The sequence below is a fragment of the Mobula hypostoma genome, chromosome 2 (assembly GCF_963921235.1).
Source record: "Mobula hypostoma chromosome 2, sMobHyp1.1, whole genome shotgun sequence".
Taxonomy (NCBI): Eukaryota; Metazoa; Chordata; class Chondrichthyes; order Myliobatiformes; family Myliobatidae; genus Mobula; species Mobula hypostoma.
In genome coordinates this window covers 240076262-240148350 of record NC_086098.1, presented here as the reverse complement: position 1 = coordinate 240148350, position 72089 = coordinate 240076262, and the positions used below count along the sequence as shown (strand labels likewise).

At 46.8% G+C, this 72089-nt stretch overlaps 1 protein-coding gene across 1 annotated transcript; it reads left to right on the top strand.

Moving 5' to 3' along the window:
- The first annotated feature begins 30026 nt into the window (after window positions 1-30026).
- On the top strand, window positions 30027-62952 carry LOC134337358 (zinc-binding protein A33-like). Its single transcript, XM_063032292.1, has 7 exons — window positions 30027-30275; window positions 40430-40629; window positions 48189-48234; window positions 53887-54111; window positions 55134-55156; window positions 56199-56314; window positions 61656-62952. Exons 1-7 carry the CDS (start codon window positions 30027-30029, stop codon window positions 62174-62176), a joined length of 1380 nt encoding a protein of 459 aa, XP_062888362.1. The 3' UTR covers window positions 62177-62952.
- Window positions 62953-72089: the final 9137 nt, after the last annotated feature.

The window sequence follows — 72089 nt, the reverse complement described above, 5'->3', positions numbered from 1 at the left end:
GTTGATATTAAGGGAAAGGAGGTGTTGGAGTTGTTAAAATACATTAGGACGGATAAGTCCCCGGGGCCTGACGGAATATTCCCCAGGCTGCTCCACGAGGCGAGGGAAGAGATTGCTGAGCCTCTGGCTAGGATCTTTATGTCCTCCTTGTCCACAGGAATGGTACCGGAGGATTGGAGGGAGGTGAATGTTGTCCCCTTGTTCAAAAATGGTAGTAGGGATAGTCCGGGTAATTATAGACCAGTGAGCCTTACGCCTGTGGTGGGAAAGCTGTTGGAAAAGATTCTTAGAGATAGGATCTCTGGGCATTTAGAAAGTCAAGGTCTGATCAGGGACAGTCAGCATGGCTTTGTGAAGAGCAGATCGTGTCTAACAAGCCTGAGAGAGTTCTTTGAGGAGGTGACCAGGCATATAGATGAGGGTAGTGCAGTGGATGTGATCTATATGGATTTTAGTAAGGCATTTGACAAGGTTCCACATGGTAGGCTTATTCAGAAAGTCAGAAGGCATGGGATCCAGGGAAGTTTGGCCAGGTGGATTCAGAATTGGCTTGCCTGCAGAAGGCAGAGGGTGGTGGTGGAGGGAGTACATTCAGATTGGAGGATTGTGACTAGTGGTGTCCCACAAGGATCTGTTCTGGGACCTCTACTTTTCGTGATTTTTATTAACGACCTGAATGTGGGGGTAGAAGGATGGGTTGGCAAGTTTGCAGACGACACAAAGGTTGGTGGTGTTGTAGATAGTGTAGAGGATTGTGGAAGATTACAGAGAGACATTGATAGGATGCAGAAGTGGGCTGAGAAGTGGCAGATGAAGTTCAACCCAGAGAAGTGTGAGGTGGTACACTTTGGAAGGACAGACTCCAAGGCAGAGTACAAAGTAAATGGCAGGATACTTGGTAGTGTGGAGGAGCAGAAGGATCTGGGGGTACATGTCCACAGATCCCTGAAAGTTGCCTTATAGGTAGATAGGGTAGTTAAGAAAGCTTATGGGGTGTTAGCTTTCATAAGTTGAGGGATAGAGTTTAAGAGTCGCGATGTAATGATGCAGCTCTATAGAACTCTGTTTAGGCCACACTTGGAGTACTGTGTCCAGTTCTGGTCGCCTCACCAGGATGTGGAGGCATTGGAAAGGGTACAGAGGAGATTTACCAGGATGCTGCCTGGTTTAGAGAGTATGCATTATGATCAGAGATTAAGGGAGCTAGGGTTTTACTCTTTGGAGGGGAGGAGGATGAGTGGAGACATGATAGAGGTGTACAAGATAATAAGAGGATTAGAGTGGATAGCAAGATGTACAAGATAATAAGAGGATTAGAGTGGATAGCCAGCGCCTCTTCCCCAGGGCACCACTGCTCAATACAAGAGGACATGACTTTAAGGTAAGGGGTGGGAAGTTCAAGGGGGATATTAGAGGAAGGTTTTTTACTCAGAGAGTGGTTGGTCTGTGGATGAGTCAGTGGTGGAGGCAGATACACTAGTGAAGTTTAAGAGATTACTAGACAGGTATATGGAGGAATTTAAGGTGGGGGGTTATATGGGAGGCAGGGTTTGAGGGTCGGCACAACATTGTGGGCCGAAGGGCCTGTAGTATGCTGTACTATTCTATGTTCTATGTCTGCGTGAGATGATGGGACTTTCGAGAGACTTTGAGACTTTTTTTTTTACCATGCCCATGGTCTATTCTTTATCAAATTACAGTATTGCTTTGCACTGTTGTAACTATATGTTATAATAATGTGGTTTTTGTCAGTTTTTTTAGTCTTGGTTTGTCTTGTGTTTCTGTGATATCACACCGGAGGAACATTGTATCATTTCTTAATGTATGCATTACTAAATGGCAATAAACGAGAACTACATGCCCTCATAATCTAATCTAATCTACAAAAGTTTGTAAACTCCATGCAGGCATTGCACTGTGGTTGGCCCGTGGCCCAGCGGATCACGTAATGCCCCGTTCAGTGCCATACATGACATTACCCCTCAGCTTCCCTCGGCAGTTCCAGCTCTTCGAATACCTCACGATGGGTGGGGGGGGGGGGGATGTATACACATGCTCAAAATGACCTCTGTCTGGCTTGAGCGGTATGTGGGTCCCCGGTGACCTTACCTCACCAAACAGTACAGATGAGGGAGGCGGTCTGCTCACGGATGTGAAGGGTTATGTCACAGAGGGTTGCCTTCTGTTGCCGACTCTACCAGCATGAAGACCCCTTCCACTTTATTCCCCTACCCAGGGTCTGGGACATCTCTCTAGTGGACTGTCCGTAGAAAAGGGACTTCTGGTGCATCTTACAGTTCCAGTCGCATTCCAGTTCTTACTTAGAGCAAGATCTTCAAAATAAAGCTACGAGAAAAGAATTTCAACAAAGATGAAGGTCTTGCTCTAAGAACTGGAATTCGATTGTAAACAAGGTATGACAGTGGAAACCCGATTGGACAAGGACCAACCAATCAGGAGGGATGGGCGATGGGGGTATAAATACCACCGGACTAGGCATGCCTAGGCATCATCCCTGATGACGAGGGCAGGGTTGGTCATCAAAACATCGGTTCAAATCAATACCTGTACCCGGCAGAAGGACCGAGAAGAGTTTATTCATCTATGGGAGTTCTTTCACAGAAGCTGTGGCTCTTGCATAGGAGTTAGGTCTTGCCATCTGGGAGCTGCAGCCCATCATGTTGAAGCCCCGCACAGTCAGAAATCAAATGGTGCTGAGTTAGCTCAGTCACAACACTTATCAGTCTTTCAGAGAGCAGTTCCAAGAAGATAGCTAGATAGATAGATATACTTTATTAATCCCGAGGGAAATTTGGTTTAGTTACAGCTGCACCAACCAAGAATAAAGCGTAAATATAGCAATACAAAAAACCACCAACAATCAAACAGCAAAATGCAAACTATGCCAGATGGAAAATAAGTCCAGGACCAGTCTATTGGCTCAGGGTGCCTGACCCTCCACGAGAGGAGCTGCACGTTCGATGGCCACAGGCGGGAACGACCTCCCGTGCCGCCAAGTGTTTTATCACGGTGGAATGTGGCCGAAGTCCAACAGTAAAAAGTTGAATATCCAGTCTGCAAACACGTTCCTCGATCGTAATATGCCCCGGATTGCACCATCTGTTGTTAACCAGCTCAGTAAGCACCCAACTTCTTCACGCTTACTGCTCTCAGTGCACTTCCGGTCAGCCGGAATGGTGTTACCCACCGAACTCCTCTTCTCCATAAGTTTCTGTTGTCTCGACCCGGTCCTCTTTCCTCGACTTTGTGATCCCCCTCTGCACCCTCTGTGTGTTTTCCTCCGGATTTCAGCAGGGGTGTCCGCTGCTCTGCTCGCTAAACCAGCCGGCATTAACTGGAATACATAATGCTACCTTGCTTCTGTCCCGTGTGTCGGGATGTGACCATTTCCAGCGCTAAAAACAAGTGCCGCCGGACAGGCAGGGAAGCCCGTCCGATGAAACTACAGCAGTGACCCTCCTGACGCGCAGCCGAGCCGCTCCAATGTTCCTCCGTCCGAATCAGAGTCAAAGATCACCGAAAAACTTTTCACCCGGTTATCCCGGGCCGGTTGTGCACCCTCTCCCAGGTGGTTGGGATAGGGTTTACCGATGGTAACAGCTGGAAAAATCTGTCCCAACTCCAGTAAAAGTTGCAGACACGATCCTTGGTAAAGCGCTAGCCACAGTCGCTGCTGCAGCCTGAGCACAGGCTCAACAAAACTCGGCAAAACAGCTTTCCTCAGAGAAGAAAACTGCTGCAGTCCTCCTGCACACCTCTCCTACACTTTCTTCCATCCTTGTCACGGTTTATTCTGAAATAAATTGACCTTTCCTCCCCCCCAAAGCTCACACGTCACCGGGTCCCACTGTACAACACCCCCCCCCCCCGACTTCAGTGGGACTCTCCTGTGGCACAACTCCCACAGTGTGACCCTCCCTCTGTACTGCCCATCCCACAGTGTGACCTTCCCTCTGCACTGCCCATCCCACAGTGTGACCTTCCCTCGGTACTGCCCATCCCACAGTGTGACCTTCCCTCTGCACTGCCTCCCCACAGTGTGACCCTCCCTCTGTACCACCCCTCCCCACATTGTGACCCTCCCTCTGTACTGCCCCTCCCACAATGTGACTCTCCCTCAATGTAGCCCCTCCCACAATGTGACCCTCCCTCAGTATCACCCCTTTTCTTTTTACAAAACTACAAGTTTATTCACACAAAAATACACAAAACACAAACATCAACTATTTACAAGACAGTAAACAAATTCAAGTTAAAATATGATTATTACCGTCCATAAAACAGTCAATTCCTGTGGAGGGGGGGAACGGGCACCACTTCTCGGAAATCCCCCACTGTACGCATTGTGGCACCCAGGCCTGAACGTATCCCAGAAGAGGGGCATGCAGTCAGCACTCTCAGAGCCGTCGACTGCCCGCCATCAGTACCATCCCTCCCACAGTGCGACCCTCGGTACTGTCCCTACCACAGTTGGACAATCCCTCCCACAACACCACACTCCCTCAGCTCTGCTCTGGGAGTGTATCAGGCCGGAATATTTTACAATTAGCAATTTAAACTGCAGGAAATATGATGAAATGATAAAAGTTTATTCATCTCTTACCAATACATAAATACATTTTCCCCAAAGATTTTCAGCATTTTCTGACGTGTGCTGACTGGATCCTATTTACTCTGGGATTTTTGGGCTCTAGAGTCGCTCTTTGTAGATCGTCTTTCCCTTCAAATGCAGTTTGTCCAGGTACTGCTTGTTTTCGGACTGGAGCAGTTCCCGCAACGCTGCCTGGCGCATCTGTAGGATAACGTGGAGGTTAGCACAGGGTTAATTCCCATCACTGGTCAGGTCACTCGTCTGAGAGCTACTGGTACCATGTAACCCAGTACTACCTGTCGCAGGGTCGGGTGGTCGGCGACTAAACCGGCTCCCCCACCAGGTTTGCCTGGTCAGGAAGGTGGCTAGACACCCTACTGGATGAAAAACAAGACCTGTCAAAGGGCGGATGAACCCTCTCGTAGGGTCAACGGCCATCTAGCAAACACATGCCGTGAAGCGCGGAAAGGGCATCCCTTGCATCGAAGCTTGGTCTGGCCATTCACTGCAACAGAACTTACCCCAGCCGTCTTGGACCCCACCATGCCGCTGGATCTGGGAGGGGATGTCGAGAGGGTGGGTCTGGACCTGTGCAACCCCCTACTCACCTAAAATCCATTCACGCACATGCTGTTCCTTTCTGAGGAGTGGGGTACCACTACACTAACTGACTGAAAGGAACCATCAGCATCCTACGGGATGGATAGCCAGCAAGAGGGCGAATTCCCACCACTGTCAGTATGGAGCCCCTGGCCAGTCCAAAGTGGGGCAGCTTTAAATTGCTTTTAACCGAGCAATCCTCTGTGCTTGGCGAGTTGCCTTCCGTCGGACGTGGAGGCGCTCGGACACAACTGCATGAAGCTCACTTCCGTTCACAGCTGCTCGGTATTCGAGAGCAAGCAGGAGGACCTGACCGCCATTCTGGCACCGGCTGCTGACTAACAGGAGTGCAGTGGCAGTCAACTGCACCTCCAGCGAGAGGGGTCCTCACCACCAGATGAAGGGCTTCACCCTGAAACATCGACAGCTTCTCACCTGCTTGGCCCACTGAGTTGCTCCTAACCACCTGCCTGTGGTTACAATCATCCCAGGCCCCGGTACTAAAATCTCGGAAGCTACCATTAGCCAGGACTTCTATGGGACCATGGTTACAAGAACAGTGGTTTCCTAAGCAACACATGCAAGGTGCTGGAGAAACTCAGCAAGTCGGGTAGCGTTTATGGAGGGGAATAAACAGTCGACATTTCAGGACAAGGACCTTCATCAGCACTGGAGTTTGAGGATCTGATGTAAACGGTAAAGTTTTGTTCCCTGGGACGTAGAGGAGATTTGAATAGAGGTACATGAGATTACGAGTGGTATAGATAGGGTAAATGCAAGCAGGCTTTTTCTCCACTGAAGTTGGGTGAGACTACATCTAGAGGCTATAAGTCAAGGGTGAAAGGTGAAATATTTAAAGGGAACCTGAGGGGAAACTTCTTTGCCCAGGGGGTGGTATGATGTGAAATGATCTGCCAGAAGTGGTGCAGACAACATTTAAGAGAAGTTGAGATGTGTCTATGGATGGGAGGGGAATGGAGAGCTCTGGCCCAGGACAGAATCAATGGGACGAGGCAGAATAACAGTTCAGCAAGGACTGAAGACCCTGTTTCTGTTTGGTAGGAGGAACTTAAATTTTAGGATGTAGATTTCAGGTGTGAGGGAAAAAAGAATTGAGAGGAGACTTTCACAACAGAGAAATACGAGCTGACACGGGAAGAGGTAGAGGCAGGTACAATTACATTTTAATGACATTTAGTCAACTAAATGATAGGAAAGGTTTAGGGGGATTTGGGCTAAATGCAGGCAAATGGTAGACCACTTAGTTGGCATGGATGAGATGGGCCGAAGGGCCTATATTCCATGCAGTTTAACTGAATGACACACTGCCAGTTGCAATGTCTTTCCGATGAGACATCCCTCGAGACCCTGATTGCCCTGCAGCTGAACACAGATAATCTCTCAGCCGTGATAGTCTGACAAGTGAGGCCCAGTGTCCCAGGCCAAACTTCATCCCTGAAAGAGCGAACCTAACCTCCCAGCCACATGTCTGTGGGAGCTTGGTAGTTTTCAAGTGAGAAAAGGTGCGACTCACAAGGAGAACTGCCTTTGCTGCCAACTTCTTCTCTTCGTTCATCCTCTTGATCCGCTCCCTGGAGGTCTTGAATTTGGCTGAATCCTCGATTGCGGTCATGTGAACATGGAAGGTCATGATCTTGTCCCACCTGCCAACACAGGGCACAGGAAGTTCACAAGAAAATAAGAGCAGGAGTAGACCACATCACCCCATCCCAGTGGCTGCTTTTTTTTGGTACACTTGTATGCCCGCTCATTAATGCAAATATCTCATCAGCCAATCATGTGGCAGAAACTCAAGGCTTAAAAGCATGCAGACACAATTCAGTTGTTGTTCAGACCAAACATTTGGAATGGGGGGAAAGAAATGTGATGCAAGTGACTTTGACCATTGTTGGTGCCAGATGGGGTGGTTTGAGTACCTCAGAAACTGCTGTTGATCTCCTGGGATTTTCACACACAGCAGTCTCTAGTTTAAAGAGAGTGATTGAAAAAACAAAAAAAACATCCAGTGAGTGGCAGTTCTATGGGTGAAAATGCCTCGTTAATGAGAGAGGTCAGTGGAGAATGGGCAGACTGATTCAAGCTGACAGGAAGGCAACAGTAATTCAAATAACCAAGCATTACAACAGTGGTGTGCAGAACAGCATCTCTGAATGCACAACACATCAAACCTTGAAGTGGATGGGCCACAGCAGCAGAAGACCACAAACATTATTCAGCGGTACCTAACAAAATGGCTACTACATGTGTTCATGGCTGATCGACGCCAAACTCAACTCCTCTTCTGCATCAGGTCCCCATCACCCTCGACCACATTGAACACACTGCAATGGTTCACAAAGACATTATCAGAGATGCTGGAAACAGGAGCACCACAGCTGGCTCAGAAGATTGAAGGAAGGGAGAGAGGCAAGAGGCTTAAAGGCAGCGATTCCAAAGCTTGATGTTCAGGAAACTGAAGGTACGGCCAGTGATGGAACAACAGGAATTAGTTCAAGGATCAAGAGGCCGGAATTGGAGGAAGGCCTATGTGCAGAGGTAGGTCTGCTAACAAAAGTTTTTTCACTTTGTCTAGGTACGTGACAATAATGAACCATTTTTAAGTTAATTACCAATTATTAGGTGGTCATGAGCAGGAACAGGACCTTTGCAAGCATAGTAGCATTGTGGTTAGCATGATGCTTTACAGCACCTGTGACTGGGTTTCAATTCCCGTTGCTGTAAGGAGTTAGTATATTCTCTTTGTGACCGTGTAGGATTCCTCTGTGTGCTCCGCTTTCCTCCCACGTTCCAAAGCTCTGTGTGTGAAAGGTAGAGAGCATGCCATGTTGGTGTCAGAAGCGAGGCAACACGTGTGGGCGGACCCCAGTGCATCCTCATGCAAAACGACGCATTTCACTGACTGTTTGGACGTACCCGTGACAAACAAAGCTATCTTTCATCGTCATTCAGGTGCCTTGCAGTTCGGCGTGGGCAATCATGTCTCTCCATCCATCACGGTCCCTGACCCTCCGAATGGTAGTTGTTGCCTCCCCTGTTTCTAACCATGATGTTATTCCATCTATCATTTTCAAGTCAAGTCAAATCAAGTCACTTTTTATTGTCATTTCGACCATAACTGCTGGTAAAAACACAGTAAAAATGGGACAACGTTTTTCAGGACCATGGTGCTACATGAAACAATACAAAAACTACACTGAACTACGTAAAAAAAACAACACAAAAACTATCCCACAACTACAGACCTATCCAGGACTGCATAAGGTGCACAAAACAGTGCAGGCATTACAATAAATAACAAACAAGACAATAAGCACAGTAGAGGGCAGTAGGTTGCTGTCAGTCCAGGCTCTGGGTGTTGAGGAGTCTGATGACTTTGAGGAAGAAACTGTTACTGTTTTCATTCTCTGTCTGTCTCTGCTTCTTTTTCCTTCCAGCTTTCCAGTTGTAACTAAATGTTCTAATGTCTCTCTTCGCATGATGTGTCCAAAGAATTTTGATTGCTGTTTCCTGATTTTTTAAAGTAATGTACATTTTGTTTTCGTTCTCTGTAGAACTTTTTCATTGGTTATCCTGTCCGTATATGATATGCATAGCATTCTTCTGAGGAACCACATCTCTGCTGCATTGATTCTTTCATCATTGCATTTGTGATGGTCCATGACTTGCAGCCATACATCAATATAGGAAGAATGTAGCAGCTGAGAATTCTAAGGCGGATGTCAATTGCTATTTTCTTGTTCGTTAGGATGTTTCTCATTTCTGTAAATGCTGTTCTTGCCATTGCTACTCTTGCTTTTATGTCTGTTTCACATTTGCCATCAGATGTTACCCATGGTACTTGAAGTTGTGAACTTGTTTCAGGATTTCATGTCCCAATACGATCCTACAGTTTGGGATATCAGGTTTCTTTGATATTACCATTATTTCAGTTTTCTTTTTGTTTAAGGTTAGGCCAAGTCTTTCGCTCTCTGTGTTGATGGTAGATACTAGTTTGTGTAAATTTACTTCACTGTTTGCTATCAGTACCGTATCATCCACATAGCGGAGGTTGTTGATATTGTATCCTCCTATACTTATTCCAGATAGATCTTGTATGGTTCTCATGATGTTTTCACTGTACAGGGAAAACAGGTCTGGTGATAGAACACAATCCTGTCTGACTCCTCACTTTATTGGCTGATATTCACCAATCTCGTTGTCTATCTGTATGGCTGCACTTTGTTGCTAGTAGAGATCCCTGATTATTCTTAGACCTTTTCCGTTTACTGTGTCAAAGGCTTTTGTGTAGTCAATGAAACAGAAGTATAGGTCTTGCTGTACTTCTATTCACCTTTCGATGATATTCCTGAGAATATAAGTGGCGTTTGATGTTCCCTTGTCTTCAACAAAGCCGCACTATTCTTCACTGATCGCTGGTTTAATTTTGTTTCTTATTCTGAGCATGATGATTCTAAGTAGAATTTTTGTGAGGTGGCTCATTAAGCTAATTGTTCTGTGTTCTCCACACTCTGTTGCACCTGGTTTATTTGGCAGTGCAATGAGTACTGTCTTTAAAAGACCTTCTGGTACTTTGCCACTGTTGTATATTCTATTCCATAAGATTGTTAATTTCTCTACACCAAAATCTTCTAGTGCTTCATACAGTTCAACCAGAATGTTATCTGGTCCTGAGGATGTCCCCTTTCGCATTTTCTTCATAGCATGTTCACTATTATAGAACAGCAATGGGAAAACCTTAGAGACAGCATAACACAAGCAGCACAAGAGGTGATTCCCAAACAACAGAAAAAAGCTAACAAGAAATGGATGACAGAAGAAATTCTGAATCTTATGGAACAAAGAAGAAAATGTAAGGAAAACAAAAAAGCCTACATATCCCTGCATGCACAGATAACAACCAAGTGCAAGGAAGCAAAAGAAAAGTGGCTTAAGGACAAATGTGAGTTAATAGAACAATTGCAGAAGACCAACAACAGCAAACGTATGCACGACGAGATCAAAGAGGTCACAAATTGGAAGAAAAGTGGGGCAACAACAGGATGTATAAAAGCAAAAGACGGCTCTACAATTGTGGAAAAAGGAAAAATAATGCAAAGATGGTCAGAATACATCAAAGACCTATATGACGACAAAGACCGAGAGGACAACTTTGATATTAGCAACAACAACGAGGGCCCATCAATACTGAAAGAAGAAGAGGAACATGCTATGAAAGCTATATTTATCTTTAAAAAAAAAAGGATGGGAATTGAACAAAAAGGGCAATACCTAACTGGGAGGAGTGAACAATCTGCTGGAGGAACTCAGCCGATCCAGCAGTATCATCACTCTGAGGGTGGTGTAACGAGTTGCAATTGGAAGTGGTAGATGTGGGTTAAACCATGAGCATTTTTCATCATATATGCTGGGGACAGCCTGCAAGTGTCAGAGTGTTTCTGGCACCTACATAGCATGGCCCTAATTTACTAACCCGAATCTGCATGTCATTTTTTGCAAAGTAGCAGGGAACTGGAGCACCCAGAGGAAATCCATGTGGTTACAGGGGGAATGTACAGTGGGATAGAACCCTGACCTTCCATTTGCTGGAGCTGTAAAAGCTTAGGTCAACCTTAACTTTGATCGTACTCTCCTTAAACCAATCCCTGCTTGTGAGAGCGAGCCCCACACTTCTTCCCTGGGGGGGAAGAAGTTTCTCCGGAACTTATGGTCAAATTTTTTAGTGACCTCTATTTCTTGTCTCCTCAACAAGTGGAAGTATCACTGCATCTCCCCAATGGGATCTTCCCATCATTTTAAAAGCCTTGTATCAGGGCAGACCTCAGCCGGCATTGTTAAGGAGAGAAATTATAGAGAACAAGGTGCCAGAAGAAATGGTAGAGGTGGGTGCAACAGCAACATTTTAACGACATTTAGTACATGGATTTGTGGCAGGCCGACAAATCCAGGGCAAGCATTAAAAAGGGCTAAGAGAGTTGTAAAAGAGCGCCTGAAGGCTTTATGTGTCAATGCAAGGAGCATTCGTAATAAGGTGGATGAATTGAAAGTGCAGATTGTTATTAATGATTATGATATAGTTGGGATCACAGAGACATGGCTCCAGGGTGACCAGGGATGGGAGCTCAACGTTCAGGGATATTCAATATTCAGGAGGGATAGACACGAAGGAAGGGGAGGTGGGGTGGCGGTGCTGGTTAAAAAAGAGATTAACGCAATAGAAAGGAAGGACATAAGCCGGGAAGATGTGGAATCGATATGGGTAGAGCTGCGTAACACTAAGGGGCAGAAGACGCTGGTGGGAGTTGTGTACAGGCCACCTAACAGTAGTAGTGAGGTCGGAGATGGTATTAAACAGGAAATTAGAAATGTGTGCAATAAAGGAACAGCAGTTATAATGGGTGACTTCAATCTACATGTAGACTGGGTGAACCAAATTGGTAAAGGTGCTGAGGAAGAGGATTTCTTGGAATGTATGCGGGATGGTTTTTTGAACCAACATGTCGAGGAACCGACTAGAGAGCAGGCTATTCTGGACTGGGTTTTGAGCAATGAGGAAGGGTTAATTAGCGATCTTGTCGTGAGAGGCCCCTTGGGTAAGAGTGACCATAATATGGTGGAATTCTTCATTAACATGGAGAGTGACGTAGTTAATTCAGAAACAAAGGTTCTGAACTTAAAGAGGGGTAACTTTGAAGGTATGAGACATGAATTAGCTAAGATAGACTGGCAAATGACACTTCAAGGATTGACGGTGGATATGCAATGGCAGACATTTAAAGGTTGCATGGATGAACTACAACAATTGTTCATCCCAGTTTGGCAAAAGAATAAATCAAGGAAGGTAGTGCACCCGTGGCTGACAAGAGAAATTAGGGATAGTATCAATTCCAAAGAAGTAGCATACAAATTAGCCAGAGAAAGTGGCTCACCTGAGGACTGGGAGAAATTCAGAGTTCAGCAGAGGAGGACAAAGGGCTTAATTAGGAAGGGGAAAAAAAGATTATGAGAGAAAACTGGCAGAGAACATAAAAACGGACTGTAAAAGCTTTTATAGATATGTAAAAAGGAAAAGACTGATAAAGACAAATGTAGGTCCCCTGCAAACAGAAACAGGTGAATTGATTATGGGGAGCAAGGACATGGCAGACCAATTGAATAATTACTTTGGTTCTGTCTTCACTAAGGAGGACGTAAATAATCTTCCTGAAATAGTAAGGGACAGAGGGTCCAGTGAGATGGAGGAACTGAGCGAAATACATGTTAGTAGGGAAGTGGTGTTAGGTAAATTGAAGGGATTGAAGGCAGATAAATCCCCAGGGCCAGATGGTCTGCATCCCAGAGTGCTTAAGGAAGTGGCCCAAGAAATAGTGGATGCATTAGTGATAATTTTTCAAAACTCGTTAGATTCTGGACTAGTTCCTGAGGATTGGAGGGTGGCTAATGTAACCCCACTTTTTAAAAAAGGAGGGAGAGAGAAACCGGGGAATTATAGGCTGGTTAGCCTAACGTCGGTGGTGGGGAAACTGCTGGAGTCAGTTATCAAGGATGTGATAACAGCACATTTGGAAAGCGGTGAAATGATCGGACAAAGTCAGCATGGATTTGTGAAAGGAAAATCATGTCTGACGAATCTCATAGAATTTTTTGAGGATGTAACTAGTAGAGTGGATAGGGGAGAACCAGTGGATGTGGTATATTTGGATTTTCAAAAGGCTTTTGACAAGGTCCCACATAGGAGATTAGTGTGCAAACTTAAAGCACACGGTATTGGGGGTAAGGTATTGGTGTGGGTGGAGAATTGGTTAGCAGACAGGAAGCAAAGAGTGGGAATAAACGGGACCTTTTCAGAATGGCAGGCGGTGACTAGTGGGGTGCCGCAGTGCTCAGTGCTGGGACCCCAGTTGTTTACAATATATATTAATGACTTGGATGAGGGAATTAAATGCAGCATCTCCAAGTTTGCGGATGACACAAAGCTGGGTGGCAGTGTTAGCAGTGAGGAGGATGCTAAGAGGATGCAGGGTGACTTGGATAGGTTGGGTGAGTGGGCAAACTCATGGCAGATGCAATTTAATGTGGATAAATGTGAAGTTATCCACTTTGGTGGCAAAAATAGGAAAACAGATTATTATCTGAATGGTGGCTGATTAGGAAAAGGGGAGGTGCAACGAGACCTGGGTGTCATTATACACCAGTCATTGAAAGTGGGCATGCAGGTACAGCAGGCGGTGAAAAAGGCGAACGGTATGCTGGCATTTATAGCGAGAGGATTTGAGTACAGGAGCAGGGAGGTACTACTGCAGTTGTACAAGGCCTTGGTGAGACCACACCTGGAGCATTGTGTGCAGTTTTGGTCCCCTAATCTGAGGAAAGACATCTTTGCCATAGAGGGAGTACAAAGAAGGTTCACCAGATTGATTCCTGGGATGGCAGGTCTTTCATATGAAGAAAGACTGGATGAACTGGGCTTGTACTCGTTGGAATTTAGAAGATTGAGGGGGGATCTGATTGAAACGTATAAGATCCTAAAGGGATTGGACAGGCTAGATGCGGGAAGATTGTTCCCGATGTTGGGGAGGTCTAGAACGAGGGGTCACAGTTTGAGGATAGAGGGGAAGCCTTTTAGGACCGAGGTTAGGAAAAACTTCTTCACACAGAGAGTGGTGAATCTGTGGAATTCTCTGCCACAGCAAACTGTTGAGGCCAGTTCATTAGCTATGTTTAAAAGGAAGTTAGATATGGCCCTTGTGGCTACAGGGGTCAGGGGGTATGGAGGGAAGGCTGGGTTCTGAGTTGGATGATCAGCCATGATCATAATAAATGGCGGTGCAGGCTCGAAGGGCCGAATGGCCTACTCCTGCACCTATTTTCTATGTTTCTATGTTTCTATGATATGAAAGGTTTACAGGGATATTTGCCAAGAAAGGGTAAGTGGCATTTTGGTCAGTTGGGCCAAAGGGCCTTTTTTTTGTACCTTATAACTCAAGGCTAAGCAAACCTAAAGTTTAATCCTGGGTGCTACAGTAGTGTGGTGGTTAGTGCGATGCTATTATGGCTCAGGACATTCAGAGCTCGGAGTTTGAATCTGACATCATTTGTAAGAAGCTTGTACGTTCTCCCTGTGAACCATGTGGGTTTCCTCTGGGTGCCCGTGATCAGGCTGAGGTTAAATCAGTGGTTTGCTGGTGGTGTGGCTTGAAGGGCAGAGGGGCCTATTTTGCACCGTATCTCTAAATAAGAAATAATAATCCTCTGCCATTCTCCTTCCATCTTCAGCTTAAACCTTGGAGAGGGCCCCAGCCCCCAAAACCAACAAACTGACTTCTTGGATTCCATGCCCAGAAAACATAGGTCGAGAATGAGAAAATTGTTCAGATCTGAGAGGAAGGGAAATTCCTGGGGGCTATCAAATTTTTGTAGATCTTATTAACATCCTGTGCAGCTCTCTTTCTATACCTGGCTAGATCCTGTTGAATTTGTTCAATGAGGGCTTCCCTCTGAAACACAAGAAACAGAACAGTTACACACAGGCTTGCAGATCCCCGACGATACGGTGGCGTAGGGGCTGGAGCTGTAGACCCACAAATCCAGGGCTCCAGCTTCAATCCTGCCTTCGGGTGGTGTGTGTGTGTGTGTGTGTCTGTGTGTGTGTGTGTGTGTGTGTGTCTGTGTGTGTGTGTGTGTGTGTGTGTGTCTGTGTGTCCATGTTTGTGTGTGTGCATGCATGTCTGTATGTGGAGTTTGCACCTTCTCCACATGTCCATGTGGGTCTTCGGCTCCGATTCCATCCCATATCCCAATGGCCATAAGATCTAGGAGCAGAACTGGGGCATGTGCCCCATCGCGTCTGCTCTGCCAATCCATCACGGCTGATATACCTTCTCTCTCAATCCAGATCTCCTGCCTTTCTCCCCGTACCCTTTGACATCCTTATTAAACAACAACCTGTCAACCTCTGCTTTAAATATACCCAATTACTTGGCCACCACAGCAAAGAAAGCCACAGACTCAACACCCTAAAAGCAATTCCAGCTCACCTCTGTTCTAAAGGGACATGCGGGATTAGTGGGATAATCGGCTGCTGGGATTTGCCCCCCTGGTGTGTGGGTGAGGGTAGAATCAGGGTGGAGCTACTGAGAATGTAGGGCCAGCCAGTTGCAGAGATATCAGTGGTTTAAGAGCAAATAGACACTTGATGGGCTGAATTGCTTCCAATTCCATGAGAAATTTCTGATACGCCTCAGTACATCCCACAGTCATTTCTTTTCAGACTGCTAGAGACTCTTAGATATACAGACAGATGAAAGAAAAATGGAGGGCGATGTAGGAGGAAAGGGTTAGATTGATCTTCGAGTAGGTTAAAGGGCCGGTACAACATTGTGGGCAGAAGGGCCGGCAGTGAGCTGTACTGTTCTTCGACCTATACACAAGTACATTAATGAAAGTTACAATTTAGAATGGCTTAACTATGTAACACCTCATAGGCCTGATTTTATTCTCACAAGTCAATGAATATGTTGTAAAAAAGATCACTCCCTACTCTGTATATAGTTTTCTTCTTTCGATTGTTCTTTCTTTCCTCTCCTTTCTATAAGTGTATACCTCAGATAAATATTATGTGGAGATTTGTGACAAATATGACTATATGATATATATGCACAGTATCTGAAATACATCTTATGGAAATGTTTACAACAGGAATTCTGCAGATGCTGGAAATTCAAGCAACACACATCAAAGTTGCTGGTGAACGCAGCAGGCCAAGCAGCATCTGTAGGAAGAGGTGCAGTCGACGTTTCAGGCCGAGACCCTTCGTCAGGATGAAGGGTCTCGGCCTGAAACGTCGACTGCACCTCTTCCTACAGATGCTGCTTGGCCTGCTGCGTTCACCAGCAACTTTGATGTGTGTTTTATGGAAATGTTTGTTTGATGATGAAATTCAATAAAAAATAAATTACAAAAAAAAATAAAAGAGGTTAAGATCCTTCGAAGTGGGCGGGTAAGTCACTTTTGATCGCCCCCACCCGACTCCCCCGGTCGAATGGCCAGTTCCTCACTGCACCTTCCCATCATCGCGCCTGTGGTCAGGGTTCAGCGATCGCCCTTTCGAGATTGTGCACATCCTCGCCGGCGGGTGACCGAGGAGGAGCTGCTACAAGAGAGAAAGTGGTTAATCCGTGGCCGGCGTGGTCTTGAGGGACCGGGTAGTCTCCGTTAAAGCTCCTGTCGCTGGAACCGGAGGGGCGGGACTCCTTTTGTTGACGGAAGTGGCGACCCGTTGCCAGGGGTAACCACGTCGTCTCGACGTTTTAAAGGGACAGGCATCAATCAGCGCGTCCTTAAAGGGTATGGTTTAAAAAACGTTATAATGCATCTCACTTTTAAAAAAGAGTTCCCTCAAAGATGTTGCTTGATCTTATGAGTATCCCCAGCAGTTTGATTGCAGATTTCCTTCATTTACTGAGTTCCCCCGTTTTGATGTCGTTGGGATCTCGCTGTGCAGAAACTGGCTGGCGCACTTTTGGAAAAAAAAAGGAGGGAAGCTAAACCAGGGGTACCCAACCTTTTTTATGCCATGGACCCCTAACATTAATCAAGAGGTCCGTGGACCTCAGGTGGGGAACCCCTGGGCCAAATCTGTCCCTGTGTGGTTGGGACCTTTCAAACAATGAAGAGACGTCAACTAGTGTCATGGCAAGAGCTCGCAAACAACCAAGAATGAGGAATGAACGAGAAAGAGTCCCACAGATGCTAGAAGTCAGAAATAAAATGAATGCTGGAAATATATCAGGCAGCATCTGTGGAGATGAATAGATAGATAGGCCGCCACAGTAGTGTAGCGGTTAGTGTGACACTATTACAGTTTGGAGATTGGAGTTCAATTCCCGTGCAATACATGGGTTTTCTCTGGGCCCTGTGGTCCTTCCGCCCCCCCCCCCAGACTAAAGGTGTGCCAAGTAGATGAATTGGATATTGTAAATTGTCCTGTGATTAGGTGAGGGATAATCGGGTTTGTTGGCGGTTGCTGGGGCACCATGGCAGGAAGGGCCCACTCTGCACAGTATCAGTAAATATATAATTTTAAAAAATAGGCAGAAAGGTAGATCACTGTCTGTAGAATCTGTTTCCAATCCCTTTGCCATGTCAATAATCTTATGTACTTACTGCCCGTTACACTGCTGGCGTTTAGCGCAGCAATGGAGGTCCTCCATTCCTGACAGTGTTCAGGGCTTCCTTCATCGTGTCAGGAGCTTCATCTCGGCTCTCACCACTGTCAGTCATGTAGGTCCCGGGTGGAGACTCACACCCAGATGCATTACTGTTTCTGCAACAATTTTGATTTACCAGTCAGGGTTGTTCCCCCTGAGCTGAAAAACCCGGAGGACCGGTGGACCACTTAGTCTGGCCTCTACCCTTTGACCTGTTTGGCATCAGTGACCCTATCAAGACCCAAAGCAGCAAGCCCTGACTCCATTCAGTGTAGCTCTCCGGGTCATTGAGGCACGCAAGCCTCCAAACCCAATGATAAGGTTGTGGCAACACACATCGAAGTTGCTGGTGAACGCAGCAGGCCAGGCAGCATCTCTAGGAAGAGGTACAGCTAACGTTTCAGGCCGAGACCCTTTGTCAGGACAAAGGTTGTGGTCCTCTTGGAGGGTGTTTGTAATCTATGCCACTCTTTAAACATTTGGTAATTCAACCCTGATGAAAAGTCATTGATTTGAAAGATTAACTTGGATCCTAACCCAGGTGCTATTCTAAATCCAGAGATGCCGCTATTTTTAGGGTTGTTCTGTTTTCATCCTCTGTACATTTTTATGCACCTTATCTGCCAACATGCACTGCACGTTCTCTGTTACTGTAACACTGCATTTGGAATTCTGTTTTCACTACCTCGACCTACTTAGCTAAGGAATGACCTGATCTGCTAAATAGCATGCAAACAAAAGCTTTTTTGCTGTATGTCTGTACTTGCAGAAATAATAACCATTACTAATTAAAGACTTTCCTTCCATAGTCCTTTGAGTGAGAGAATTCCAATGACAATTGTGGTCAGTTTTGGTCCATAAGCCCAAAAGACATAGGAGCAGAATGAGGCCATTCAGCCCATCGAGTCTGCTCTGCCATTCCATTATGGTTGATTTATTAGCCCTCTCAACCCCATTATCCTGCCTTCTCCCTGTAACCTGACTAATCAAGAATCTATCAACTTCTGCTTTAAATACACCCAATGACTTGGCCTGTACAGCTGTCTGTTTTCAATGAACTCCACAGATTTGCCACCCTCTGGCTAAAGAAATTGCTCCCCGTCTCTGTTCTAAATGGATACCCCTCTATTCTGAGGCTGTGCTCTCTGATGCAAGATTCACCCTCTATAGGAAATATTCTCTCCACGTCCACTCTGTGATCGCCCTGCTGTAGAAAAGACGTTATTAAAGTGGAAAGAATGCAAAGGAGATTTACGAGGCTGTTCCCAGGGTTGCAGTATCAACCTTCAAAAGGCAAAACAACACATTTCCATAAGACAATTAACACATAGGAGCAGAATTAGGCCATTTAGACCATCGAGTCTGCTCTGCATCCTATGGCGGTAATATTAAACCTGATTCTGATTCAGGAACTGGAGGAAACAGGTTTAAGGAGGGAGGGGCAGAGATTTAATAGAAACCTGAAGGACAACTTCTTCACCCAGCGGATGGTCAGTATCTGGAATAAACTGTCAAAGCAAGTGGTTGTGGCAGATACATTAGTAACTCAAAAGGTGCTTGGACAGGTACGCAGATAGGAAATATTTAGAGGGATATGGGCCCAACTGACAAGGTGTTCAGTGATAGCCCAAGTGCAGAGGGAGAGCCGTGGACTTTGTTCAGTTTTAATTAGAACTGTTCAGAACAAAGGAAAGCAATAAATGCTAGGTCAACAGGGCAGCTAACTAAAAGCTCTCAAACTAACTAAAAGCTCACCCTGTCACCGCGGCACAAAAGCAATAAACTCGAACTAAATTTGTACTGCTTCTTTGACAGTGTCAATCTAAAGGAACAGTCTTCTGTTACGGAAGGTGGGCAAAGTGTTGTTGTCGCTGTGATTCAGTCAAGACCTGACAGGACTGAAATGAAAGGAAGAGAGTTGAATACAATCACAAAGACACTCTAATGGCTGGAAGGTGTGTTCTCACGTGCGTGATCGCAGCCTTCTTTCAGCATCCCGCCTGCGAGAGCACCCAGACTCCACGGCACAGTCCGCGGTTGTGACACCAACGTAGGCAAATGGGACCATCTTACATGGGAATCTAGGTTGGTATGATCTAAATGGGCTTTTTCTGTGCTGTATGACTCTATTGATAAAGCAACACCAACTCCATGGAAAAGTAATGCCATTCAAATGCCTAACTCATATCTCTCCAAACAGATCCTTTACACCCACGTGAAAGAAGGTCAGTGAACCCTGACAGACAGGAAACACTTATTCCTGTTTCTTATCATCTCCCTCAATAAAAATACAACTTATTTTGAAAGTTTATTGACTTATTTGTACTTTGAGTTTAAATCAGAATCAGATTTATTATCAGACTTAGATGCCCAGAAAGAGTGCAGGAAAACTTTACAAGGATTTTTCCAGGACTGCAGGACCTGAGTTACAGTAAGACTGAATAGGTCAGGATTTTATTCCTTGGAGCGTAGAAGATTGAAAGGAAATTTGAGAGAGGTATACAAAATTATAATAGGGTAAATGCAGGCAGGTTTTTTTCCACTGAGGTTGAGTAAGTCCGCAACTAGAGGTCTTGGGTTAAGGGTGAACGGTGAAATGTTTAAGGGGAACATGAAACATAGAAACATAGAAAATAGGTGCAGGAGTAGGCCATTCGGCCCTTTGAGCCTGCACCGCCATTCAGTATGATCATGGCTGATCATCCAACTCAGAACCCCGTACCAGCCTTCCCTCCATACCCCCGATCCCTTTAGCCACAAGGGCCATATCTAACTCCCTCTTAAATATAGCCAATGAACTGGCCTCAACTGTTTCCTGTGGCAGAGAATTCCACAGATTTACCACTCTCTGTGTGAAGAAGTTTTTACCCATCTCGGTCCTAAAAGGCTTCCCCTTTATCCTCAAACTGAGGAGGAACTTCATCACTGAGAGGGTGGTGAGAGTGTGGAATGAGCTGCCAGCACAAGTGGTGGAGTGGGGTTGATTTCACCAATAAAGAAAAATTTGGATTGGTACATGGATGGGAGGGGTTTGGTCCTGGTGCAGATCGATGGGACTGGGCAGATTAATGGTATGACACAGACTAGATGGGCTGAAGGGCCTGTTTCTGTGATGTAGTGTCCTATGACTAATCTGACATGACAATCAATTAAAAATATAAATTATATTAAATAAATACCTTTAACATTAAGAAATGCTTCAAAGATATCATCAAAATTGGCCTGAGGAAATTCAACATGACATCTAAAAACTGGGAAGACATTGCACTCAATAGAGACACCTGGGGGAAATCTGTTCGAGGGAGCTGCGCTACATAAGAGCGACTCCACTGTGTCGCAGAGAACAAGTGGCAGCTGTGAAAGAGACTGAACAACCAAAAACCCAACCACGAACCACAGTCACCACCTACCCTTGCCCACACTGCACCGGAATATGTGTGCCTTGATCAGCCTCTACAGCCATCCGAGGACCCACGAATAGACAACCCCTTAGGAGACCATCATACTCCACTGGAGTGATCACACAACCTTCTCCAAGGATTGTCATTCTGTCGTGGTGGAGAGGTTTGTAAGTTCCTGAGATCTGAAGAGCGACGCTGTGTGGAGTTTAGCTCCTGGTAGGGTCACCCATGGCAGTAAGGCCAAGGGAGGGGTTCCGGACAAAGAGCAATCTAATCAAGACCTCAACGACTGAGCTGGCAGAAAACGATGACACGTCACTATGTCAGTGAAGGTGCAGGAAGGCTGCAGTCGCGAAGGGTCCTGAGTGGGTTTGCATTCCATGCCATCGGACCTTGACCCTGCTCTGTCAAGGACCATGTGGTGGCTGCCGTGCATCAGTCTCCCCACGGTAAACAAAGTCACACACAGACGCTCCCTGTCAGCGTGATGCTGGATCGGCCTCTACAGCAACCTGACAACCCACCAATAGACAATTCCTTAGGAGAACATCACACTCGGCTCGAGTGACTGCTCCAGTATTGTGACTCTATAACTTCCTAAGAGAAAGACTTTTTGCCTTGTTCTCTATTTTAAATAGTCAACCCTGAGATGTTAATTTGTCTTTAATCAGTATTCCACCGAGATGCAGCACAGAGCGTCATAGGAAGTCATTCCTGCCTGTGGCCATCAAACTTTACAACTCCTCCCTTGGAGGGTCAGACACCTTGAGCCAATAGGCTGGTCCTGGACTTATTTCTTATTTCATAATTTACTGGCATAATTTACATATTACTATTTAACTATTTATGGTTCTATTACTATTTATTATTTATGGTGCAACTGTAACGAAAACCAATTTCCCCCGGGATCAATAAAGTATGACTATGACTATGACTATGACTATGACTAATCTGTCAGACTGTGGGTTCCAGAAGTGCTGAATTATTTCTGTAGTGTTGAGTCCACATTGCTCAGGGACGGTGATGATCAAAATTGGGTGCAGATGAATACTCTTGACTGTGAAAGAGCTGATTTTCAATTTTTATTCTTTTTCTATTTAGAATCACCCAAGCAAAGCTTCCTTACACTATACATTGGGAATGTTTTTATGAAGGAGATATATAATTATATATTACAATCAGAATCAGGTTTAATATCACTGGCAAATGTTGTGAAATTTATTGACTTTGCAGCAGAACAATGCAAAACATAATGAAAATGATTTACAGTAAGTACACAGACAGTGCCTATAAAAAGTATCCACCCCCTTGGAAGTTTTCATGTTTTATTGTTTTACAACATTGAATCACAGAGGATTTAATTTTACTTTTTTTTTACACCGATCAACAGAAAAAGACCATTTGGTGTCAAACTGAAAACAGATTTCTACAAATTGGTCTAAATTTATTACAACTATAAAACACAAATTAATTGATTGCACAAGTATTCACCCCCTGCAAGTCAGTATTCAGTAGATGCACCTTTGGCAGCAATTACAGCTTTGAGTCTGTGTGGATAGGTTTCTATCAGCTTTGTACAACTGGACACTGCAATTTTTCCCCATTCTTCTTTACAAAACTGCTCAAGCTTTGTCAGATTGCATGGGGATCGTGAATGAACAGCCCTTTGCATGTCCAGCCACAAATTCTCAATTGGATTAAAGTTTGGACTCTGACTTGGCCACTCCAGGACACTAACTTTGTTGTTTTAAGCCATTCTTATGTAGCTTTGGCTTTATGTTTGGGGTCATTGTCTTGCTGGATAACAAATCTTTTCCCAAGGCACAGTTCTCTTGCAGACTACATCACGTTTTCCTCCAGGATCTCCCTGTATTTTGCTGCATTCATTTTACCCTCTACCTTCACAAGCCTTTCAGGGCCTGCTGCAGTGAAGCATCCCTACAGCATGATGCAGCTACCACTATGCTTCACAGTAGGGATGATGTGCTTTTGATGATGTGCGGTGTTTGGCTTGTGTCAGACATAGCATTTAGTCTGATGGCCAAAAAGCTCAATTTCAGCTGGCTTTGGTCTCCCACATGCCTTCTGGCAAATTCGAGATGAGATTTCATGGGAATTTTTTCCCACAGAGGCTATCTCTTTGCCTCTCCCCTTTAAAGCTGCGATTGGTGAAGCACCCGGGCAACAGTTGTTGTGTGTACAGTTTCTCCCAACTCAGCCACTGAAGCTTCTAACTCCTCCAGAGTTGTCATAGGTCTCCTGGTGGCCTCCCTCACTAGTCCCTTTTTTGTACAGTCACTCATTTTTTTAAGGACAGCCTGCTCTAGGCAGATTTACAGCTGTGTAATATTCTTTCCATTTCTTGATGATTGACTAAACTGTACTCCAAAGGGTATTCTGTGACTTGGAAATTTTCTTGTATCCATCTCCTGACTTGTGCTTTTCAATAATCTTTTCACAGAATTGCTTGGAGTGTTCTTTTCTCTTCATGTTGTAGTTTTTGCTAGGATACTGACTGACCAGCAGTTGAACCTTCCAGATACAGGTGTATTTTTACTAGTCAATTGAAACACCCTGACTGCACACAGGTGATCTCCATTTAACCAGTTATGTGATTTCTAAAACCAATTGGCTGCACCAGTGATGATATGGTGTCTCATATTGCAAATACTTATGCAATCAATTATTTTGTGTTTTATATTTTTGTAATTAATTTAGGTCACTTTGTAGAGATTGGTTTTCATTTTGACATGATACAATCCATGAAAGTCTTTTTCTGTTGATCAGTGTCAAAAAAAGCCAAATTAAATCCAGTGATTTGACGTTGTAAAACAATAAAGCATGAAAACTTCCGGGGGGGGGGGGGATACTTTTTATAGGCACTGTATATAATAGTTATTGTAAATACAGAATTAAAAAAGTAGTGAGGTGGTGTTCATTGGTTCAATATCCATCCAGAAATCAAATGGCAGAGAAGAAGCTGTTCCTGAATTGTTGAGTGTGTGTCTTCAGGCTCCTGTACCTCCCCCCGATGGTACTTATACTTTATTGTCGCCAAACAATTGATACTAGAACGTACAATCATCACAGCGATATTTGATTCTGCGCTTCACACTCCCTGGATTACAAATTGATAGTAAATAGTAAAAATTTAAATTATAAATCATAAATAGAAAATAGAAAAATGGAAAGCAAGGTAGTGCAAAAAAACTGAGAGGCAGGTCCGGATATTTGGAGGGTACGGCCAGATCCGGGTCAGGATCCGTTCAGCAGTCTTATCACAGTTGGAAAGAAGCTGTTCCCAAATCTGGTCGTACGAGTCTTCAAGCTCCTGAGCCTTCTCCCGGAGGGAAGAGGGACGAAAAGTGTGTTGGCTGGGTGGGTCGTGTCCTTGATTATCCTGGCAGCACTGCTCTGACAGTATGTCGTGTAAAGTGAGTCCAAGGACGGAAGATTGGTTTGCGTGATGTGCTGCGCCGTGTTCACGATCTTCTGCAGCTTCTTCCGTTCTTGGACAGGACAATTTCCATACCAGGTTGTGATGCACCCTAGAAGAATGCTTTCTACGGTGCATCTATAAAAATTAGTGAGGGTTTTAGGGGACAGGCCAAATTTCTTCAGTTTCCTCAGGAAGTAAAGGCGCTGGTAGCAATGAGAAGAGGGCATGACTTGGGTGAGGGGGTTTTTCATGGCAGATGCCACCACCTTGAGGCATCGCTCTTTGGAGATGTTCTGTATTCTACCATGGCTAGTGCCAATGATGGAGCTGACTACGTTTACAACTCTCTGCACCTCTGAAGTAGATCCCCCCACCCATAACAGAGGGTGATGCAGTACATCTGTAGATGAGTGCGAGTTTTAGGTTAAAGGTTAAATATTTCTGATGATTCAAAGCAAATTAGAGAAGTTAGCAGGAAATAAGTAATTCTTATAAGTAGATCTGCAAATATGAATCTTTATATATACAAATATAGTTAAACAATTTGAGAATTCTTTGAAGTAAACCAAAGATTGAGGGATGCCAGTGGTTTTACTTCATTAGGAGTTTGAGGAGATTTACTGTGTGACTAAAAAGACTGTCAGAAATTTCTCCACATGTACACTAGAGAGCATTCTGAGTGGTTGCTTTGCAGCCCAGTATGGAAACCTGCAATGCACAAGATTGCAAAAGGTTGCAGAGGGTTGTAGCTCTGTGACGATCACAACCTTCCCCATCATCGAGAACGTCTTCAAGAGATGGTCATCTATTGCTGAGGACCTCACCATCTGGGACATGCCCTCACTATTCCTGAAGACCCACACAACAGTTCAGGATCAGCCTTTGCCCCTTCACCACCAGGTTTCTGCATGGTCCATGAACACCACCTCACTATTCCTGGAGACCCACACAACAGTTCAGGAACAATGTTCTTCACCTCCACCACCAGGTTTCTGCACGGTCCATGAACACCACCTCACTATTCCTTGCACGCTATTCATTATGGTAATTTCACATCCTTGCTCAGCTCTGCTCCCTCATGGCGTAATAGTCACAGAACCCTATAGCACAGAAACAGGCCCTTCAACCCATCTAGTCTGTACTGAACCATTGACGCGCCTAGTCCCATTGACCTGCAACCGAACCATAGCCCATTCCCCTCCCTTAAATGCAGCTATTAATCTTAATATTTATTCTTAAATTAATTCTTAAATGTTGAATTCTACCTTGCATTCATCATTTGTGCTGGCAGCTCAGTCCACACTCTCACCACCCTCTGAGTGAAGAAGTTCCCCCTCATAATCCCCTTAAAAATTGCACCTTTCACCCTTGACTAAATCTAGTTGTAGTCCCATCCAACCTCAGTGGAAAAAGAATGCTTGTATTTACCCTATTTACACCCCTCACAATTTTGTATATCTCTATCAAATCTCCCCAGTGTCTTCAACGTTCTACGGAATAAAGTCTTAACCTATTCAACCCTTCCCTATAAATCAAGTCCTGGCAACATTCTTGTAAATTTTCTCTGCACTCTTTCAGTGTATCAAAGTAAGTGATAAATCTGATTCTAATTAAAATTCGAAGTACATTCACTTCTTTAGAAATAAATTGGATTTTTATGGAGGAAGAATGGAGAGGAAGAAAAGAAGCTCACTAAAATAAAAACTAAAAACGCTGGCAACACTCAGACTCTACTACGCAGGGCAGAGGAAGCTGCCTCAGGAAAGCAGACAACGTAATCAAGGGCCGCCACTGTCCTGGTCACACCCTTCCCATCAGGAAGAAGACAGAAAAACTTAAGAACAGTAACCACCAGGCTGAGGGATAGCTTCTATTGTTATCATGTTTTTGAATGGAGCTTTCGTACGCTAAAGGTGAACTCATGATCACTGTGGCCCTTGCACTGAACTGAATTCAACTGACTTTATTACTTACATGCTTCATATACACGAGGAGTAAACATTTTTTGTTACGTCTTCATCTGTATAGGTAAGTGTATGGGTGAGATGTGTGGGTCTGAAAAATGGATACAGCAAGGAAATGGTTAACATGGGTCTGTCTTGTTTTGAAGATACTAGATAAGGGGACAACAATGTGACTTCAGTCTACCTGTTAACATGGCCTGAAAAACTAAAAGTGCTGTTTTGTGTAAAGGTAATTAATCACCTTATCTCTAAGGAATGTTTTTTTCTCATTGTGAGGTTGTAAGATTAATAGAACGCATTGTCTCTGAGGAGGCAGAGGCCGATTGTTGAAGGTCTCCTGACCCAGAGGTTAAGAGTCGTGTAAGCATCGGACTGGATGCTTGGCCCCTTCCAGCTGGACTGGGAGGTGGCGATAGTGCTATAAAGGTGGGCAAGTTCTTTCTTGGGCAGACCACTTGCCTGGATCCCAGCTTCGGGCCGAGCAGCTGAACAGGCGCCAAGGACCTTCACCCTAGCCAGTCCACGGTCGGTCGCCTGCCTCAGGGACCAGGCAGACGTTGCTAAGTATACTCGGCGGTGTAGACTACTAGGTGTTGTTTAAGTTAGCCCTACCTATTAGTGGTGTAGGTAGTGTACAATATAAAGCATTTCTCACAACTTTCTATTTTTTTCTTCTCTGTATTAACAATAAAGTGAGTCTCGGAGGAACTAACAAGTCTGGATCCATTTGTTCAAGCGAAACCAAATAGTTGCAGCATCCACTTGTTACGGTTTTACTTATTTGGGTATCAGTTTTTGTGGAACACCATCTAAATGTGCAATTTATAGTAATTTATAATAAATAGTATGCACAACAGGACAGTCAATATAACATAGAAATACAACTGTACCAGCGTGAATTAATCAGTCTGATGGCCTGGTGGAAGAAGCTATTCACCCTCTCAGTCCCAGATCCATTGATGTCAGTAGAGGATAGCCTGTCTCCATTCCTCCTGTAGTCCACAACCAGCTCCTTTGTTTTTGCGACATTGAGTGTCACAATGGGGGGGGGGGCATAGGGAGCAAGGGTGGACCCAAATGCAAGACACATCTTGTGAGGTTAATTAAATTTAGTTTATTGTTTGAAACCAGGAGAGCAAGGCAGGAGTAGGAATAGCGAACTGGACAAGGACTGAGGACTACGACTAGGCTGGGACCAAGGGTTTGGGCTAGGACTCGGAATCGGCTCCCAGAACTAGAGGAGACATGAAGAGGCTAAGGTATGGACTCCGAGCCAGAGACTGGGCAAGGACCCAGTACCTGGGTCTTGCCTCGGGCTCGGACCCCAGAACCAGGCATGGACATGACATGGGCTAGGGAGAGGAGGAACATGGGAACACAAAGCCTCGGTCTCGGGAGAGCAGGTACATGGAACCATGGACACATACACAGAACAGAGAGCCGGAACCCCTCCTTGGGTACAGGACGTAGGGCCAGGACTCATGACCCTCTGCGGGGCAACGGCAAGACAGCCTGTCTTACCCGACGGAGGCGAGGACGAGACAAGACATGACTCTCCGCGGGGCAACAGCAAGACGGCCAGACTTACCCCATGGAGGCGAGGACCAGACAAGACGTGACCCCCCACGCGGGGCAACGGCAAGACAGCCTGACTTACCCCACGGAGGCGAGGACAAGACAAGACAAGACCAACACGAATGAACACCAGACAGTAACTAACTAGCTCCGGCGATCGAACTAGACCGAAGTGCAGGCAGGGGCTGCAGACGAGGGCTAGAGGCAAGAGGGGCAGAGAAGGGATTCAGACAAGGGGGTAGGACAGGAATCACAGACCACCAGGGCCAGGACTTGACTCAGAACTGGGAAGCCGCCAGGGACAGGACTTGACTTGGTGCTTGAATGCTGCTAGGGACAGGACTTGACTTGGTGCTTGAACGCCGCCAGGCCAGGACTCGACTTGGTGCTTGAATGCTGCCAGGCCAGGACTCGACTTGGTACTTGAATGCCACCAGGACCAGGACTCGACTTGGTGCTTGAATGCCGCCAGGGCCAGGACTCGACTTGGTACTTGAATGCCACCAGGGCCAGGACTCGACTTGGTACTTGAATGCCACCAGGGCCAGGACTCGACTTGGTGCTTGAATGCTGGCAGGCCAGGACTCGACTTGGTACTTGAATGCCACCAGGACCAGGACTCGACTTGATGCTTGAATGCCGCCAGGACCAGGACTCGACTTGGTGCTTGAATACTGCCAGGGCCAGGACTCGACTTGGTGCTTGAATGCCGCCGGAGCCAGGACTTGACTTGGAGCCTCCGGGTAGGGGCGAGCTCTCGACTCGGCCTGGGAACAGTAGACAGTGGTTCTTGATTCCCTCCAGCGGGTTAACTGACGGACCCACTTCAGTGAGGAAACTTTGCAGGCTCGCTTCGGCGAGGGAACTGGACTGGGTTGCTCCGGTGCGGAGAGGCGAATTCCCGGCACTCGCTTCGGCAGAGACTAGGCTTGCTCCGGCCAGATGACATCGGCACACCGTACCTTGGATGACTTTGCAGATGCTCCCGCACCGAACAGCTGAAAGCCGGAGACTATAATCTACCGGTTCAGCCGAGTGTTAATTGCCTCTAATCACCGAAGTCGAGGGATACAGGAAAACAGGGAATCAACGGTCCGGATCGTAACATAAACAAGCTAGATTTAAAGGGACCCCGATCTCGACCATGACATTGAGGGAGAGGTTGTTTTTTTCACACCAATGTGTCAGGGTGATGACTTCTTCTCCAGGGTGCCTCATTATTATTGGAGGTTAGGTCAATCAGTGTAATGTCGTCAGCAAATTTAATTGGAGCAGATTGGAGCTGCGGATGGCAACACAGTCATGGGTATACAGAGAGTGAAGGAGGGGCTTAGGACACAGCCCTGAGGGGCTCCTGCGTTGCAGGGCAGAGGTCAGGGAGCCCACCCTTGCCACCTGCTAGCCATCTGACAGGACTTTATTCTTACTGCCTCCATGTTCTTATGTATGGAATGATCTGTCTGGATGGAAACAATAAACAACAAGTGGTTTTAGTTGAGAATTAGAGAAGCTGTTGCGATAACCAATTTAGAGGACTTTAGGGTAAGAAATGGAAGCTGGGGATACAGACAGAAGAGATTCGGCAGATGCTGAAAATCCAAAGTAACACACACAAGATGCTGGAGGAACTCAGCAGGTCAGGCAGCATCTATGGAGGGGAAGAAAAAACATTAATGTTTCAGGCCTGGACTCCTCAATCAGGGCAGGTGGGGCTGTATGACTACTCTCCAGGTAACTGTCCTGGAAGCATACTGGCTGTTACCATATCAAGTAATAAACCAATACCAAGTCGCTCAATATATTCAAAAGAGCTGCAGATTTCCAGAAAGACTAGAGAAAACAAGTTGAAACCAGGTACTGGAGAAGACAAGATTGTTTTGAATTCTCATGCTGACCAGGATGGCCCGTTCTTTTTTTTTCACTTTTCTAATAAATAGATTTCATGGGTGAATTTATTAAAATTGTTTGAAACTAGAAAATTAAAGATAATTAATCCTTGTTTACAATTTATTTGGCCCATCATGGGAAAACCACATGTCAAAGATGGCGCTAACCACGCCCCCACGCAAGCGTATGACGTCAGTGCAAGCCCTCTATTACCTGCCGTTGGCCAAATCGGGCGATCATAACGCATGCGCCACCGAGATTGCACCTACCCAGGATTCCTGCCCGCAAGCCAGACATACGCAGCGCGGCCCCGTCGGCAAGATGACGGCGGAGAGCGGCTACGCCGTAGCGAGCGCCCTCCAGCGGGAACTGACCTGCTCCATCTGCCTCGAGCTTTTCCGCGAGCCCGTCACCTTGGGCTGCGGCCACAACTTCTGCCGCGCCTGCATCGTGCGCGTGTGGGAGAGCCGCGAGCGGCAGCAGAGGCTGGCGGCGGGACAGGACGAGGACGAGGACGAGGCCTCGGCCGGGGGTCCGGACAACACCTACTCGTGTCCGCACTGTAGAGAGGTGAGCGGCCCCGCCTTCACGGTCCGCCTCACGTGGATACCCCTTCACAAAATGCCGGGCGACTCAGTAAAGAAATAAAGACTCGATGTTTCGGGCCGAGACTTTCCATCAGGACTCGCTGAGTTCCTCTAGCATTCTGTGTGTGTCGCTCTGGGTTTACAGAACCTCTTGTGTTTCTGGTTTGGCGCTCCTTCACGCTTACCGCCCTCCCGGGCAGTGAGCCTTCCGTATCGCGTGGGAAGCTGCATCGCGCTCCCTGTCCCCCACCCGCGTCACGTGGGCATTCCCTCGCGCTTCCCGTCCCACCCCGCGTGTAGTCCCTCGCGCTTCCCGCCGTACCCGCGTCACGTGGGCGCTCCCTCGCGCTGCCTGCTTCCTCACCTGTGTCAGAACGGCCACAGTGAGATCTCACCCTCTGTCCCATATCGTTGGTGACTGGACGGCCACAGTGAGATCTCATCCTCCGTCCCATATCGTCGGTGACTGGACGGCCACAGTGAGATCTCACCCTCTATCCCATATCGTCGGTGACTGGACGGCCACAGTGAGATCTCACCCTCCGTCCCATATCGTCGGTGACTGGACGGCCACAGTGAGATCTCACCCTCTGTCCCATATCGTCGGTGACTGGACGGCCACAATGGGATCCCACCCTCCGTCCCATATCGTCGGTGACTGGACGGCCACAGTGAGATCTCACCCTCTATCCCATGTCGTCGGTGACTGGACGGCCACAGTGAGATCTCACCCTCTGTCCCATATCGTCGGTGACAGAACGGCCACAGTGAGATCTCACCCTCCGTCCCATATCGTCAGTGACTGGACGGCCACAGTGAGATCTCACCCTCTGTCCCATTTCGTCGGTGACTGGACGGCCACAGTGAGATCTCACCCTCTGTCCCATATCGTCGGTGACTGGACAGCCACAATGGGATCCCACCCTCTGTCCCATGTCGTCGGTGACTGGACGGCCACAGTGAGATCTCACCCTCCGTCCCATGTCGTCGGTGACTGGACGGCCACAGTGCGATCTCACCCTCCGTCCCATATCGTCGGTGACTGGACGGCCACAGTGAGATCTCACACTCTGTCCCATATCGTCGGTGACTAGACGGCCACAGTGAGATCTCACCCTCCGTCCCATAGCATCGGTGACTGGACGGCCACAGTGAGATCTCACCCTCCGTCCCATATCACCAGTGGCTGAACGGCCACAGTGAGATCTCACCCTCCATCCCATGTCGTCGGTGACTGGACGGCCACAACGGGATCTCACCCTCTGTCCCATATCGTCAGTGACTGGACGGCCACAGTGAGATCTCACCCTCTGTCCCATGTCGTCAGTGACTGGACGGCCACAACGGGATCTCACCCTCTGTCCCATATCGTCGGTGACTGGACGGCCACAGTGACATCTCACTCTCTGTCCCATATCGTCAGTGACTGGACGGCCACAGTGAGATCTCACACTCTATCCCATATCGTCAGTGACTGGACGGCCACAGTGAGATCTCACCCTCCGTCCCATATCACCAGTGACTGGACGACCACAGTGAGATCTCACCCTCCGTCCCATATCGTCGGTGACTAGACGGCCACAGTGAGATCTCACCCTCCGTCCCATATCATCGGTGACTGGACGGCCACAGTGAGATCTCACCCTCTGCCCCATATCGTCGGTGACTGGACGGCCACAACGGGATCTCACCCTCTGTCCCATATCGTCAGTGACTGGACGGCCACAGTGAGATCTCACCCTCCGTCCCATATCACCAGTGACTGGACGACCACAGTGAGATCTCACCCTCCGTCCCATATCGTCGGTGACTAGACGGCCACAGTGAGATCTCACCCTCCGTCCCATATCATCGGTGACTGGACGGCCACAGTGAGATCTCACCCTCTGTCCCATATCGTCGGTGACTGGACGGCCACAACGGGATCTCACCCTCTGTCCCATATCGTCAGTGACTGGACGGCCACAGTGAGATCTCACACTCTGTCCCATATCGTTGGTGACTGGACGGCCGAAACGGGATCTCACCCTCTGTCCGATGTCGTCAGTGACTGGACGGCCACAACGGGATCTCACCCTCTGTCCCATATCGTCAGTGACTGGACGGCCACAACGGGATCTCACCCTCTGTCCCATATCGTCAGTGACTGGACGGCCACAACGGGATCTCACCCTCTGTCCCATATCGTCAGTGACTGGACGGCCACAGTGAGATCTCACCCTCTGTCCCATGTCGTCGGTGACTGGACGGCCACAGTGAGATCTCACTCTCTGTCCCATATCGTCGGTGACTGGACGGCCACAGTGAGATCTCACCCTCTGTCCCATGTCGTCGGTGACTGGACGGCCACAGTGAGATCTCACTCTCTGTCCCATATCGTCGGTGACTGGACGGCCACAGTGAGATCTCACCCTCTGTCCCATGTCGTCGGTGACTGGACGGCCACAGTGAGATCTCACCCTCTGTCCCATATCGTCAGTGACTGGACGGCCACAGTGACATCTCACTCTCTGTCCCATATCGTCGGTGACTGGACGGCCACAGTGAGATCTCACCCTCTGTCCCATATCATCAGTGACTGGACGGCCACAGTGAGATCTCACCCTCTGTCCCATATCGTTGGTGACTGGACGGCCACAACGGGATCTCACCCTCTGTCCCATGTCGTCAGTGACTGGACGGCCACAACAGGATCTCACCCTCTGTCCCATGTCGTCAGTGACTGGACGGCCACAGTGAGATCTCACTCTCTGTCCCATATCGTTGGTGACTGGACGGCCACAGTGAGATCTCACCCTCTGTCCCATGTCGTCGGTGACTGGACGGCCACAGTGAGATCTCACCCTCTGTCCCATGTCGTCGGTGACTGGACGGCCACAGTGAGATCTCACCCTCTGTCCCATATCATCAGTGACTGGACGGCCACAGTGAGATCTCACACTCTATCCCATATCGTCGGTGACTGGATGGCCACAGTGAGATCTCACACTCTGTCCCAAATCGTTGGTGACTGGACGGCCACAGTGAGATCTCACCCTCTGTCCCATATCGTCAGTGACTGGACGGCCACAGTGAGATCTCACCCTCCGTCCCATATCGTTGGTGACTGGACGGCCACAGTGCGATCTCACCCTCTGTCCCATATCGTCGGTGACTGGACGGCCACAACGGGATCTCACCCTCTGTCCCATATCATCAGTGACTGGACGGCCACAGTGAGATCTCACCCTCTGTCCCATATCGTCAGTGACTGGACGGCCACAACGGGATCTCACCCTCTGTCCCATATCGTCAGTGACTGGTCGGCCACAGTGAGATTTCACCCTCTGTCCCATATCGTAGGTGACTGGACGGCCACAGTGAGATCTCACCCTCTGTCCCATATCGTTGGTGACTGGACGGCCACAATGGGATCTCACCCTCTGTCCCATGTCGTCAGTGACTGGACGGCCACAACAGGATCTCACCCTCTGTCCCATGTCGTCAGTGACTGGACGGCCACAGTGAGATCTCACTCTCTGTCCCATATCGTCGGTGACTGGACGGCCACAGTGAGATCTCACCCTCTGTCCCATGTCGTCGGTGACTGGACGGCCACAGTGAGATCTCACCCTCTGTCCCATGTCGTCGGTGACTGGACGGCCACAGTGAGATCTCACCCTCTGTCCCATATCATCAGTGACTGGACGACCACAGTGAGATCTGACCCTCTGTCCCATATCGTCAGTGACTGGACGGCCATAACGGGATCTCACCCTCTGTCCCATATCGTCAGTGACTGGTCGGCCACAGTGAGATTTCACCCTCTGTCCCATATCGTCGGTGACTGGACGGCCACAGTGAGATCTCACCCTCTGTCCCATATCATCAGTGACTGGACGGCCACAGTGAGATCTCACCCTCTGTCCCATATCGTTGGTGACTGGACGGCCACAACGGGATCTCACCCTCTGTCCCATGTCGTCAGTGACTGGACGGCCACAACAGGATCTCACCCTCTGTCCCATGTCGTCAGTGACTGGACGGCCACAGTGAGATCTCACTCTCTGTCCCATATCGTCGGTGACTGGACGGCCACAGTGAGATCTCACCCTCTGTCCCATGTCGTCGGTGACTGGACGGCCACAGTGAGATCTCACCCTCTGTCCCATGTCGTCGGTGACTGGACGGCCACAGTGAGATCTCACCCTCTGTCCCATATCATCAGTGACTGGACGGCCACAGTGAGATCTCACACTCTATCCCATATCGTCGGTGACTGGATGGCCACAGTGAGATCTCACACTCTGTCCCAAATCGTTGGTGACTGGACGGCCACAGTGAGATCTCACCCTCTGTCCCATATCGTCAGTGACTGGACGGCCACAGTGAGATCTCACCCTCCGTCCCATATCGTTGGTGACTGGACGGCCACAGTGCGATCTCACCCTCTGTCCCATATCGTCGGTGACTGGACGGCCACAACGGGATCTCACCCTCTGTCCCATATCATCAGTGACTGGACGGCCACAGTGAGATCTCACCCTCTGTCCCATATCGTCAGTGACTGGACGGCCACAACAGGATCTCACCCTCTGTCCCATATCGTCAGTGACTGGTCGGCCACAGTGAGATTTCACCCTCTGTCCCATATCGTTGGTGACTGGACGGCCACAATGGGATCTCACCCTCTGTCCCATGTCGTCAGTGACTGGACGGCCACAACAGGATCTCACCCTCTGTCCCATGTCGTCAGTGACTGGACGGCCACAGTGAGATCTCACTCTCTGTCCCATATCGTCGGTGACTGGACGGCCACAGTGAGATCTCACCCTCTGTCCCATGTCGTCGGTGACTGGACGGCCACAGTGAGATCTCACCCTCTGTCCCATGTCGTCGGTGACTGGACGGCCACAGTGAGATCTCACCCTCTGTCCCATATCATCAGTGACTGGACGACCACAGTGAGATCTGACCCTCTGTCCCATATCGTCAGTGACTGGACGGCCATAACGGGATCTCACCCTCTGTCCCATATCGTCAGTGACTGGTCGGCCACAGTGAGATTTCACCCTCTGTCCCATATCGTCAGTGACTGGACGGCCACAGTGAGATCTCACCCTCTGTCCCATATCGTCGGTGACTGGACAGCCACAGTGAGATCTCACCCTTTGTCCCATATCGTCAGTGACTGGACGGCCACAACGGGATCTCACCCTCTGTCCCATATCGTCAGTAACTGGACGGCCACAGTGAGATCTCACCCTCTGTCCCATATCGTCAGTGACTGGACGGCCACAGTGAGATCTCACCCTCTGTCCCATATCGTCAGTGACTGGACGGCCACAACGGGATCTCACCCTCTGTCCCATGTCGTCAGTGACTGGACGGCCACAGTGAGATCTCACCCTCTGTCCCATATTGTCGGTGACTGGACGGCCACAACGGGATCTCACCCTCTGTCCCATATCGTCAGTAACTGGACGGCTTCGACGGGATCTCACACTCTGTCCCATATCGTCAGTGACTGGACGGCCACAACGGGACCTCACCTTCTGTCCCATATCGTCAGTAATGGGACCTTACCTGCTATCTCTTGTCAGTATTGGAACGGCCACATTGAGACCACACTCTCTGTCCTATATCACCAGGAATGGAACGGCCATGACAGGACCACACTCTCTGTCCCATATCGAAGGGATTGAGTGAAGGGACTCAGGAAAGGATGGATGGTAAAAAAGTAAAGATAGCGTGCAGTGTGATTGTTAGGAAGGGCAGGCAGGTGATGGGACTTAGTTGCAGCCAACAGGCTGAGTATCAAATCATTAGGGATGCAGAGTCAGAAAGGATAACAAATACGGTACTCAAGGTGTTGTATCTAAATGCGCATAGTATAAGAAATAAGATGGATGATCTTGTTGCAATATTACATATTGCCAGGTACGATGTTGTAGCCATCACTGAATCGTGGCTGAAGGATGGCTGTAGTTGGAAACTGAATGTCCAAGTTTACACGTTTTATTGGAGGAATAGGAAGGTAGGCAGAGGGGGTGGTGTGGCTCTACTGGTAAAGAATGGCATCAAATCAGTAGAAAGATATGACATAGGATTGGAAGAGGTGGACCACTGGTTACAATAGGAAGTAAAAAAGGCGAGTCAAAAGGGCAATGTTATGGTAATCATGGGAGATTTTAACATGCAGGTTGATTGGGAAAATCAGGTTGCTAATGAATCCCAAGAGAGTGAGGTTGTTGAATGCCTAAGAGGTAGCTTTTTATGGCTGTTTCTCATTGAGCCTACAGGGGGATCAGGTATACTGGATTGGGTGTTATGTAATGAACCGGAGGTGATTAGGGAGCTTAAGGTAAAAGAACCCTTAGGAACCAGTGATCACAACATGATTGTGTTCAACTTGAAATTTGATAGGGAGAAAGTAAAGAGATCTAGCAGTATTTCAGTGAAGTAAGGGAAATTACAGTGGCATGAGAGAGGAGTTGGCCAAAGTAAATTGGAAGGAGCTGCTGGCAGCAATGTCAGCAGAGTAGCAACGGCGTGCGTTTCTGGGAAAAATGAGCAAGGTGCAGGACATGTGTATTCCAAAAATGAAGAAGCACTCAAATGGTAAAATAGTACAACTGTGGCTGACAAGGGAAGTCAAAGCTATTATAAAAGCAAAAGAAAGGGCATTCAACAAAGTAAAAATTAGTGAGAAGAAAGAGGATTGAGAAGTTTTTAAAAACTTTAGATAGAGACTGAAAAATCATTAGAAGGGAATAGATGAAATATGAAACCAAGCTAGTGAATAATATCAAAGTGGATAGAAAAAGTTTATTCAAGTATGTTAAAAATAAAAGAGAAATGAGAGTGGATATAGGACCACTAGAAAATGAGGCAGGAGAAATAATTACGAGGGAAAGGAGGTGGCTGGTGAACTAAATAAGTATTTTGCGTCAGTCTGTACTGTGGAAGACACTAGCAGTATGCCTGGTGGTGTTGTGTTTGAAGGAAGAGAAGTGGGTGCGGTTACCATTACAGAAGAGAAGTTGCACAAAAAGCTGAAAAACTTAAAGGTACTTAAGTCACCCGGACCAGAGGAACTGCACCCTTGGAGTCTGAAAGAGGTAGCGTTAGAGATTGTGATGGCATTAGAAATTATCTTTCAAAAATCATTTGGCTCCAGTGTTGGTGCCAGAGGACTGGAAAATTACCCATGTTACTCCACTCTTTAAGAAAGGAAGAAGGTAGCAGAAAGGAAATTATAGACCAGTTAGCCTGACCATAGTGGTTGGGAAGATTGAGTCATCTGTTAAGGATGAGGTGATTGAGTACTTGGTGACACAGGACAAGATAGTACAAAGTCAGCAAGGTTTCCTTCAGGAAAAATCCTGCCTGACGAACCTGTTGGAATTCTTTGAGGAGATTTCAAGTTGGATAGATAAAGGGGATGTAGTGGATGTTGTATATTTGGACTTTCAGAAGGCCTTTGACAAGGGGCCACACGTGAGGCTGCTTACCAAGATAAGAGCCCATGGTATTACAGGAAAATTGCTAACGTGGTTAGAGCATTGGCTGATTAGTAGGATGCAGCGAATGGGAATAAAATGATCCTTTTCTGGTTGGCTGCCAGTGACTAGTGGTGTTCCGCAGGGGTCTGTGTTGGGACCACTTCTTTTTATGCTGTATATCAATGATTTAAAGGATGGAATAGATGACTTTGTTGCCAAATTTGCAGATGATACAAAGACTGGTGGAGGGGCAGGTAGTGTTGAGGAAACAGGTAGGATGCAGAAGGACTTAGATAGATTAGGAGAATGGGCAAGAATGTGGCAAATGAAATGCAATTTTGGAAAATACACGGTCATGCACTTTGGTAACAGAAATAAATGAGTGGACTATTTTCTGAACGGGGAGAAAATCCAGGAATCTGAGATGCAGATGGACTTGGGAGTCCTTGTGCAGAACACCCTTGCAGGTTGATTCGGTGGTGAGGAAGGCAAATCCCATGTTAGCATTCATTTCAAGAGGTCTAGAATATAAGAACAAGGATGTATTGCTAAGGCTTTATAAGGCACTGATGAGGCCTCATCTGGAGCATTGTGAACAGTTTTGGGCCCTTTATCTTAGAAAAAATGTGCTGGCATTGGAGAAGGTCCAGAGGAGGTTCACAAAGATGATTCCAGGAATGAAAAGGTTATCACACGTGGAATATTTGATGGCTCTAGATCTGTACTTGCTGGAATTCAGAAGGATGAGGGGGGATCTCATTGAAACTTTTGAATGTTGAAAGGCCAGGACGAGTAGATGTGGAAAGGATATTTCCCATGGTGGGAGAGTCTAGGACAAGAGAGCACAGCCTCAGGATAGAGGGGCGCCCTTTCAAAACAGAGATGTGGAGAAGTTTCTTTAGCCAAAGTGTGGTGAATTTGTGGAATTTGTTGTCACATGTGGCAGTGGAGGCCAGGTCGTTGGGTGTATTTAAGGCAGAGATTGATAGGTTTTTAATTGGACATGGCATCAAAGGTGACGGGGAGATGGCTGGGAACTGGGATTGAGGAGGAGATAGAAAAAAAGGATCACCCAAGGTCGAATGGCAGAGCAGACTCGATGGGCCAGAAGGCCTAATTCTGCTCCTATGTCCATGGCCTTACATCACAAGTAATGGAACAGCCATGATGGGACCACACCTTCTGTCCCATCAGTATTGGAATGGCCATGATGGGACCACACCCTCTATTCCATATCACTAGTAATGGAACAGCCTTGATGGGACGACACCCTCAGCCCCATATCATCAGTATTGGAGTGGCATGATGGGATTACACCCACTGTCCCATATCATCAGTATTGGAATGGCCATGATGGGACCACACCCTCTGTCCCATATCATTAGTATTGGAATGGCCATGATGGGACCACACCCTCTGTCCCATGTTATCAGTGTTGGAATGGCCATGGTAGAACGGCAGATTCAAGGGGCTGAACATTCCGACTGTTTCATTCCCATGCATCCAATGCGTGGCTTTTAGAAATAAACACTTCCTACTTTCAACAATGTTGGAGAAGCAATTGGAAATAGAAACAAACTACAAGTGCCATAGAGCCATAGAGCACTGCAGCACAGAAACAGGCTCTTTGGCCTGCCTGGTCTGTGCCAAACTTATTCTGCCTAGTCTCATCTATCTGCACCAGTCCATATCTCGCTAAACTTCTCCCACCCATTTACTTATCCAAACTTCTCTTAAATATTACAGTCGAACCTGCATACACCACTTCCACTGGCAGCTCGGTCCACACTCTCATCCTCTTGAGCGTAGATGTTTCCCCTGCAAGTATCCCCTGTCTGTACCCCTCACAGAAAACTTTCAGTGGGTGAGATGGCTTCAGTGGGAAGGGATGTACTAGTCCTCCCCAGCTTACGAATGCTGGACATTGCAACAACTGAGAAAATGTTTGGGAAACTGGTGGGGTGGATTTGCTGGCTGTTGCAAGGCTACTGGCATCTTCTGTCAGGTGGGAACTTGGTTTGTGGCCACATCTTTGACTGGCGAACTGTCTGGGTTACAATGCACAGGAACCTGCCACAGCCTGGGGAGGGTCAAGGTTTTGGGCCAAAACTTGGTGAACTGGTTGGGTTTGATTCCTCGCTTGGTTTCCGGTTCCAGATTGTGAACTAGATTTAAAGGTTAAAGAGATAAAGATTAGCTTTATTCGTCACATATACGTCGGATTGTACACTGAAATGTGTTATTTGCATCAAGCATACCCACAACTCACTAACACTAACCCATATGTGTTTTCAGCTGTCTTGTATGCGCTGAGGAATGATTCAAACCCCGGGTCTGGAATGTTAATCCGGACCTCTGAATCACAGTGTGTCAGAATCAGAATCAGGTTTATTATCGCCAACATGTGACTTGAAATTTGTTAACTTAGCAGCAGCAGTTCAATGCAATACATAATCTAGCAGAGAGAAAAAAATACAAAAAATATTTAATAAGTAAATCAATTACATATATTGAGTAGATTAAAACACGTGCAAAAACAGAAATACTGAATATTTTAAAAAAAGGTGTGTAAGCTAAACACTGCACCTCAGCCATACTAGTGCAAAATATCAGGCACACTTCAAAAATTAATTTCCCTATCTCTTGGCCGCAGATATCCTTGTCTAAAAACTTTACCAAGAACTTCTTGGCAGCAAACTTGGTCGAGAGGCTGCAGGAATCGAAGTCTGTCTCCCACTCTCCTGGTAACTTGGGCCCAAAGCAGTGCAAGAAGCATCAAAAGCCAATGACCCTGTACTGTGCCACTGACCAAACAATCCTCTGCAACGTATGTAGACTGTCAGAAGCACATAGGTAAGAGAGCTGGCCTGAGGTTGGGCATTCCCCTCCTTAAATCTCTCCACCTACTCACCCACTCCCTGCCTGTTTTAATAACTGGACAAGCTTTTGGCCACGGTCTCCAAATGATAGGGAGAGGGTTAGTTCAATGACTCTAGGTGTGTGTGGGTCTGTTGTCTCCAGCCGTTGGGGGGTGGGGAAAGCACTGTCCAGATGTATGTGTCTGTGTCCGTGTGTAAACGTGTGACATCCCTGTCTCCAAATGATTGAAGATTAGTTTCTAGATGTGTGTATGGATTAATTTCCCCAGATGTTAGTGGGGTCACTGCCCAGAAGTGTGTATGCTCTCTCCAGTTGTTTAGGGGTCAGTCTCTTAGGGGTTGCTTCCTCCAGATGTGCGTCATTGTTATATACTGATTTACTGATTCAACATTGGATCCACACTGGCTCCTCGCAGAGCCACCCCATCAGTCCCATTCCCATCCCTGTTCTTTATCTTACTGACCCCTGCAAATTAATCTCTCTTGCACATCTGTTTGATTTGTTTCACTATGTATGCATAAACTAGGGGGGGCAATTAACAGTGGCGCATTAACCCCCCACCCACTAACCAATCCTCTTGCTTTTGAGAACAGGCAAGCTCAGAATGTGATGTCAGCATCACTGTCTGGTAGGGGAGTTGCCAGGCAAGACCCCGCAAAGGATTGTGAGGATTGCTGAGAGGATCATTCGGATCCTTCTTCTACCCATCAGAGATATTTTCCAGGAGTGCTGAGCACACAGCACCTTTAGCATTGTCAATGGTCTCTCCCATCTATCCAGCAGTCACACTTTGACCCCTACCATCAGGCAGGAGGTACTGTAGCATTAGGACAAGGACATTTAGGATGGAAAGAGCTTCTTACCCCCCACCCCCGCCGTGAGACTATTGAATCTCTGCCACCACCCAGGTCTCATCATGTATGAAGAGCTAGTAGCATTGCACTATTTACTTTTTACCTCATGTTGTAAAGGCACCCGAAGCCAAATGTCAGTCTTCTAGAATATATTCTAGTATTTGTTAATTTATTTGTGGTAATATTACTTTATGTGTTGTTGGGGTGTATGGGGTAGCGCCTCTGGTGGGGGAACATGTCGTGTCCTTTTCAAGGCGGTTAGTCTACCTTTGGTCCCCAGCTGGCACTCAGCTCTCACCTGTGGCTCCCCGTAGCTGTTTGCATGCGACAGTGGCCACACCCCGGGCAATAGCTTCGTCAAGCCGGGTAAACCAGGTGAGGTTAGCCGACGGGTCTCAAACCCTCGGTGAGATAGGGAGTTGTCTATCCCAGCATGTGAAGGTAGACTCTGGCAGATTGAGTGGATGAGACCAATGGAAGGTCCAATGGTCAAGAAGGCGGTCTCTTCAAGCATTGTGGAATGTGTGGAGCAGGACAAGACACAGACGATGTCCTGGTCATCCACTGCGCCTAGTCCCATCTCCGGCCGTCTCGACTCTGTCTTGCCACTGGATCCAGATGGGAATTAGGAGCAGAGAGTGAGGCTGACACTTTGCAACTCTTCCTCACTTAAATCCAAATCACGCGCTAGTCTCGACATCATCATAATGGTGTTGAGGTTCTCATCGACGTCGACGATGGACGAACAACAACTTTATGTGTTGTGTGTTCAAGTTCAATTTCACTGTCATCTGTCTGTGTCTATATCTCTCATGACTATACCCCTTCCTCACATGAAACCACCACGGTGGGCTTCACAGCTGAACAGGTGAGAAGGCAGCTGAAACGTCTCAATCCAAGCAAGGCTGCAGGACCGGATGGTGTCAGTACCAGGGTGCTCAAAGTCTGTGCCCCTCAGCTATGTGGAGTACTTCGCCATGTATTCAACCTGAGCTTGAGGATCCGGAGGGTTCCTGTACTGTGGAAGACGTCCTGCCTCGTCCCTGTGCCGAAGACGCCGCGCCCCAGCGGCCTCAATGACTACAGACCGGTGGCATTGACCTCCCACATCATGAAGACCCTGGAGAGACTTGTTCTGGAGCTGCTCCAGTCTATGGTCAGGCCACACTTAGGTCCCCTCCAGTTCGCCTACCAGTCCTGACTAGGAGTTGAGGATGCCATTGTCTACCTGCTGAACCCTGTCTACGCCCACCTGGGCGTGTTGTGTGCTGGGGCAGCAGGCTGAGGGTAGCAGACACCAACAGAATCAACAAACTAATTCGTAAGGCCAGTGATGTTGTGGGGATGGAACTGGACTCTCTCACGGTGGTGTCTGAAAAGAGGATGCTGTCTAAGTTGCATGCCATCTTGGTCAATGTCTCCCATCCACGACATAATGTACTGGGTGGGCACAGGAGTACATTCAGCCAGAGACTCATTCCACCGAGATGCAACACAGAGCGTCATAGGAAGTCATTCCTGCCTGTGGCCATCAAACTTTACAACTCCTTCCTTGGAGGGTCAGACACCCTGAGCCAATAGGCTGGTCCTGGATTTATTTCTTATTTCGTAATTTACTGGCATAATTTACATATTACTATTTAACTATTTCTGTTTCTATTACTATTTATTATTTATGGTGCAACTGTAACGAAAACCAATTTCCCCCAGGACCAAAAAAGTATGACTATGACTGACACACACACACACACACCCACCCACCCAAAATGAAACAGCATTCCCTTGGACTAAGGTACACCCACAAAATCTATATTGCACACAGCACATAAACAGTATGCAGAACAGGTAAACAGCTTGCTGTCCTAGTGACAAGACCTTGGATGTGGCAGAGTATTCATTAATTTCACAGCCTGAGGGAAGAAGCTGTTGCCCAGTCTGGCAATCCTAGTCCCGATGCTCGATGCTCCCGTATTTTTTGAGGATGTAACTGGTAGAGTGGATAGGGGAGAACCAGTGGATGTGGTATATTTGGATTTTCAAAAGGCTTTTGACAAGGTCCCACACAGGAGATTAGTGTGCAAACTTAAAGCACAGGGTATTGGGGGTAAGGTATTGATTGTATTGATGTGGATAGAGAATTGGTTAGCAGACAGGAAGCAAAGAGTGGGAATAAACGGGACCTTTTCAGAATGGCAGGCAGTGACTAGTGGGGTACCGCAAGGCTCAGTGCTGGGACCCCAGTTGTTTACAATATATATTAATGACTTGGATGAGGGAATTAAAAGCAGCATCTCCAAGTTTGCGGATGACACGAAGCTGGGCGGCAGTGTTAGCTGTGAGGAGGATGCTAAGAGGATGCAGGGTGACTTGGATAGGTTGGGTGAGTGGGCAAATTCATGGCAGATGCAATTTAATGTGGATAAATGTGAAGTTATCCACTTTGGTGGCAAAAATAGGAAAACAGATTATTATCTGAATGGTGGCCGATTAGGAAAAGGGGAGGTGCAACGAGACCTGGGTGTCATTATACACCAGTCATTGAAAGTGGGCATGCAGGTACAGCAGGCGGTGAAAAAGGCGGATGGTATGCTGGCATTTATAGCGAGAGGATTCGAGTACAGGAGCAGGGAGGTACTACTGCAGTTGTACAAGGCCTTGGTGAGACCACACCTGGAGTATTGTGTGCAGTTTTGGTCCCCTAATCTGAGGAAAGACATCCTTGCCATAGAGGGAGTACAAAGAAGGTTCACCAGATTGATTCCTGGGATGGCAGGACTTTCAAATGAAGAAAGACTGGATGAACTGGGCTTGTACTCGTTGGAATTTAGAAGATTGAGGGGGGATCTGATTGAAACGTATAAAATCCTAAAGGGATTGGACAGGCTAGATGCAGGAAGATTGTTCCCGATGTTGGGGAAGTCCAGAACGAGGGGTCACAGTTTGAGGATAAAGGGGAAGCCTTTCAGGACCGAGATTAGGAAAAACTTCTTCACACAGAGAGTGGTGAATCTGTGGAATTCTCTGCCACAGGAAACAGTTGAGGCCAGTTCATTGGCTATATTTAAGAGGGAGTTAGATATGGCCCTTGTGGCTACGGGGATCAGGGGGTATGGAGGGAAGGCTGGTGCAGGGTTCTGAGTTGGATGATCAGCCATGATCATAATAAATGGCGGTGCAGGCTCGAAGGGCCGAATGGCCTACTCCTGCACCTATTTTCTATGTTTCTATGTTTCTATGTATCACTTTCCTGATGGTAGTGGGTCAAAAAGATTGTGGGATGGATGGTAGAGATCCTCAACAATGCTTTGAGCCCTTTGTCTACAAACCTCCTGGTAAACGTCACATTGGTGCTATACATGTAAATGGTTGAATGATGATATATTAAACAAGCAGCTCAGAGCGCAACCATTGTGTCAGCAGAACAATTGACTTTATGAGATAGTTCAGTCAGCAAACACATTAATTGCATTGTGGTTCTAATTTAGCAAAAGTCAGCTCCAGAATTGTGCTTGTACTTTGTTAATCCTGTTGCTACCTACAAGTTCACATTCAAATTCAGATTCCCATTTATTTATCACATATACATCATGATTTATATAAGAGGAGCTCTTAATCTCAGGGTCTACTGCATCATGGCCTTTGCAATTTATTAGTTCTGCTGCATTGCACTTTCTCTTTAACTGTAACACTATATTCTGGATTCTGTATCCTTTTTACTACCTCAATGTGTATGGCGCGATCTGTCTAGATGGCACAACAGCTTTCAGAATCAGGTTTATTATCACCGGCATGTGACGTGAAATTTATGTACTGCAGTTCAATGCAATACATAATCTAGCAGAGAGAAAAAAATAAATAAAATGAAAAATAATAATCAAGTAAATCAATTGCATATGTTGAATAGATTTTTAAAAGTGCAAAAACAGAAATACTGTATATAAAAAAAAAGTGAGGTAGTGTCCAAAGAGTCAATGTCCATTTGTGTTCATCCATCATCGACGTCGATCAGGACCGCGTGTGATTTGGATTAAAGTGAGGGAGGGTTGCGTAGCGTCAGCCTCACTCTCTATTCCCAATTCCCATCTGGATCCAGTGGCAAGACAGAGTCGAGACGGCTGGAGATGGGATCAGGCGCAGTGGATGACCAGGATGTCTTCTGTGTCTTGTCCTGCTCTACACATTCCACGACGCTTGCAGAGACCGCCTTCTTGACCGTTGGACCTTCCATTGGTCTCGTCCACTCAATCCGCCGGAGTCTGTCTTCACATGCTGGGATAGACAACTCCCTATCTCACCGAGGGTCTGAGACCCGTCGGCTACCCTCACCTGGTTTACCCGGCTTGTCGAAGCCGTTGCCCGGAGTGTGGCTGCTATCGCATGCAAACAGCTACAGGGAGCCACAGGTGAGAGCTGAGTGCCAGGTGGGGACCAAAGGTGGACTAACCGCCTTGAAAAGGACGTGACATGTTCCCCCACCAGAGGTGCTACCCCTCCCTGATACCCCATGCACCCCCAATGTCCATTTAGGAATCAGATGGCAGAGGGAAAGAAGCTATTCCTGAATCACTGTATTTTGGTACTCAAGAAACAAGACCTAGTAATAGAATTAGGCCATTGGCCCCTTGAGTCTGCTCTGCCATTTGATCATGACTAATTTATTTTTCTTCACAACCCCATTCTCCTGCCTTCGCCCTGTAACCTTTGATGCCATTATTGATTGAGAACCTTTCAACCTCTGCTTTAAATATATCCAATGACTTGGCCTCCACTGCCATCTGTAGCAATGAATGAATCCCTTTAGACCCCTAGTTTACACTATTGTTACCTCATTATAATTCCTACCCAATATACGATTGGCACATTTTTATGTTTATTCATTACTAAGCCTCCCATCTCTCCACTGAGACTTAGTGTTAAAGCAGTTCCATTGGCCCAGAGCCTTCTACGCCTCCATGATTTACATGCTCATTTGTTTCCCCTTGCACTTTTACCTTGAGTCACTCACCTGATGACCCTGTCCCACCTAATGAACCGTGAGGTTGCTTGTTCAACCATTGTCAGAAGAGTGGAAGGTACATTGCCAACTCAGCTTGCAGCACCCCTATCCACATTAGTTTCATTTTCCAGCATTGGCCCAGAGCCTCAGTGATTCAGTGATTCATGTGCTTATTTGGGAACTTGTTCAACTCTGCTTCCTTCTTGCTCACAGGCACTGTTCCACGTACTCGCCCAGTGTCTGAGCGAAAAAGGTCCTGCCTCTAAATCTCTTCCAAGTACACTTATTATCAATGTATACTATGTACAACCGTGAGATTAGTTTCTTTACCGGTAGCCACCAAAACAAAGAGACCCAATGGAACTCATTTTAAAAAAGACCATCAAGCACACATTGTACAAAGAGCAAAAAGCAAGCAAACAACTGAAGTTCACCAAAGTGAGTCCACCGCCATGAAGCCAGTCATCACTGTGGCTGATCTGGTAGCCTGTTAGTTGCAGGCCACTGCCTCAGTTCAGTGCAGAGATGGGTAAACCTTGCAAAGCAGTGAGCTGAACCAGCACATTTCTCACCTCCAGCCCCGGCATCCTGACCTTTTCAATCTGGCCCGACACTTAAATCGTCCGAACCCCGGGTCATTTCTCACTCGCAGACCCAGGCCCTGCCACTTCACTGTGCTCTCGGGCCCTGGCCCCACTGCTCAATTCAGTCCGTACCCTACCTTTCCAATTTGACCCTCATCTAAATCCATGTCTCCTGTAGTCTTGGCTCTGATATGGGAGAATGTTTCCTGCTGGTTACCGTACCTTTCGTAATTTTCTATATATGACGTTCCCATGTTTTTGTTCTTGTGATGCATCCATAACCCATTAGAAATGCGACTATGGACTAAGTTCCCAGGCAGCAGGAAATGAACGGGAGTGGGAGGTACTCAGCCCATCGAGCTGCTCTGTCATTTAGTAAGACAATGGCTGATCATTCTCAGCCATGTCATCGCTTTCTCGCACTCTCCCCGTTGCCTTCCACTACCCTGTGGTCCATAGAACGTAGAATATTACAGCACAGAAACAGGCCCTTTGACTCATGATGCCAAACTAATCCCTTCTAGTCCTAATTGGTCCGTATGCCTCCATTTCCTGCATATTGATGTGTCTTTCCAAATTTCTCTTAAACATCTATTATATCACCTTCCCTGGAAGCTTGTTCTGGACAACCAGCACTCTCTGTATATATAAACAAATCTGCCGCCCAAACCTCCTCTAAACTTCCTCCTTCCCACCTTAAAGCTATACTCTCTATTAATTGACATTTCAACCTAGGAAAAAATGATTCTGTCTATTCCATCTGTGGTTCTCGTAATTTTATAAACTTCAACATCTGTCAGTTTCAAACCTCAGCCCAGAACTCTGTTCTGGCTCCAGATTAATTACAGGTTGTATAAAAAGTACATGAATGGCATGCATCGTTACACCACCATATCATATGTGCACACCTCACTAAAGTATAAAACAAAGTAAGCATATTTTCCTGAGTTCCCATGTCTTATTTGATTAGTTTTTGGAGTTACAAAAACAGTAACCTCCTCCATGATCTCCAAATGAAAAATTTAGCGTATGAGCAGATGGTGGACTGTATTTTATCTATTGTGGAGTGAATTCTCGATATATTCTCGTTTTGTCTAGGACTTGTGATATTCTACTAGTTCATGAATTAACAGAAGAGTTTCTGGTAAGCAGAATGTTCCTAAATTACTGTGGTAATTGCCAAAGTATATCTAAAATAAAACAGGACAGACTTATCGTTAAGTAACCTCTGGTCCCCAGACGGCAAGTCACCAGGACAGTGTAGGGAGGGAATTTCATGGCTTTATGTCCCAGGCAGTGGAAAGCTCATTTGCTGAGGGTAGGGTGTAGGGAGTTGGAGGATGCTTAGAGACCGATGTTGGAGGAATATAGTGATCAGAGAAAAAGGGAGGACTTACTGCTGGATATTACAGAAGCAGGGATATAGTTTGGAGAGGGTTACACTGATGGAGTTGGGGATGGATGTGGGCGTGGGAGGGGTTACAGAGATGGATGGGGTGTACAGGCTGTATGTGGTTACAGCGATAGGGAGGGGTATACGGGTCAGAGAAGGTTACAGCAATAGGGCTGAAGGAGTTTTCTGTAATGGGTTATGTGAGTGCTGGAAGAAGTTGCAGAGATAGGGAGGGGTGTGAGGACCAGAGGAGGTTACGGAGATGGGTAGGTGTGTATGGGTTGAAGGAGTTTACTAAGATAAGGATGGGTGTGAGGCTGCAGGGGTTTACAGTATGAGGGCCGGAGACACAGAGGAGTCTGGTGGCTGAAGAAGTTACGGAGATGGGGGACGGAGGAAGTTACTGAGATAGGGAGGGGTGTACGGACCAGAGGAGGTTACAGCAATAGGGAGGGGTGTATGGGTTGAAGGAGTTTACTAAGATAGAGATGGGTGTGGAAGCCGGGGGGGGGGGGGTTGGGTTACAGAGATGGAGAGGGTGTGGGGGCCAGAGTGGGGGTTACAGAGTTAGGGAGGGGTGTATAGGCTGGAGGAGGGAGTTACAGAGATAGGAAGGAGTGTACATGCCAGAGGTGTTTATGGATATAGGAAGAAGTGTGGGAACCAGAGGGGGTTACAGTGGTAGAGAGGGGTGCACAGGTCAGAGGGGTGTATGGACCAGAGGAGGTTATAGAGATAGGGAGGAGTTTGTGTGTTGGAGGAGGGAGGGTATTACAGGGATAGGTCCCAGTTTGTAGCTACCAGTTGGATGTTTCCTGTGGCTGGAAGTCAAATCCTCCATGTTTTTGTAAAACCTGACAAAAGCTGTCTGCATTGGTAAACAGGAATAGTGTGGCATATACTCGATCCATTAGTAAATGAGATTGGTGTGGCAGATACTGGATACGTTGGTAAATGAGATTGGTGTGGCAGATACTCGATACGTTGGTAAATGAGTTTGGTGTGGCAGATACTCAATACGTTGGTAAATGAGATTGGTGTGGCAGATACTCGATACGTTGGTAAATGAGTTTGGTGTGGCAGATACTCAATACGTTGGTAAATGAGTTTGTTGTGGCAGATACTGGATACGATGGTAAATGAGTTTGGTGTGGCAGATACTTGATACGTTGGTAAATGAGTTTGGTGTGGCAGATACTCGATACGTTGGTAAATGAGTTTGGTGTGGCAGATACTCGATACGTTGGTAAATGAGATTGGTGTGGCAGATACTGGATACGTTGGTAAATGAGTTTAGTGTGGCGGATACTAGATGGTCAGTATGGACATGGTGGGCCAAAGGGACTGTTTTGGTGCCATACGTCTCTGAGTTCTTGGCCATTGTTCTTCCCTCAGCAACAGATTGATAGTGCCCTATCTCAGTCTTGCCAGTTATAAGGATATCTGCCAGACTCTGGGGACGGGGTTTATCCCACAGCCTACTTTGAAAAGGGTATGGAGTGCAAATGTTAGATGCAACTTTGCAGGGTATTGGTGAGACCACACCTGAAGCACTGCATATACCATAGGTCCCTTTATTTAGGTGGGATAAATAGGCTTGTTTTAGAGTGTTGCAGAGTGTTTGCGTTAAGCTGGGTGACAGAGTTGCTGAATAATTTGTGAAGACAGGCAGATCCTGGTCTCATTTCCATTCACCTTCCGTGGACTGGTCCATGTTCTATGGACGTGGACCACAGAGAGGAATGGGGATTGCGCAGGAAATTGATGATGAAACTGAGATCAATTGTTGTTTTACTGAATGATGCAGCAGGAACAATATAGCCTTCTGCTCCTGTTCATTGTATTCTTAAATAGAGAGATAGATGATGTGGACTGCTGGTGGAGTCTTGCTGTGCCCATCCCACAGGCTTGGCGCCATCTCTTCTGCAGTACAATGGTCTCTCCTTATTGCTCTTCATGCTGTGCGGTGCTACCTCCTCAGTACCATCTTTTTGCACAGCAGAAGGCCGCCAGGAGGTTCTGAGGCAGGGAAAGGTGCAATATGCAACTGTGTGGTTGTTGAAAATAGGTCATCTGTTACTAGCTGTGGCCATGAGACGGCAGCATACTCTCAGTGTGTAAGGAGAGCAAAACCATCTACAGCCGATTCATTCCTGTAGAGCTTGATTCTTTCCGTAAACTCCACCAAGAGTCACCCTGCCAGTAAATATCTTGTCTGCATTGTCAGCTGTGGCCCATCGGTTGGTTCTTTCACTCCTGAGTCAGGGAGCTGTGCGCTAGATTCCAGAAGCTCAGCACAGAAACACAATGCTGAGGGAGCACTGCACTGTCGGGGGGGGGTGGGCGGGGGGCGATGAGGAGGGAGTTCTGTACTGTGGTGGGGGTGGTGAGGAGGTAGTTCTGTACTATGGGAAGGGTGGTGAGGAGGGAGTTCTGTACAATGGGAAGGATGGTGAGGAGGGAGTTCTGTACTATGGGAAGGGTGGTGAGGAGGGAGTTCTGTACTGTGGGAAGTGTGGTGAGGAGGGAGTTCTGTACTGTGGGAAGGATGGTGAGGAGGGAGTTCTGTACTATGGGAAGGGTGGTGAGGTGGTAGTTCTGTACAATGGGAAGGGTGATGAGGAGGGAGTTCTGTACTATGGGAAGTGTGGTGAGGAGGTAGTTCTGTACTATGGGAAGGGTGGTGAGGAGGGAGTTCTGTACAATGGGAAGGGCGGTGAGGAGGTAGTTCTGTACAATGGGAAGGATGGTGAGGAGGGAGTTCTGTACTATGGGAAGGGTGGTGAGGGGGGAGTTCTGTACAATGGGAAGGGTGAGGAGGGAGTTCTGTACAATGGGAAGGATGGTGAGGAGGTAGTTCTGTACAATGGGAAGGGTGAGGAGGGAGTTCTGTACAATGGGAAGGATGGTGAGGAGGTAGTTCTGTACTATGGGAAGGGTGGTGAGGAGGGAGTTCTGTACAATGGGAAGGGTGATGAGGAGGGAGTTCTGTACTATGGGAAGGGTGGTGAGGAGGGAGTTCTGTACAATGGGAAGGATGGTGAGGAGGTAGTTCTGTACAATGGGAAGGATGGTGAGGAGGGAGTTCTGTACAATGGGAAGGATGGTGAGGAGGGAGTTCTGTTCAATGGGAAGGATGGTGAGGAGGGAGTTCTGTTCAGTGGGAAGGATGGTGAGGAGGAGTTCTGTACAATTGGAAGGGTGGTGAGGAGGTAGTTCTGTACTGTGGGAAAGGTGGTGAGGAGGGAGTTCTGTACTGTGGTGGGGGTGGTGAGGAGGCAGTTCTGTACTGTGGGAAGGGTGAGGAGGGAGTTCTGTACAATGGGAAGGGTGGTGAGGAGGGAGTTCTGTACTATGGGAAGGGTGGTGAGGAGGGAGTTCTGTATAATGGGAAGGGTGGTGAGGTGGTAGTTCTGTAGAATGGGAAGGATGGTGAGGAGGGAGTTCTGTATTATGGGAGGTGTGGTGAGGAGGTAGTTCTGTACTGTGGGAAGGGTGGTGAGGAGGGAGTTCTGTACTATGGGAAGGGTGGTGAGGAGGGAGTTCTGTACAATGGGAAGGATGGTGAGGAGGGAGTTCTGTACAATGGGAAGGATGGTGAGGAGGGAGTTCTGTTCAATGGGAAGGATGGTGAGGAGGGAGTTCTGTACTATGGGAAGGGTGGTGAGGAAGGAGTTTTGTACAATGGGAAGGATGGTGAGGAGGAGTTCTGTACAATTAGAAGGGTGGTGAGGAGGTAGTTCTGTACTGTGGGAAAGGTGGTGAGGAGGGAGTTCTGTACTGTGGTGGGGGTGGTGAGGAGGCAGTTCTGTACTGTGGGAAGGGTGAGGAGGGAGTTCTGTACAATGGGAAGGGTGGTGAGGAGGGAGTTCTGTACTATGGGAAGGGTGGTGAGGAGGGAGTTCTGTATAATGGGAAGGGTGGTGAGGTGGTAGTTCTGTAGAATGGGAAGGATGGTGAGGAGGGAGTTCTGTATTATGGGAGGTGTGGTGAGGAGGTAGTTCTGTACTGTGGGAAGGGTGGTGAGGAGGGAGTTCTGTACAATGGGAAGGGTGGTGAGGAGGGAGTTCTGTACAATGGGAAGGATGGTGAGGAGGGAGTTCTGTACAATGGGAAGGGTGATGAGGAGGGAGTTCTGTACAATGGGAAGGATGGTGAGGAGGGAGTTCTGTACTATGGGAAGGGTGGTGAGGAGGTAGTTCTGTACTGTGGGAAGGGTGGTGAGGAGGGAGTTCTGTACTGTGGGAAGGGTGGTGAGGAGGGAGTTCTGTACAATGGGAAGGATGGTGAGGAGGGAGTTCTGTACAATGGGAAGGATGGTGAGGAGGGAGTTCTGTTCAATGGGAAGGATGGTGAGGAGGGAGTTCTTTACTATGGGAAGAGTGGTGAGGAGGGAGTTCTGTATAATGGGAAGGGTGGTGAGGTGGTAGTTCTGTAGAATGGGAAGGATGGTGAGGAGGGAGTTCTGTATTATGGGAGGTGTGGTGAGGAGGGAGTTCTGTACAATGGGAAGGATGGTGAGGAGGGAGTTCTGTTCAATGGGAAGGATGGTGAGGAGGGAGTTCTGTACTATGGGAAGGGTGGTGAGGAAGGAGTTTTGTACAATGGGAAGGATGGTAAGGAGGGTGTTCTGTACAATGGGAAGGATGGTGAGGAGGGAGTTCTGTACAATGGGAAGGGTGGTGGTGAGGAAACGTCAAGCTGTGAGAGGAGTGATGAGGAGGGAGAGCTGTGCTATGAGAGGGGCAGTAAGAAGGGACAGCCGTGCTGTGGGAGGGGTGGTGCGGAATTTGACCCCTAAGGTGTGGGTGAAGTTTGGAGTTTTGACGGGAGGGGTGTAATTGTTGAGAACATGGGGAGAATAAAATGGGATCAATGTAGTTGATGGTCGACAAAGGCTCAATGGGCCAGTGGTCCTATTTCTGTGCTGTATGATTCATGTCAACTAGGCCATTAATCCAGAGCCGTGAGTTCAAATCCCACCACACAGTTTGACTGACACCTGTAGATCAGTTAGCCAAATAAATCCACAGCTAATGTCTCAGATCAACAACTGTGGCTGTAAGTCCGCAGGACCATTATGGAAACCCATGCGGGTCACTGAGGTCCTTTAGGGAAGAAAATCTACCATTTAGCAGGTTGTTTGATGCTCTAGGTTCTACCATTTGTCTTCTGATCCCACAATGTTGTGCTTGACTGTTAACCATGTTTCCTAAATGGCCCAGCAAGCCACCCAAGGGGCAGCTGGGGATGACCAATAAATGCCGAACTGACCACCAGTAACCAGATCCTATAGAATTAATTATCTCAAAGAGGAAATGTTTTTCTTTTGCACTTACCTGGCACTATCTGTCTCTTTGAAACCCCTTCTCTCTTGCCACCCTGGGATCTGACACCAAACAGAAGAGAAGAAAAGAGTTAAAGGAGAAAATTGAAAAAGATTTTGCTAAAATGATGGAGTTTCTAATTGAAGAAAGGGAGATATTTTTAGTACAGCTGGAGGAGGAGGAGCAGGTGGCTCTGAAGGAGACGGAAGCAGGGGAAATGGACCTGACGGCCACCATCGTAGAGCTGGAGAAGTCCATCACCAACATCCAGAGCAAGCTCAGCCAGTCCGTCTCACTGGAGGTGAGGCTCTATGCTTTGGTTGGAGGGTCCTGGTGGTGGTGGTTATGCAGAGCTGGGACTCTGGGTGGGAGGTTTGACGTTACCTTGCTTCTCACTTCGGTTCAGGCCCAAGTATATTCTTAGATTCTCATTCTCCCCCTCCCCCTCCACTATTTATTTTTCCTCTTTCCATCTTGATCACACACTTCTTTCATACTTTTCTCCCTCTCTCTTTCTGGGGCTCACTCACTCCTTTCACTATGACTGCATGAAAGGGCAGTTACATCAGGATTAGTGGAGGTGGTTTGAAATAGAAGGCAAGAAATCTTGTACTTGTACCTGACGAAGGGTCTCGGCCCAAAACGTCGACTGTGCCTCTTCCTATAGATGCTGCCTGGCCTGCTGCGTTCACCAGCACTTTTTGTGTGTTGCTAAAACTTGTACCTTGTTCCTTTATTTTTTTTTGGGACAGTGTACACTTTACACTACATCTAACTCACACTGTTGCTGCCACCAGTGTAGAGAAAGCTTTAATCTGTGTCTAACCCATGTTGACTTGCCCTTTTTTATTACAAAAGTACATATATTGCCAATTTACAGTTCTGCAACACGACACAAACACAGAGGCAATAACAGTGTCTATTACAAACTAAATTAAAGTGTTCCTCCCTCTCTGGGATGCCGTTTATTCCTTGTGGTTCCCAGTTCTTTCTCCATGTTTACCTCTGCACGACATACTATACAGCCAGCACATTGCTCATTGATAGCTGTTCAGCCCGGGCTCTGCTACCCGCCTCAAGAACCCACGGATAGCTATCTTTGCCAACACCAGGAACAGGTTCACTAGGACAGCCTACTCCCTCTGGCCCCCTCCTTACTGGATGACCAAATATGACTCTGCCCTGGGGGGTTAAGTAATGAGATAAAGTTGAATGCCCCTGAGGGAGGCCCTTCACTGGATGAGGTTCTGGCTGTTTTAGCTTGAGATACTTTATGAGCTTAGAGATATTAATGCTATTATTTTTCTTTTCCTTGTTTTACAGGAAATGCTGGACACTATTTCTCAGTAAGTCAACACTCCTGTTTCCTTCTTTAACCTACGGATTCTGACATTCCCAATCAAGGCAACAGTATCTGATGGGTGAAGGTATTGGGCTGGAAACCAACTCTTCAGGCAGGCAGTTTCTTCCCTGATTCTTGCTCAAATTAACTGGCAAACATTTTGTCTGGACAGCTTCTGGTTTCAGTCTCCCCTTCTCTCTCCTTGTGGAATCTTCCCTTTGTTTCAAAGAAACTTCGGGAGAGGAGGTTTCTCCTGAATTCCAGATGTGATCTATCAGTGATCCTGCATCACAATTTCCCTTAGTTGCTCACAGAGCCTCTTGGGAAGGAGTTGGGGCTTTGTGTCACATTCTTGCAGAGCAGGAGGTCACTTGACCCATCGAGTCTCTGCCAGCTTGCAGACTACATCATCCTCAGCCTATTCCCTCAGTTATTCTCCTTCAAGCTCATATGTTTATCAGTTACCCCCTGTCCTGTTGCCTACCCACACACTAGGGAGGCAATTAACCCACCGACCCTGCACTTCCTTTGCTACATGGGAGGAAACAAACACCTGGTGAGAACCCACACGGTCATAGGGAGACCATGCGAACTTCCCATCCGAGGTTAGGATTGAAGCCGGGTCCTTGGAGCTATGAGAGCTGCCCAGGGATTCCTCCCTTTAATAACGAAGGAATGAGACCCAAGGAGTTCACTCCACCGTGGGTGCCCTCTTTTAGTTTGTGAGGCATTTTGTGCTTAGCAGGATCTCACAGCAGTCAAGCTTCCCGGCACGACACAGCTGGTTCTGAGAACCGTGAGTGGACTACATTCCCTGTCCACCTCTGATGTTCTTCCGCCGTCCCTCATGAGGACAATAGACGCCTCAGTGTAACATCACCCTCCGACAGTGCAGCACTCACTCCGTCACCTCCCTGTGTGTCATCGAGTCCATTTGAAGAGAGAGAGAGAGAGAGAGTGGGATGGAACAGATCCATCCATGGCAGGCTCAGCCTGCAATGCTGGGGTTTAATTCTCAATTGTCTTCTTCTCCTGCCCTTTTGCAGGCCAATTCCCCAGCTGGAGAAGCTCGCAAGACAGAAGCTGTACGCACGTTGGGACCTGTTCACTGGACCCCTACAGCTCATCGCCTGGAAACGGATGCAGGATTTTATCAGTCCAGGTAACTAAAACCATGCCCCTCCCCTCCCAGTACCCTAGCTTGGGGTAAATACGTTACCCCAAGGAGAGATCTAGGCCATGGCGGATTGCAGCAGCACAAGCTCTCCCTGTGTTGAGGCCAACAGACCACATTGTGAAGCAGAATTTGACCTTATGAGATATCAGGACTGATAACCTGAGAGTCAGACAAGAAAGTCAAGAAAGGGTACAGATAAGGCTAAGTATACAGAGTTATGTGGAGTATAGATAGGGCTAAGTATAGAGAGATATGTGGGGTGTAATTTTCACTGAAGTTGGGTGAGATTTGTACTGGAGGCTGTAGCTCCAGTACATGAAAGGTTGAAAGGTGAATTATTTAAGGGGAATCTGAGGGGGAACTTCTTCACTCAGAATTTTGAACAAGCTGCTGGGGAAGTGGTCGATATTGGTTTGATTGCAACATTTCAGAATTGAGCTAATTACCACCAGCATATGTCATGAAATTTGTTAACTTAGCATCAGCAGTTGAAGTGCAGAGGCCCAGGTTCTGTAACTTCTCAATCAAAATTGTGGGAATGATGGCGTTAAATGCTGAGCTATAGTCAATGAACAGCATCCTGACATGGGTGTTTGTATTGTCCAGGTGGTCTAAGGCCATGTGAAGACCCACTGAGGTTGCGTCTGCCATTGACCTATTGTGGCGATAGGCAAGACACAATGGGTCCAGGTCCTCACTGAGACAGGTCTAGTCATGACCAACCTCTCAAAAGTATTTCATCACTGTAAATGTGAGTGCTACAGGGCGATGGTTATTAAGGCAGCTCACATTATTCTTAGGCATTGGTATAATTGTTGCCTTCTTGAAGCAAGTGGGAACTTCCGCCTGTAACAGTGAGAGGTTAAAATGTCCTTGAATACTCCTGCCAGTTGGTTGTTACAAGTTTTCAGAGCCTTACCAGGTACTCTGTCAGGACTTTCCGCCTTGCAAGGGTTCATTCTCTTTAAAGACAGCATAACATTGGCCTCTGAGACAGAGATCATGGGGTCACCAGGTGAAGCAGGGATCTTCACAGCTGTAGTTATATTCTCTCTTTCAAAGCAGGCATAGAAGGTGTTGAGTTCATCTGTTAGTGAAGCATTGCTGCCATTCATGCTATTGGGTTTCGCTTTGCAGGAAGTAATGCCTTGCAGACCCTGCCAGAGTTGCCATGCATCCGATGTCGTTTCCAACCTCGTCTGAAATTGTCTCTTCGCCCTTGAAATAGCCCTCCACAAATCATACATGGTTTTCTGGTACAGGCCTGGGTTGCCAGACTTGAATGCTACCGATCTAGTCTTCAGCAGACGACGTACCTCCTGGTTCATCCACAGCTTTTGGTTTGGGAATGAACAGCAAGTCTTTGTAAGCACATACTCATCCACGGAAGTTTTAATGAAATCAGTAACAACTGCAGCATACTCATCCAGATTTGAAGATGAATCCCTGAATATGGTCCAGACCACCGATTCAAAGCAGTCCTGTAAGCGCTTCTGTGCTTCCCTTGTCCATACCTTCTTGGTCCTCACTACTGGTGCTGTAGTCTTCAGTCTCTGCCTATACTCAGGGAGTAGAAGTACAGCCATGTGATCAGTTTCCTGAAGTGAGGGCATGGAATAGTATAGTAGGCATTCTTGGTGGTGGTGTAGCAATGGTCCAGTGTGTTGTTTCCTCTGGTATTGCAAGTGATCTGTTGATGGTAATTGTTTAGTGATTTTTTTTTCAGACTGGCCTAGTTAAAATCCCCCAAGACAGTGGTGAAGACATTAGGGTGTGCTATCTCATGCATGTTGATCCCATTGCTCAGATCATCTAAAGCGTAATTGATATTGGCCTGAGGTGAAATGTAGTTTGCTACCAAAATGATCATGGAAATCTCCCATGGTAGGTAAAATTGATGGCACTTAACTGTGAGATATTCCAGGTTTGGAGAGCAGAATTGGGACAGCATTGATATATTTGTGCACCAAGAGGAGTTGATCATGAGGCATACTCCTCCACCTCTGCTTTTGAGAGACTATAGATCTATCCTGACAGTGTATAGTAAACCCATCGATCTGAATCGCTGCATCCGGTACAGAAGGGGTTAACCAAGATTCCATGAGACAAAGGACACACATGGTCATAATGTCCCTCTGATTCAGCACTCTAGCTCTGAGATCTTCAATTTTATTCACCAGAGACTGCACATTTACCAGCAAGATAGTGGTAATGAGAGCTTAAAAGCCTGTTTCCTTAAACGCACTTGTACCCCTGACCTGCAGCCACTTTTCCTGCGTGGAATCCAGCAAGGAATACATCCACAATCGGCATTGTTTCCATCAGTTTTAAGCAGCGACAGTTTATTTCATCGCATTAAGATATCTTTGTTAACTGTACTGACCTTAGAAGCAGTTGTGTTTTCTAGCTGTATCAGGCTGAAACGAGAATACTTAACCGTATCCATTGAGAGTTCTGTTGCCACACGAGTTGCCACTTGAGGTGTCCCGGACACGTTTTAGGAGGTGTTTGGATAAGTACATGGATGGGAGGGGTATGAAGGGCTATGGTCCAGTTGCGAGTCTATGGCATGGGCAGAATAATAGTTCAGCATGGGTTAGATGGGCTGAAGGGCTTGTTTTTATGCTGTAGTGTTTTGTGAGTATGGCTCTAAGGGTTTTAAAGGAGTGCAGGTTCTGAAGGGCATTCTGGAGTTCAGAGCCCATGCCCCCTTTCTCCCCTCTCCAGTGGTGGAGCAATGAGAATTAGGGGACAATCAAGGGTCTAGAATTGGAAGAGTGTGGTGATATAGGGGCTGGAGGAAATTACAAAGGTAAGGAGTGGTGTAGTGGTCTGGTGGGGATTATAGAAATAGAGCTATTGAAGCCAAAGTGAGTTACAGAGATAGGGAGGGTGTAAGGGACAGAGGATAGTTATGGAGATGAAGAGGGGTGTAGGAACCAGAAGGAGTTTTGGAGATAGGAAGGGTGTAAGGGATAGAACTGGGGGCTATAGAGATATTAAGGGGTATAGGGCTGGAGGGAGTTGCAAAGATAGGGAGGGGAGTAAGTGATGGAGGGAGTGTTAGACAGGGGAGTAGAGGTGGAGGGAATTACAGAGATAGGGAAGGATTCATGGAAAATTATATCATTAGTCAGTTTCAGTACTCTAAGAAGGGTGAACATTCTGACTCTGCTGTGAAGACTGCCATAACCAAATTGCTTCTCCCTCTCGCTCTCTCTAAACCCTGCAAACCCCTCCTCAGAGACACTGTCACCCTACAGACGGGATGAGTTGAAAGGCCCAGATAGAGTAGACATAGAGAAGATGTTTCTGATAATGGAAGAGTCTAGGACCAGAGGACATGGCCTCAAAATAGAAGGACATCCCTCTAGACTGGAGATGAGGTGGAATTTACTTAGCCAGAAGTTGGTGAATCTGTTGAATTCATTGCCACAGATGGCTAAGTTATTGGGTATATTTAAAGTAAAGTTTGATAGGTACATAATTAATAAGGGTTTCAAAGCCTTTTGGGAGAAGGCAGGAGAATGGGGTTGAGAGGGAAAATAAATCAGCCATGATCGAAGGTGAAGAAGCCTCAATGGGCCAAATGGCCTAATTCTGTTCCCATGTCTTATGGTCTTATTTAAAAAGGCAGTCTGTTCTCCTCACCTTCTCAACAGGCGATCTGGGATGGGCAACACAGGAAGATGGGTTTAGGAGAAGCGCAGGAGGAGGCTGGTTTGAGACAGAAACACTAAGACAGAGAAGGACCTGGTCCTGTGTTGCGCATACTGAATTCAGTGGCTTCTCTGCACAACTTCAAGGTCATATTTAATCATTTAAGGGACAGGGCATTGCCACAAAGCAAGTATTTTCTGCCCATCCCAGATCGCCTGTTGAGAAGGTGAGGAGAACAGACTGCCTTTTGAAATAAGACAATCCTCCATGTTCGTGAATTCTTTGCCAGACCCATGTCACGGTTACTGGAGGAGGGTTCAGATAGAGCCGCTGTCTCACAGAGCCAGGAATCCAAGTTCATTCCCAGTCTTGGGCATTGAATGTATGGAATTTGTACCTTCACCCTGCACTGGTGTGTGTTTTCCCCAGATTTTCCAGTTTCCTCCCACATCCCATGATGTGCGGGGTCAGTGGGTTAATCAGCTGCCATTTGCTCCCTCGATGTGAGGATGAGGGTAGAATCTGGGGAGAGTTGATGGGTAATATGGGGAGAATATAATGGGATCGGTGTAAATGGTCTGTATAGACTTGATGGGCTGAAGGACACTGTGTCAGTAATAAACCATTTCCTCGCTACACAAGTCCTTGAGATTTAGGAGAAACTGTAACACTCAGAGTGCAGACACAAGGAGAACTGCAAAGTCCACACAGGCAAAACTGATATCAGGATTGAAACTGGGTAAACTGGAGATTTGAGGCAGTGGCTTCAAGAATTCACCTTGCCTCTGGTTTAAGATGACCTCTTAGTTCTATTCTTCCTTAAGAGGAAGTATCCTCTCCACATCTGTCATGTCTGACATCTCTTGCATGGTTCAATTAAGTTCTCTCTCTCTCTTCTAAACCCAAAATATCCAACCATTATTAACACTGTACCCCACTTGGTCCACGTATCAATGCAGTAAAACTTCTCAGAGCTGCTTCTAATGCATTAAGATCCTGAAAGAAGGAAGCTAATAATTACAGTGGTTGCCCTTTTAGGGCAGGGGAGGCAGCACAGGGGTAGGATAGGTTGAATGACCTCCTCTCATGATGTGATGTGTTGGGGTATAACCAATGTACACCTCCACTACTCTGCATTGATTAATGTGTTGAGCCAGATTAAAGCATCAAAATCTAAGAGCTGAAAATGAACCAGTGTTAAGCACTATCTGCCTGCATTTGACTCTTCTTCCTCTCTTCTTCCTGCTACCATCAGGCAGGAGGTGGAGGAGTCTTGGGTCCCACACTGCCAGGTTCGGAAGCGGTTGTTGCCCTGAAGCAATTAGGCTCCTGGACCACCTTCACTCACCTCAGCACTGAACTCCGCAGCTCACGTTTGATGTATTAGTTGTTTACTTTTTATTGTTTAGGGGATTTGTCCTCCTTTGCACATAGGATGTTTGTTGGTCTTTGTGTGTGTGGTGTGTGTGTTATTTTTGTGGATTCTATTGTATTTCTTTGTTTTGTGGGTGCCCGTAAGAAATTGAATCTCAAAGTTATGGAATACATAAATTTGATAATAATTTTACTTTGAACTTTGAGCTGGTGGGAGACAGGAGGGAAGGAAAAAGATGGAACTTGACACCTGTTGTTGCTGAATAATTTATTATTTGTTAAACAATTTCAGGGCCGGAGAATCTCTACTTCAACCCCCTGACCGCCCACCCCAGCCTCCGCTTCAATAGAGACTGCACCATGGTGGAGTCCTCTGGCTCACGGGGTCAAACCTCCGATGACCCCAAACGTTTCAGCTCATTCCACGGGGTGCTGGCCACGACCCACTTCAAATCAGGACGGCACTACTGGGAGGTGGAGGTAGGAGACTCGCAGGCCTGGTACCTGGGTGTGACCTGCATCCACAGTGCCCGCAAGGGCTACATCAAGCTGGCACCATCCAACGGTTACTGGAGCATCTGCAGGCTGCTGGACTACTGGATGAACAACAAGCGCCGTCAGCCCCTGGAGGTGACCTCCAAGCTCTCCAGGGTAGGTGTCTACTTGGACTTTGAAGCTGGCCAGGTCTCCTTCTATGATGCCTGCTGCATGGATCTCCTCTGCACCTTCAGGACCAATTTCCGCTGCCCTGTTGCCCCGTTCTTCAGCCCCAGCCGAGGGGTAGAGAGCATCCTGAAGCTGTGCCACTTCTGAAACCTGAGCCTCTTGCCAACCCGCCCACCCCCAAAAGGTTTCTCCTTCCCCAACCCAACAGTCCTGCCTTCTAGATATTAAGTAAATGTGAAATGATACTGTACACTATTCTGCCTGAGCTCGTTAGTGATTCCTTCTGTAAAGTGGCAAACTCACACCCCCCGCCCCAATTTGGGAAGTATAATACAGAGGATAAGCACATACAACGACACAGGTAGAGCTGCTGTCTCACAGCGCCAGAGACCCAGGTTCAGTCCTGAATTCCAGTGCTATCTGTCTGTTCTCCCTGTAACCATGTGGGTTTCCCCAACACTGGGTTGGTGGGATAGTTGGCTGCTATAGATTGCCCTCCCAGTGAGGGGTAGAATCCAAAGGTGGGGGGAGTTAGTGGGAATATGAGGGAGAAATAAGTGGGGGAAAAAGTACTGTTGGGGATATGGGGAGAATAAACAAATCACTACAGACCAGTTCTCCAAAGAACCTGTTTCCATTTTGCATCTATCTTCACATTTCACAAGTAATCATTGGCACAACACTTGTCTCCTTCCACCCACCTTTTCCATCTTGGATCAAGGGATAAACGTTGGAACCTGGTGTGGGTATTCTTCCACAGGAGAAAAGGTGGATAGGAGGGGGCTCCCAAACATGAGAAAATCTGCAGATGCTGGAAATCCAAAGCAACGCACACAAAATGCTGGAGGAATTCAACAGGCCAGGCAGGATCTATGGAAAAGAGTAAACAGTTGATGTTTTGGGCCAAGACCATTCATCAGGTCTGAAAAGAAAGAGAAGTCAGAGTAAGAAGGTGGAGGGAGGAGTGGAAGAAGTGGTGGGGAAAGATGTGGGATCCTGTTGGAGATAGCGGAAGTTGTGGAGAATTATGTGCTGGTCGCGGAGGCTGGTGGTGAGGAGAAGAGGGACCCTATTCCTGGTGTGATAGCGGGAGGATGGGTTGAAGGCAGTCATGCGCAAAATGGAAGACATGTGGGTGAGGGCAGCATTGATGGTGAGGAAGGGATGCCCCTTTCTTCGAAGAAGGAGGACATCTTAGTAGTTCTGGAATGAAAAGCCTCATCCTGAGGGTGTAGAGATTTACCATAATGCTGCATGGATTATAGTGCATGTCTTATAAAGACAGGTTGAGTGAGTTAGGGCTTTTCTTCTTCAAAGTTCAAAGTCAAATTTATTATCAAGAGTGCATACATGTCACCACATCCAACCCTGAGATTCATTTTCCTGCAGGCATACACAGCAAATCTATAGAATAGTAAATATAACAAGTAAAATGTAAACAAACTGCAAATGCAAATATAAATAAATAAATAGCAATAAACAATGAGAGCATGAAATAGCAAGATAAAGTCCTTAAAGTGAGATTATTAGTTGTGGGAATATCTCAATAGATGATGGGAGTTATCCTCTTTTGTTCAAGAGCCTGATGGTTTGAGGGTAGTAACTGTTTTTGAACCTGGTGGTGCGAGTCCTGAGGCACTTGTATCTTCTACCTGATGGCAGCAGTGAGCAAAGAGCATGGCCTAGTGGGTGGTGAGGATTTTTGATGATTGCTGCTTTCCTACAACAGCGTTTCATGTAGATGTGCTAAATGTTGGGAGGGCTTTATCTGTGATGTACTGGGCCAAATCCACTATCTTTTGTAGAATTTTCTGCTCAAAGGCATTGGTGTTTCCATACTAGGCTGCAATGCAGCCAGTCAGTACACTTTCCACTACACATCTATAGAAGTTTGTCAAGATTTTTGATGTCATGCCAAATCTCCGCAGACTCCTGAGAAAGTAGAGGTGCTGTTGTGCTTTCTTTGCAATTACATTTATATGATGTGTCCTGGACAGGTCCTCTGAGATAGTGACACCCAGGAATTTAAAGTTACTGACCCTCTCCACCTCTGATCCTCCAATGATTACTGATTCATGGACCTTTGGTTTCCCTCTCCTGAAATCTACAATCAGTTCCTTGGTCTTGCTGACATTCTTGGAGTGAAGGAGGAGTGAGAGGTGACTTGATAGAGGTGTACAAGATGATAAAAGGCAGAGATAGATGTGGACAACCAGCACCTTTTTCGCAGGGCAGACATGGCTAATGCAACAGAGCATAATTTTCAGGTGACTGGAGGAAAGTATAGGGGAAACGTCAGAGGTAGGTTTTTTACAGTGAGTGGTGGATGTGTGGAGTGCCCTGCCAGGGTTGGTGTTAGACGCAGATACATTAGAGACATTTAAGAAACTCTTAGATAGGCACATAAAAGAAAAATGAAGGGTTATGTGAGAGGAAGAGTTAGATTGATCTTGGAGTAGGTTAAAAGGTCAGCACAATATTGTGGGCTAAAGGACCTGTACTGTGCTGTAATGCTGTATGTTCTGTGACCATGCAGTGGTTCTCGTGGGGTTCACCAGTGGTCTGTGCGGTGTTTGTAACCATTTAGTGAATTCCTTTGAATAAGGGAAAAAAATAAATGAGGTATGAAGAGAGGTTGAATTGGTTGGATCTTTCTTTCATTGGATCATAGGAGAATGATGGATAGCCTTATCAAGATATATAAAATCAAAAGGGGCATAAAGGTTGCAGTCTTTCTTTCCCCATGGTTGAGGAATCAAGAACTAGAGGGCACAGGGTTAGGTGAGAGGGGAGAGAATTACCAGGAACCTGAGGGGTAACTTGTTCACCCGGTGGATGGTCAGTAGATAGATCAAGCTGCCAGAGGAAGTGCTTGAGGCAAATAATTTAATTTGAACGGTATATGCATAGGAAGAATTAGAGGGACATGGCCAAATGCAAGCAAATGGGACTAATGTAGATGTGAATCTTGGTTGGCAAGGACCAGTTTGGCCAAAGGACCTGTTTCTGCTTTGTATGACTGTCAGGGTTGAAAGGTTTTGACCCTTTCGTGCAAGATTTTGAACAAATGTAGAGCAAATGGAGTTGAGGTAAGGATGCTTCATAAATAGATCGATAATGCAGTGAATAGTTGGGTACCCCACTCACCTTTCTAACTTTATTTAAACATTTTGGAAACTAGGGCATTTATTTCCCATTCCTTTCTTCCCTTTGAGAAAGTGGAGGTGAAGCACCCCCTCCCATCCCTTGAACCACTGCAGTCCATGTGGTGGATGTCCTCCCATGGTGCTTCTGAGGAGGCAATTCTGCGATTGATAGTGATGGAGAAATAATATCTTCCCATGTTGGTGTATGACTTGGAGGGGAACCTGCAGGTGATGGTGTTATCCTGCCCTGCTGCCTTTATCCTTGTTGGTGAGCAGGTGCTGTTGGGGAAGCCTGGGCAAGTAACCTCAGTCTATTTTGTAGGCAGTACACATTGCAGTGGTGGAAGGATGCATGGAGGGTGGTGGCTGCTTCATCGCAATGGTGTCATGATTCTTGAGGGTTATTGGAGTTGCACTTATCCATAAGACCACAAGATATAGGAGCAGAATTAGGCCATTTGGCCCATCAAGCATACTCCGCCATTTCATCATGGCTGATCTATTTTTCCTTTCAGCCTCAATTTCCTGCCTTTCCCCTGTATCCCTTCGTGTCCTGACCAATGAAGACTCTATCAGCCTCTGCGTTAAATATACGTAAAGACGTGGCCTCCTCAGATGCCTGTGGCAACTGATTCACCACTCTCTGGCTAAAGAAATGCCTCTTCATCTCTGTTCTAACGGACGCCCTTCTATTTTGAGGCTGTGTCCTCTGGTCTTGGATACTCCCACCGTCCTCTCCATATCCACTCTATCCATTTCACCATCCGATAGCTTCAATGTGGTCACTCCTCATTCTTTTAAATTCCAGTGAATGCAGAACCATCAAATACTCTTGATATGACAATCTGTTTAATCCTGGAAACATATTCATGAACCTCCTTTGAACTCTCTCCAGTTTCAGCACATCCTTTCTATGATAAGGGGCCCCAAACTGTTCTCGATACTCCCGTGAGGCCTCACTAGTGTTTTGTAAAGTCTCAACATTACATCCTTGCTTTTATGTTCTAGTCTTCTTGAAATGAATGCTAACATCACATTTCCTTGCTCACCACAGACTCAACCTGCCAATTAACCTTTAGGGAATCCTGCACAAGGACTCTTAAGTCCCTTTGTCATTATTTGCAGTTTCTCTCCATTTAGAAAATAGTCAACCCTTTCATTTCTTCTACCAAAGTGCATGACCATACACTTCCCGAGACTGTATTCCATCAGCCAGTTCTTTGCCCATTTTCCTAATCTGTCTGTCCTCCTGCAGCCTCTCTACTTCCTCAAGACTACCTGCCCCTCTGCCTATCTTCGTATTATCTACAAACTTTACAACAAGCCATTAATTCGATCATCCAAATCATTGGCATATAACATAAAAAGAATTGGTCCCAACACAGACCCCTGTGGAACACCATTAGTGACTGGCAGCCAACCAGAAAAGGCTCCCTTTATTCCCACTCTTTGCCTCTTGCCAATCAACCACTGCTTATCCAAGCATGAATCTTTTCAGTAATATCATGGGCTTGTAGCTTGTTAAACAGCCATGTGTGGCACCTTGTCTAAGGCCTTCTGAAAATCCAACTACACAACAACCGATTCTCCTTTGTCTATCCTGAATGTTACTTCTTCAAAGAATTACAACAGATTTGTCAGCCAAGATTTTCCCTGGAGGAAGCCATGCTGACTATGGGCTATTTTATCATGTGCCTCCAAGTACCCTGAAACTAATCCTTAACAATGGACTTCAACATCTTCCCAGCCACTGAGGTCAGAGTAACTGGCCTGTTATTTCCTTTCTTCTGCCTCTCCCCCTTCTTGAAAATTGGAGTGACATGTGCAATTTTCCAGCCTTCCAGAATCTAGTGATTCTTGAAAGATCATTACTAATGCCTCCACAATCTCTTCAGCCACCTCTTTCAGAACCCTGGGGTGTACACCAGGTGACTTCTCCACCTTCAGACCTTTCAGTTTCCCAAGAACCTTCCCTCTAGTAATGGTATCTTTACACACTTCTTACCTCCTGACACATGGAACTTCCACCATGCTGCTAGTGTCTTCCACATTGAAGACTGATGTAAAATACTTATTCAGTCCATCTGTCATTTCCTTGGCCCCCATTACTACCTCTCCAGCATCGTTTTCGGATACCCACTCTCGCCTCTGTTTTATACTGTCATGGGGAGGCACTGTACATCCGTGATGGGTAGAATGGTGAGGATAAAGGTCCATGGTATTGAGTAATCACTGTCTACCACAGACCCTGTCTATCCTTCAGGACTGACCAACTCAGTGGTGGTGGTGTTAACAAGCCATTCCTGGTGATGGACATTGAAGTCCTCAACCAGATGACATTCTGTACCCTTACCACTCCCACTGCTTCTTCCAGCTTGGAGGAGACACAAGAGACTGCCGAGGAGCAGCAAATAACCTGATGGAGGAGCTCCACAGATCAAGCAGCAACCATAGAAGGAGAGAAGCTGCAGTCATCTCAGTTTGAGGCCCTGCATCAGGACTGAACCAAATGTCAGCAATTCCTTTTCTCCAACAGATGCTTCTTGACCTCCTGAGTACCTCCAGTTGATTGTTTGCTGCTACAATCTGGAGGGGCACTGGTTCACCAGAAGTGGATGGCTGGGAGGTAGGAGTCTGGAGGAGGTTTCCTTGCCCATGTTTAGCTTGATGGGGGTTGGTCAATGTTGAATACTCCAAGGGCTGTCCCTTGTGCCTGTAATAGGTCTGATCTGCTAATGGCACAGTGCGTATCCAGAGATGTGGTGGAAAACATTGTAGTTCTGACTCTGAGAGGGTGACTTGACCAGTCTGTGGATCAGCTCGCCCAGTCCCCAAATATTTATTTATTTAGAGATACAGCATGGAACAGGCCTTTCTGGCCCACCAAGCTGTGCCAGCTGTTATAGCGCAATGCTAACTGCTACGCTACTGTGTCGACCTTTATGGGGAGAAGTTGCAAGGTTAGCATTTGAGCTCACAATTTTCCATCCTAATGTTCCTACAGGCATCTTAATCCAACAGTGCGTCAGAAACTGGTGTCACAAGGAGTTAAAATTATTCATTTACTTCCAGTCAGCATGTTCCTCTAGGTTTGAAGCACAGTGTCAGTGTAAATGTTTCTCAAGCTGGGGATTAAAATACAGATTTAGCATTTCCAGAGGGATTACCTCCTCCTGCTTTCAGCAAGGAAGGATTTGCATTGACGTACTGGCTTCTGTATCCAGGCAGATCGGTGCGGCATCACCCAGGTCTAGGAAAGTGGTGGAAGATTTCATGCTCAGTAGCCCTGGTAAGGCTGATGCCAGCGGGATCCAAAGGGGAGGGTCTTGCCTGACAAATAGTGTCACAAGGAAAAGTTCTTGAGTTTGAGTCTCATTGCCTTAGTCCTGGGACAGAGAATTTTGTTGGCCCCAGACACATTGAGGGTTTTCCCTTACAATCTGGGTCAATGTGGCCCCTCCAGAGAGTTAAGCACTCTAACTGGCATCTCTGTGCAGTGCTGAGGGATGTGGGAGTGGTAGTGAGGAGGGAACGCTGCACCATTGGAGTGAGGGTGAGAAGGAAATGCTGGACGCAGAGTGATGGTGAGGCAGAAGTATCGCGCTGTGAGAGGGGAGAATGCCACATTTGATGGGATGTTCCCTGAAAATAACACAGTGGTAGCAGGAAATCGGCACTCATACAACACACTCCCTCAAGGAGCAACATATTAATGACCATCTAGTTTGATGTGGTGGCTTTGTTGGATTACCATTGGCTGTAGGATATAGTGAGCTCCTTCATTGTTGATGAACACAGAGAAACTTTGCCAAGGTTGAGAACAGACATGGCCATTGACAGCACCTATGAAAGTGTGGTGTTCTCTCCAACAGTATGGCAACCATGGAGCACCATTAGAATCAGTTATTATCACTGACATGTGGAGTGTGTTGTTTTGCAGCACAACATAAAAACCTACTCTGGTTACAATAAGAAATTAAATTGTACCATCTCCCTGATGGTATGAATGAGAAGAGGGCAAGACCTGGGCCGTGAAGTTTCTTCATGATGGATGCTGCCCTCGTGAGGCATTGCCTTTGGAAGATGTCCTTGATGGTGGGGAGGCTTGTGCCCGTGATAGAGCTGGCTGTGTGTACGACCCTCTGAAGCCTCTTTATGATGCTGTGCTTTGGAGCCTCCACACCAGATGGCAATGCATGCTGCCAGAGTGCATGCCACTCTACAACAGCAGGACATAAGAATTACTATAAGTTACAAAAATATAGAGAGCACAAGAGAAACAGCAAGGCATGGGTTCATGGCCAGTCAGAAATTTGGTGATGAAAGGGAAGCTGTTCCTGAAACATTAAGTGTACATCTTTGGGATCTCCTCACTGCTCCTTAGCACTACTCTTAGCACTGTTGCACCCCTTCATTGCCTCTGCGATGGTGCGGTGCCCACCCCCTGCCACTATGTGGGAGGAACAGTTTCCTAGATTTCACACTCCATAGCAGGACTCGATTTCCTGTGAGCTATGAGTGGGTGCAAGAGTGGGGCTGAAGATACTAAACCAGCTAACAAGGCACGAGGCAGCGAGTCATACGTCTCGCTGGCAGCCATCTTATTGGGCAGGTGGATTTGGACCTTTGTACATCCACATGGTTAAAGATCTTGCCATTAACAAGGTCCTGTCCATTTACATTTGATCTCTCAAAGTGCAACACCTCACACTTACTGCCCATTATGCCGTTGCCATTTAGGGCAGCAACAGAAGCCTTCCATCTCTGGTACCGTTCAGGACTTCCTTCATCGTGTCAGTAACTTCCTTTCTGTTTTTACTACTGTCAGCTATGCAAGTCCCAGGTGGAGACTCAGGAATACCATCACACTTAAATGTAAAAGGATTCTTTATTGCTGTTTCTGTAACAATTTTGTTTTACCAGTCAGGTTTGTTAGCCCTGTGGTGAACTCCTGAACCTGGAGGACTGGTGGACCGCTCTTAGTCTGGCCCCTACCCTTTGATCTGTCTGCCATGGGTGACCCTACCAAGAGCCAAATCATAAAGCCCTGACTCCAGCCAGTATAGCTCTTGGGTTATTGAGGCACGCAAATCTCCAAATCTTAAGACAAGGTTGAGGTCCTCTTGGAGGAACACCTCAGGCTTGTCTAGATTAAACTCCATCTGCTATTTGTCCACCCATATCAGCAACGGATGGTAGTCTTCTACACTATCCATAACCCCTCTGATCTTCTTTATACTTTTTTCAAATGAGGTTTATTTAGTGAATCCAGCATCACTTTATTACAGTACACTTCAATATTCAATGATTAACAATCAGTAGCTTCAAATGACAACAGTCGCCTCCATCCAGAACATACTTGTGTCTCTTTGGTAGCCACCAGTCATAGAACAGCAGTACAGCACAGGCACAGGCCACTTGTTGTGCTGAACCAGCTAAAAAGCAAATCAAACACACCCAAACACTATTCCCTCCCACCTACACAATGTCCATATCCCTCCATCTTCCTTGTATCCATGTGCCTATCTGTATGTCTCTTAGAAAGCCTCTAATGTATCTGCCTCACCATCACACCAGGCAGTGCATTCTAGGTATCTGCCATTCTCTGAGTTAAAAAAAAATTACCCCTCACATCCCCATTGAACATACCGCAAAAGTCCCCCATTTATATTTTTTTTTATTTAGAGATACATCATGGAAACAGGCCTATCCGGCCCAATGGTCCAGTGCCCATGTGACCAATTAACCTACTAACCCGCGGATTAACAATTAATCTACTAACCCATATGACTTTGGAATGTGGGAGGAAACTGGGGCACCGGGAGGAAACCCACATGGTCACAGGGAGAAGGTACAAACTCCCTGCAGACAGCAGCAGAATTCAGCTTGGGTTGCTGCTGCTGTAATAGTGACCATTGTAAGCTTGTATCCATAGAAGGAGTGTGCTCTTTTTCTGGAGACGCACAGGTTCAGATGTAACTTTAGAAGAGGAGCAGGCAATAGTCTCAGGCAGATCCCTTGACTGCCTGCTGCTTGGACCTGCGAATGGCCACTTTGGCCAGGCCTAGGAGCAATCGACTAGAAGATTCCCCTGGGTGGCCCAAACCCTTCTTTATGGTGACTGTAGATTTGGAGTGTAGGGATGAAGTCCAGCCAAATCTTGAGGATACTCATATAGAGGCTGCAGCCTCTCTCACTCCATATACACATGCACGAACTCCTCCCAGCCCCAGCAATGGCAAACAGCTTGGGGAGTCCATGAACTGACTTCACGGTACTCCTCTGTGCAATACTCTCCACCACAAGTTCCCAAAGTAATGGGGGAGGATTCCTGCAAAAAGGCACCTCCCCTGGGTTTGCCGCCAGTCTCTATAATGTCTAAGATATAGCCCTCTACAAATTTTGTATTGTCCGTCATGCATTCATCTGTACAAATATTTGTATTGTTTGCGATACAAACATCAGTACTAATCTTTGTATCATCAGTAATTACAGTCCTCTGTAATTATTATTGTATCGTCTACGTTACAGTCATCTGTAACAATTTTTGTATCATCCATGATATAGTCACCTGTAGCACTCTTTGTATCGTCTGTGATAAGGTGGTCTGTAGCACTCTTTGTATTGCCTGTGATACAGTCGTCTGTAGCACTCTTTGTATCAGCTGTGATAGTCATCTGCAGCACTGTATTGCCTGTGCTACAGTCATCTGTAGCACTTTATCACCTGTGATACAATCGTTTGTAGCACTCTTTGTATCAACTGTGATACAGTCATCTGTAGCACCCTGTATTGCCTGTGATAAAGTCGTCAGTAGCACTCTTTGTATTATCTGTGATACATTCGTTAGTAACACTTTATATTGTCTGTAATATAGTTGTCTTAGCAATCTTTGTATATGTGATACAATCATC

Bases quoted from the DNA above. Each gene is read 5' to 3' on its own strand.
- LOC134337358 (XM_063032292.1), top strand. From the start codon at position 30,027: ATGACGGCGGAGAGCGGCTACGCCGTAGCGAGCGCCCTCCAGCGGGAA. The intron at 30,276-40,429 runs GTGAGCGGCCCC...TCTTGGCCGCAG, and splicing joins CGTGTCCGCACTGTAGAGAG to ATATCCTTGTCTAAAAACTT. The intron at 40,630-48,188 runs GTAAGAGAGCTG...CGTTTTGTCTAG, and splicing joins AGACTGTCAGAAGCACATAG to GACTTGTGATATTCTACTAG.